The sequence below is a fragment of the Stegodyphus dumicola genome, chromosome 7, assembly GCF_044657685.1.
Source record: "Stegodyphus dumicola isolate Sdum_Otavi_A_Nest chromosome 7, ASM4465768v1".
NCBI classification, from domain to species: domain Eukaryota; kingdom Metazoa; phylum Arthropoda; class Arachnida; order Araneae; family Eresidae; genus Stegodyphus; species Stegodyphus dumicola.
The window spans coordinates 26,343,327-26,415,415 of NC_140774.1; the positions used below are offsets into that span (position 1 = coordinate 26,343,327).

At 33.3% G+C, this 72,089-nt stretch overlaps 1 protein-coding gene across 3 annotated transcripts; it reads right to left on the bottom strand.

Annotated features, from left to right (window-relative positions):
• Nucleotides 1-527: 527 nt before the first annotated feature.
• Nucleotides 528-24,479, bottom strand: LOC118191897 (uncharacterized). 3 transcript variants are annotated; one of them, XR_004758692.2, is made up of 4 exons: nt 23,553-24,465; nt 21,066-21,365; nt 11,013-11,259; nt 528-7,316 (listed from the first exon to the last, which is right to left on the bottom strand). XR_004758692.2 is itself a non-coding variant. In XM_035362751.2 (3 exons), exon 1 carries the CDS (start codon nt 23,589-23,591, stop codon nt 22,278-22,280), a length of 1,314 nt encoding a protein of 437 aa, XP_035218642.2. In that variant the 5' UTR covers nt 23,592-24,479; the 3' UTR covers nt 528-7,316; nt 11,013-11,259; nt 21,066-22,277. The 3 variants fall into 3 exon arrangements, 2 of the variants coding, with proteins under 2 accessions (XP_035218642.2, XP_085676125.1); XM_035362751.2 differs by having other exon boundaries at nt 21,066-24,479; XM_085819999.1 differs by lacking the exon at nt 11,013-11,259 and having other exon boundaries at nt 21,066-24,479.
• Between the last annotated feature and the right edge of the window lie 47,610 nt (nt 24,480-72,089).

Consider the following 72,089-nt stretch of genomic DNA (forward strand, 5'->3'; position numbering starts at 1 on the left):
TTGGCATCTGACGTATGTTATTCAAACGTAACGTATGTTATTCAAAACGCATTAAACGTATGTTATTCAAAATTTGATGGCTCTAGGTACCGTTGTTTTATCACAATGCGAGAAACATTTATGCAGATTTTTCAATATTTAATTTCTTTAAATATAACACAGGGCGACAACATCTAGTGGCAACAGAATAACAACACAGCTTCAAAACATCGGGTTAGCCATGTTGGCGCGTTTATTACCCACTGCAAAAACAATCGCCAAGCAGTGGGCTAAACCGCATTTTAACCAAATCCAAATACTTTAATTCATTTAGAAAACTAAAATGAATATTAAAAATAATATCCAATACTCTAATAAAATAAGAAAATTCAATATTAACAGAAAGTAATAATCTGGTATCACTAATTATTATGTTCAGTGATGAACTAATAAAAATTAAAATATGCACGATTATTCGATCTCGGTCAGTGGCTCCAAAATAATTATGACTGTGATATTTCTTCGTAAATTGAAGAAAACTTCCATGATGGAACACTAAGAAAAAATTTTATTCGACGCTAAAAAAAAAGGCGACATACCATCAACAAGAGAAAAACTTATTCTAACAATAATTTAAAAGAAATAATAATAATATACATACATTTTTCGTGCGAGAGCCATACGTGGCTCTCGAGCCTGCGTCTGGAACATTGTCATTAACGTATTAATATTATTTTAATAACAATATTAAGCTGTTACAGTCTGCAACATTGTAAATATCTCTACTTTTTGCTGTCCTATCAAGTGTGACTAAAACAGTTGTAAATTAATTCTCTGTCCATTTTTTCTGCTTATCATTTGGTTAATTTTTCTGCCTGGATAACTACTCGCCACGAGTTCTTCGCTGATATTGACAACTGGTGCATCATTCGGGAGGCTGATAATAAAAACCTTAATTGTTTTATCTTCAGAATTTTTTTTTTTAGATGATTATGAAAAAGAATATTACCGCTACTTGCTCAAAGAGAGGTGTGTTTTCGTGCTGGGCTTCTAAGGGAAAGTCTTTAATACACGTTAGACAATAAGGAAAACCACGAAAACGCCGATGTAGCCAGCCCATTCGCTTGGAATCGTGCCCAAGTCGAAACTAACATTGTTCACCTATTTTACCATCAGGCACTCACTGGTGGGCCATCTTCAGGAAGGATGAAAGAATAATACGTCTGGGGCCTTTTCTCATTCAAAAAGCCAGTGAGTGGTCAACATCAGGAACTTTTGATTCACACTGCTCTGTGTGAGCATTATACTGGTTTATAGCGGAATTTTTAGCATCCGAAATCATCACGCTAAGTTTCTTCCAGCTATAAGTCCCATCCTTAATTACAATGGACGGGGTTCTAGTACTTTTCTTGAGGTAGGCATAACGTTCTGTATCTTTATCTATTGCGATTCGGTCTGCTTCCAAGTCCTGTGGATCGACGCGATTGGTTTACTGTCGGTGATTAGTTCATAATAGAAAAGTTTATTGCTAAAAATTCATTTACGTTCTATTATTCACAACATAAAACAAAGAATACGTCATGTAAAAGTCTAAAGCCAGAAGTTAAAACATCCATAGAACTCCTGTTCCATCGATGACATTTAACCTTCACTGTCTATCATCCTCTTCAAGATCTTATTTGTCCCTTACTGTTTTTTTTTTTTTTTAAACCTTTTCTTACGGTTTCTGTTGACCATTTTCTGAACTCGGTTTTGCCGTAACTACCCGCTTGAAAGCCGTTGGGTTATAGTACGATATTCTGTATGTTTATTATTACATTACACTTACACTATTTAGTACATATGATTTATGATTATGTCTTAACTTTATTAGAACTTCAACTTCATAGAGATTTTTGTGTGCAATTCTTTGTGTGATAAGGACCATTTTACAGCAATTTAAGTTAATTAGGGTGTGTGTTTAAGACAAGGCTCTCATTGCTAAAATAAGGCATGTTATTTTAGACCTGCGTTTCTCGAAATTACTATTAAACATCTTTCATGCATATATCAATTTCACCATTTCTCGAAGATCATTTCTATGACTTGAAAAATACATGTAGATGAGATTTATATAATTTTAATGGCACAGCAGGAAGCAGGAGCAGTCAGGCTAACCACATTTCCCCATTGAAACTAGGAATTCCTTTCATGGTTGAGAACCCCTGCCTAGATTGCCAAATCAAGTGTACTGTTTTTTCCTCTGTCACCAGTGTACTGGAAAAAAGGTCTCCAGTTTATTTTTGTTGTTGTTTCTTAAAGGTTTATCCAGCCCATTGTATGCTATGTATGCTACACAAAAATGTGTTAACTTCAGCAGTTTTCAGCAGCAGATTCTGTTAAAATTAATAATTATTTACTCATTACAAAAGAAAACATTTTCCTACAGTAAAACAATATAAAATGTATTTTAGAAAATAATAAACAGAAAATTAACAAAATACAGTACAATAATAAAATAAACTTCATGCTTAAATACAATAGCAGATAAAAACCTCCATTCCTTGGTAATAAAATTTTAGCACTGCATAAAGGTATCGAAGTTCCTTTTTATGATTTATGACCACATAAATTTTCAAATTATATAACGAAAATAAAACAGATATACAAAAATTCAGATTAAGACAAAAAATTGTATATTACTATTAGGTCTAACACATTTAGTGAATAAAATTTTATATTGCACTACAATAATAATATTAGAAAAGTGTTTAAATGTGTCTGCCCTGCACATTGTGTAGCATACTGTGCTAAAATAATGGCTAGGGGAATGTGACTGGAGCAACACTCGGCCAGTTCATAGCCATAGTGACTCTCCTAAAAAAAATTCAATTTCGATATTAGTAGTATAGTTAGGGAAACAATGGGCATGTATCACCCCACAAATTTCTATGCACTTATACATTTTAGACAACAAGATGACACGGTCAATGAATTACATGAGCTAGCAGGGTAAGAAATGGCAAACTCATTTCAGCAAAGGGTTATATAAAGAATTGAAATCTCCTTTTTAAGAAGTTTTGAATGGTACTGATCAAGAGCTCTATGATTTGTAGATAATATAATGCAAGTTAGTTTTACCAGGAAGAGGGCATAGCAAAAATAAAGTCAGTAATTTTGAGTTTCATATTTTTTATCTTACATATTCATATATATTATTACAGTGCAGTACAAATAATATATCACTTCTTTTTGGTTTAAAGGGAAGTGTCTAAATATTTCTACCATTTTCACATATTTTTAAATGGTACATGATTCAGATAAAACCATTTATACTCAAATTCCATGTTTACTTCATGTTATTGTATATTATTGAATAAATTAAGTGCAACATTGTATGTGACAAATAAAACAAAAAATTCCTAATAGTTTTGTTGCTTGTGTTAATGCTTTGTGTCAATCTAGCTGCATGAGTATTGCATTTAATACAGTTATATGCAAATGAATTTATTTAGTTTATATCACACTGCCACATGCAAAACTGTTTAACATAAAAGACTATCATGATACTTCAGAAAATTGCTCTAATATTTTTTGAATTGGTCATTAAAAATGTTATAAAAGTGATAAGTTACAAATATTTTTACATTTTTGAGTTCGTTGCCTAGTTTACAGAAATACTTTCAAAAATGATCATATAATTCTAACAGTCTGATAATTCAATTTAATAATATATTTAGTGATGTATTTATTGTGCAGTTTGTGAGAAATTTGCCTTTGCAACAGAATCTCTCAAATTAAATCCTCAAATGTTTCACATTATATAACACTGCAAGTCATATAAGCTTCTGTTCTTGTTATACTTCAGGCATTTCCCTAACATTTCTTTATTGCAAGAAATAGGAGAATGAGGATATTTTTTGTAAATTAATAGAATCAAGATATATTCTTATTTAACATATACTATAACCTTACTTATAGGCAAATGTCAGGAATATTTATTAGAATAAACTTAAACTTTTAACACTTTGAGTTGAATTTTTGAAAGTAAATTTCATGCAACGACAACAGTTAAAGTTATGAAATTATCAAACTTGGAATAAAAATACTTTTAATTAATACTTAAAATGTAGGATTATTAACTATTGGAATACATAATTAAAATTCTGCATTAAAACCATGTAGATACTGGACAGTTACAATTAAAATTTATTAAGGTTTACTAGAAAGTCTGAAATTATACGGTTTAAGGATATTTAGCGAAATGAAAGAGAAAATAGACCATATCCTTGGTTTAAACCAAGGATATTGTCTATATATTTCTAAATAGTAAAAAAATTAGTAGAATAAGAAAATAATAATAACTGAATGAGAACGCAAAAGAAAGATTTACGAATAGAATTTTAAATATTGTTTGAGCGCACTTTTACAAATGAAGAAATATTTTTTTTTAAATTTGTTTTAACTAAATTCCTATATCACATCTTCTTGTTGTTTTTATTAAATATGATATACAAGATAAAACCACATTCCTTGTATAAATAATATGGTATTTTCTGATTATACATATTCCTGGTTTCAACTTTCATAAAACTGCTCATTTTTCGTGTATTTTCTGAGTATACATGTAACCAGAAATAGCCCATGCATGTACATATTACCAGGAATAAATACAAGGGCTAGGTCATTCCTTTGTTCGACTCCTCGCCGACGCAAACCTGACGGAGGGGTTAACTGGAAGTAATCTGACATGTCTGTGTTTCACCTGCTTTGATTTCGCGCATTTAAAACTGTAGTTTCATTCAGTTGCGAGACGATTTTCTAGAGGTTGAATATTCCAAATTAATTTTAATCATACATATTTGTTTTCTAATAATGTAAATATTTAATAATTAGTGTATCTGAAAAGTAGTCACTTTTCCTTGTAAATTCATTATTAAAAGTATCCTTTATATAATATGGCTTCTTGTGCTATATAATATGGCTTTTATAAGTGTAGCAATGTGTCGTAACACTTATAGAAATACGAAAGGAAGAGATATTGTATTTTATGCTTTCCTAGAGGACATTTGCTTTTGTAGAAAGAATGGATACATAAATTTCGAAGACAGGATTCTATTAATGTGAAAAGCGAAATAATTTGCGGCGAAAATTTTTTGTTCAGTGATTATGAAGATGACATGAGAAATCACTTGTTTGGATTGCCGCAAAAGAAACTGTTAAAATGCAATACTGTGCCGAAAGTAAATTTATCCTGTGCAGTAAACAAAATAACACCAAGAAATCGGAGACATTTGAAAAGAAAACTAATGCAGAGTGCTTTTGAAAGACTACATGAATTAAGCCCAAAGAAAATTTATTTTGAGGCCGAAAACGAAATTGAAGCTGACAATAATAAATCAAATGTGAATGATTTTGAAATAAAACTCACAAGTGGCAGTGCCCTAAGTAGCAATATCCCTGCATGACCTAAGTGTAAAAATAAACAAGAATGTATTGATAATTTGAAGAACAAAATAATAACCTTAGAAAATTGTAATAAAATATTGAAAAATAGAGAAAAGAAAAATTTTAGAATGTTTGCTCAGCAACAAAGAAGGTGGACAACATCTAGAAAGAAATTTGTATCGGAAATTCAGAAATTAAAATCCCAAACAGCGAAATTTATAAAAAATCAGCACATATTGGAGAATTTGGAAAAACATCCAAACCATATTTTTACAATGACGCAGATTAACGCATTGCTAGAAAAGAAGGAAAAAATCAGGTGGACTAGTGAAGATATTTCCTGTTGCATTGTTATAAGAGCTTTGTAGAATAAGTTTCTTAAGAAATGCATGTTTTTTCCCACAGGAAAAGAACCCAAAAGGCAAAAAATTAGATTGCTTCGAATGTGGTAGCCAATAAATAATATTTCAACAACTTGTAGTTGCATTGTGACTGTACAAGTAAGCATATATAATATGTTTTGATCTGAAATATTTCTAGATGACATTTTAGAAGTTAATAGCGTAAAGCACATTTCAAATTAGAACTAATTTTGTTAAGTTTTTGTTAAAGTTATTTTTATTGTATGTGCTATTATTGATTCGATTTTGTGCTAGCTTAGCATTCTAGATAAAATATAATAGTATAACATTGAAATAAATGGCCTAAGAAAACCTGCCTCCTTAACCCCCCTTTCAAAAAATTAAATAATTTATTTAGGTATTGTGAGTAAAGTTGTTTTCTCTAAATTAAGATAACAATCTTAATGCATTTATTTAAATGTAATATTGATGTAAGCCTAAGTTACAAAATTATTAAAAAATTTATATGTTATTATATTGAATCGGTAGAAAAATATGCCAATATAAAATTTACAATTAGGCTGAAACTCAAACTTAGATTAGCAGAAATTTTGAAAACTATGCCAATTTAAGGTTGTTTTTTGATTAATTTTAAATAGCTGTTATTATAGTTATCTTAGAAGCAGTAGTACAGTTCTCTTAGTTAACATGCAGATAAAGAAATGATTAGAAATAAACAGGCACTTAAAGAAAAAAAATCCCTGCAAATTAAAAAAAAAAGGAACTTTATGCTAAGAGTAGTGCATTTTATCTGTTATTTTAAAATTGAGTAAGTACTATTAAATTTTTTAATATTTAGTGTAAAATGCATACTGCAGTAACATTGTCTCTTCTAAATTATAGCTATCTTTCACACACAGCTCATTTTAAACGCTGGTTCTTCAGATTTAAAACGCTAATTTCTATGTTGTCAGTTGCATCTCTGCGCTCAGTGTCATCATGGCTGTCATCACTCCCCACTGCCTGTTTCAGGGGAACAACCCTATGAGCTAGCCCTTCTCTTTTAAGTCCTGATATATTCCAGCCACAGCCCTATGTTTGTGCACATGTGGAATTAGAAACTTGATATTGAAAGGCACACCATAGCTGATATTCAAAGATAAATTTGCATAATACCTTTTTTTTTATCTCGCAGCAAATTCATAATAACAAAGGTAACAAATACTATTTTAAATTGCAGAACATTTTTGTTTTTCATCTCAGAAAACTGGATGATGGTATGCTTTCGCAACATTTAAATTCTGAAGTTGAATCTTTCACAATGTTGTTCAGCATGCAGTATCAACAAATTGTCTCCAGATAACATCCAAATCTTTGATTAGTTAAACTTTTCATCTTGCACATTTACTGTCTAAGCATTTTATTTCCCAGGTTTACATCAGCTCGATCAAATGTCAATTCAAAAGTAGCCATTAAGTTCATGTACACATCTCGGATTCAGGAATTTATAATGCAAATTAATCTTTGGCATAGTTTTAGGATAGCCTAAGTACTGCCATTAGATGAATCCTGAAAAACAATTTATTGTATTATAAGTATATAAAACTTGTAACACAGCATATAAAAGTATGCAACTTAAATTAGAATAGACTGAATATGTTTACGCATAAGATAAAGCATAATAAAAGTGAGGTTTCAAATCAGTTTGTTCATTATGCTGTATAAATACTTATTACGTCTATTGACGCAGATAATACATATTCAAAGTATCACTATTTGATTCATATTTGGAAACTGAAAACAATATTCATGTAACAAAGCTTTAAAAGTAATGTTAAAAAATATAACTTTTTTCTAAAATTTTGGACTGCAGTTTAAACAGCGAGATAAATGTTCATTAACTCAAACACTGCCTTAACTTATTAGTTCTGTTTGAGGTGTTGTTTCCACAAGTCAAAGAAAACTAATGAAATACTGAGGGTGCTTATTTAATATTTAGCTTTGATTTGAATAGGCAAATACTTATTTCAGTAAATAGATACATTTTCAATGCTATTAAAAAAAGCAACTGTTAAAAATAAGCCACTATTTATACTACAACTGTAATTTACTTAAATACTGCTCAGTGCTACACTGCTAATAAAGCTTGCGATACAATTTTGCAGCAATGCTAGAAACTATTACTGATTCCTTAAGAAAGATGAAAATTTTATTCAATCTTTTTTGCTACATGACAACACATGCCAAACAGTTTTCTATAGAAAGATATATATCGGGACAGGGTCAAGTTATATGGGACAGGGTTAAATTATATGTATTATAAATAACAGTGTTCATGTTTTCAAGGAAAATACGGTTAAAAAAAGTTTTTAAGGTATGCTAGACAGATTTTAATAGATACACTAGCGGGCAAGCCTGTCAGCTAAGCAGGCTGAAGCCTGCTTTCCTTCACCGGGATTCGAAAGTTGGACCGAACTACCAGTGTTCAGCGATTTTAAGGGAGGAATGCTTTCATGGAGGACTTTTTAAAGGAAACTGGCTCATATACACATTACACATGGGGAAAATCATGAAAACACTCATGCAGCCACCCCCTCACCGGGATTCGAAAGTTGGACTGAACTACCAGTGTCAAGTGATTTTACCCCTCGGCCACTAATGGGCCCAAGTGAAATCGCGAAAATTTTTGTGTATGATATTCCAACAGTGAGACTCGTGATTAAAATTCCTTTATTTAAATTCATTTTGGCAAACTTCAACTCCTATCTATAAATTTTATACCCAACATCTCTTTTGTAATTTTGTTTCATAACACTAAATATATACTAGCATTTAAAGGGACATTTAAATGTCTGTAAAATGGTAAACGAACATTTCAGAAGCGTTATTTTACGATTTTTTAATTCTCGCAAGTGATACTTTTTACTGGGAGCAAACCTTTGATCTTAGCTGTAACTGTAACTGCTTTCTGCGCATTTGTAAGAAATGTATGTCCCCCTCCCGGAAATATCAAGCTGGCACATATATCACTCTAGAAAAAAATTTTTGACTTATATTGTTCTACAATGAAAAATATCTATATATTTTTGCATTCTTTATTTATTTTTGGATTAAAAGGGGGCAATGTTACCTTCTATTGGATACTTTCAAGTATAGGACAACAGACGCCGAATATTTTTTAGCAGAAATCTTTGTGAAAATGTTGACTAATGGCCACTGGTAAAATTAAATCTGCTATTCTTATCACAAAATAATTTTTTCAAAGTAAATACAATCAGCAAAAATTTGTAAAGTCTCTAATTTCTTCTCTCTGGGCTGGATTAATTCAACTATGAGATACATTTTTTACATGTTGGGAAGTTTTACAACAGACAAAATTAACTGATGATAAAACTTTTTTCTTGACTGGATATATTAATTTCACAAACGTATCCTTACCCCCCCAAAAAAAAATACTGTTAGCTGCCTGTTAGCATCTAGTGGAAAAGGCAGTGTCCTTCTTAAAAAAATTTCAATGTAAGTCTACCAATGGTCAAGCAGAAAGAACTCTAAAGACTAGTAATTCAATATGGGGTCACATGTTGTCATGTAGCAGCCATTATCAAAGGAGCTATTTGTTACTGACCAGGTACCTCCAATTCAGTAGAAATTCTGTGTATGCACAGGTTTAGTAAAGCTTTTAAGAATTTCATATGATAGATGGCAAAAATAATTTAAATTTTATGAAGCATAATATTTATGAAAAATAAAAAAAGTCTGCCTGAAAGAATCTCTACATACATGCATCACAGCAATAAATACCTTGAGGTTTGAAAGTATTTGCATTCAAATTAAATTTAAAATGGTTCAAAGTATGTTTTAAATAACATACTACTCAGACACATAAACATCTATATAACTACTTCATATATCTCTGTCAAATTACCAATGTTTAGTTATCTTATTTTCACGGCCACTGGTCGGAAAAAATTCCAAGGAACAAACCTTTCTTCAGAATTACTAAGGAATGACTAATGTATCTAAAATTTTGTTCCTCAGTGCTGCACAATGATAGGAAAAATAAATGCAGAGGATGTTGCAGGGCAAGATCTCTCAAATGTACAAAAAGGCATGCAAATACCGTGTAGAGACATTAGGATTTTTTTTTTTTAAGCAGGCAAGATGAAAAACGAGCAACGCCTTCACCGGGTAAAACTGTAACATCCCATTTTGGGCTTATCCAATTCAGGTTTTCTAAAGGTGGCAACAAAAATCGTACATTTGCAGGCATTCCTCCCCCTCCCCTTTCTGAAAGTGTTCTGGTTGAGAGCATCAAAAATCATTACATTTCAGTCTTTCTTTTTTTAAACTTTTCATTACAGTTGGTAGTAAGATATTAGAAAAAGAAGAGCAGGAATTCAAAAAAGTAGTCTGGACTAAAAGAAGCATAGAAAGAAAAACATATCCTTTGTTTGAATATACAAGTAGGATACAGTAACTCTGTTAGGCAAATCATTATAAAAAATAATTTTTCTCTATACGTGGTGTAGCATTTTTCTCTACAACAAAGTTACATTTTTAAAGCTCTGCATTTTTTTTTTGGGGGGAGGGGGTATTAGTACCATTTATATACAGATTTAATGCTAACCAGACCCTTAAAAGTTCTTCTTTTCTTGCTTCAATGTGATTTTTTATTTTCGATGATTCAATCTACAAGATCTGTTTCAAAAAAATAATAATACTGCATGGAAATAAAATTTTAAAAGCATCTTGCTTTGTGTATTAGGTATAGCCACCAATGTTATGCAAAGAGAAAAGGCTGAAATGTGAATTGTTCTTGCCTATCCCATCAAGAGACTGAAATGCAAAAATTTTTAAAATGCCTGAAATGGGATATAACTGTACAAAATAGTATGGAAATTGTATTCATAGGAGGGAAAGGCAGATGTTCTCATAGTTATAAAAAAAGTATAAAATGGAGGGAAAGTTTGCTTTGAGATGCCTATTTTGAAGAACAGACTACAGTATAAATAATATATCATGTATATTCATGCAATTAATTTTATATGCATGTAAAATATAACTAAATCCTGAATTAACAACTCTACACCTGTGTGTGACTAACAATTGTATTTAGATTTATGACTTTGCATGCAAACATATTAATATGCTAATTTTTATTTCATTCTATTTTAGTACTTGTTCTTAATTTACATCAGTGTCAATTTCTGCATATAACAAGTAGAAATAAATTATATAACGAATATAAGGCTTACAGGTACTTACGTATTATCACAACACGTTACTAGAAGTCACCAGTTTTTCAGACTGTGCCAAACTCTAGTAACCATGTGCATAAACGTTCTTCAAAAAACTATGCTTATAACAATCCTTCAGTCAAGCAATGCCCGCATTTTCGTATGTGTCCTTTTTCTGATATTCCATGTTCCAGTTGTTTTCACAGACATACTGTGATACTTTTCTTCATTTATTTTAAAATATGGCTCTTGAAATTTGCCAACAATAGAAGAAACTGTGATAAAATATGAGTAAGAATATAATATTTTATTAAAAAATTGCTAAAGGGAAGAATGATGACAAATTGTATATATTTATATAAGTAGCATAGATTGCAACCTGAGAATACAAGCATTAAGTTAAGAGATGCACGACATACTGGCCACATTAACAAGGTATTCTTCATCTAGTGTTTACCTTCGAAAAATTGTAGTGGGGGAATTCTATTCCTCCTTCCTGTGTTTCTCTTCCCTACCCCCCAATATACACAGAATTTTTTATCACAGCTCACAGTTCCAGTTCAGAATTTCACTTACATACAGCACTACCATTCTTAATTTATATATTAATTTGATTGTGATTTGAATTTATAGTAGATACATATATTTTTTAACTATCAGTGGTGCATCACATACACATATGAAAGTATGTATCATCCTCTCACTACATTATTACATGGCATCTAAAAATTAGACTTTTGTCATTTGCTGAAATTTTATTGTAGATATAGCTTTTTTCCTTTGTCACATTTAGATTTTAAACATTTTACTCCATCATCATTTTGATTTGTCATGAGAGTCTAAAAAATCTACTGAAATGATGACATTTCCCATTTGGCAATGACATATATTTTTCATTTACTAACGGTACATTACATATGTGCTAAGGGTATATTTTAATGTAGTTTAATTTATTATTTATTTTTACTGTTGGAGTTTTTAGTAATAGGTTAAAAAAAGGGGGGAAGGGAAGTATACATTTAATGAAGACCTTACAGAAGGAATACCTGTATATTGAAAAACTATATTCGCGGACACAGAAATACTGAATTCATTGCTAGATTCATCATTTGAGTCTAATGTCTCTTCAGAATTCGATTGGTAATCACTAAACTGTTCTTCATCAACTATTTCTTTGTCTTCATCATTAACTGAATCTTCATCAGTCGACACTTCGGCTGATAGTTTATGTAATCTTTTCATTTCATTGTCATAAATCATATAGCGAGACATTTTTGCAACTGCCTGACATCTTTCCCAATTTTAAATGACAATATGAGCGTGCGCCTTGGGCCTGGGAAACTCGGCTATTCTGTTTCTGAGAAAAGATGGAGGGATAAATTCCGGAAATGCTTGTGAATGACACGTACATGACCTTAAATGCAGCTACTGAGAAGGTCGATAAATTTCACCAAGCGGTGACATTTTTGTATTATGTTTTTGTAACGACCGCGCCTGGCAGGCCCGATGCGCACTCTCGCGGGTTAAATTGTAATCAAAACAAGGCAATATCCTAATAATATTAAAAATGCAACTGTGGATAAAATGTCTAACATTGTAGCAAACAAATCAAAACTAATATAAGAATTCATCAGTAGAATAAACCTGAAAAATAAAAATGCAAATTGGTAATAGAAATACATGTATTCGAGACATTTTAATCAACTTTCATGAAACTTTAATTCATTTTTCCTTGAACAGTTTGGAATTAGGGTTTCAGATAAAGGAGATAAATATTTAGTTTTTAATTCTATTACCAATTTGCATTTTTATTTTTTGGGTTTATTCTACTGATGAATTCTTATATAAGTTTCGATTTGTTTGCTACCATATTAGACCTTTAATCCAGGGTTGCATTTTTAATGTTATTAGGAACTGCCTTGTTTTGATTCCATTTTAATTTTATTTTTGGATGCTTTATGCTTGTTTTATATATATATTGATCTATGTACCACCTTCATTACAATAATCATAATAATAAAATAATCGAGTTAGGAAAAAATTATTCAAAAAATTATATATAGATACATATAGGGTGTCTATAATTGAACTTGAAATTTTTGAGCACCCTGTAGCAAAAACTATGCAGCAGAATTGCATGAAAATTGGGTTATGGTTGAATGAAACAATGGGAATTTTATTGAGGGAGGGGGAAAACAATGAATTTCAAAAACCACCACTAGATGGCATTGTGCAATGTAAAATACTAGCGTATGCGAATGTCATAACCATAGTAGTCCTGTGCAGTGCACAGGAACCCTTAAAGATGCGAGAGGCGAACCACAGTCATACTCGTTTCCAAGTCATGGAAGATGACGTTGATTCACAAGGAATGTGCTTTACTTGTGAATTGGTTTTATCAAAACGGAGACTCTGCTACAGAGCTATGCGAAAATTTCAGTCATTAAAGCAGTTACAAAAAGGTGCACTCACTAGTCAAGGATTAACAAACATGATTAGGAAATTTGAAGCAACGGGAACATTGAGGATTCAGCCAGGAAGAGAACAAAAGTGTGTTGCAGCACAGGTAGTGAATGATACAGCAACGCAAGTGGAGGAAGACAGATCGCAAACCATCGGCAGCATTAGTATTCGGTGTATTGCAGCATCTGCTGATCAACCTCGTTCCACGGTTCATAAGATTTTTCAAAAGGTCTTGCGCTACTATCCTTGTAAACTGTCGCTAGTGCAGCAACTGATCTGGATAGTCGAGAAACTCTTACGTTGCAATTTCTTGAGTGAGTTGAGCTCCAGAATGAATGACCATGGAACATTTTCTGAACCGAAGAGGCCCACATTCATACAGAAGGTGCGGCTAACATGTACAATTGCCGTATTTGGGCTGCTACAAACCTATATCAGTTTCTACAAATTCCATTACACTCTTCACATGTAAAGGTTTGGTGAGGCCTTACTGCAATCTTCTTCAGCACAGCGTCGCAAGACCTGTGACTTACACCATCACTGGTCAATGATGTGCTTCATTATTAGAGCAATCCGTTATTCTGGCTCTTCAGACAAGGCGATGTGATACAACCACACTGTTTATGGAGGATGGTGCTCCTTCACACATCGCCCGTTGTGTGAAACAAGTGCTCCACCATTTTGGTGATGACAGAATTATCAGACGTCAATTTCCCCCAGCTTGGCCTCCTAGATCCCCAACTTGAATCCTTGCAACATTTGGCTGTGGGGGATACATCAAGGCTATGGTCTACTGTGATCCCATAACATCTCTATCCGACCTTAAAGAAAGCATAGAATGCCATACGCATAGAATGCCATATGCGTAACATTCCACATTTCATGCTGTAGTCAACAGTCGAACATGCGATTTTACATTTCCAGATGGTAGCAGACAGCGGTGGATATCATATCGGGCACTTTGTAAACTTCTGTACATTATTTATATGTTCTCAATAAAGCTATGATAGGTCACTTAGGCATGATTTTTGAAACTCATTGCTTTTCCCCCGCTCAATAAAATTCCCATCATTTCATTCTGCCATTACCTAATTTTCATGCAATTCTGCTGTATAGTTTTTGCTACAGACTTCTCGAAAATTTCAAATTTAATTATGGACAGCCAGTATATATATGGAGAGAGAGAGCAGCCCGAATTTTGAACTTCGAAATCTGGTCACTTTAATAAAAGACAAGGTTATTTCTGCAGAAATGCTTATTTTATAATAAAACATAGTACTTATAGTAAACGGCAAAGAAATTTCTCTCAATACTTGACAGATGAAATGTTTTAAATAAATTTTGTACTTATGTTCAGAGCAATATTCATGTATAAGATACACAAGCTATAGCATAGGCCCTCCCCAACCAAAAAAAATTAAAATACAGTACACTCCCAGTTATCCACGGAATTGGGTGGTGCGGCCGCCGCGGATAACAAAAATCGTGGATAATCTGAAAAAAAGCTAAAAACGGGTATAGCAAAAGAAAAAACAGTCATTCCAACTTTGAAAAATCTTTTTATATACAATAAAACATAAGATAAACAGCAGAAAATGTTTAACTAATGCTTAATATTTTAGTATATCACTTAAAACTAAACTAAAATGCATTTTGTTAACGAAAACAGAAAGTGCTTTGTACTTACGAGAGGCGTCAAGGATACACAGAAAAATTAATACATATGTACTGTTTTAATACTGTAATGTATTATGTAATTACAAAAGCATAACTGTAAAACTACACCTTTTAAAAGAAATCGGTCATTTGTGTTTGCTTCTTGCTTTGGAAGCATTTTCTCTTGATCCGAGATTGCATTTTTCGTAGCATAAGTTTCTCGGCCAACTCTGCATCGTCTTTTTCTTCCAAATAGCTTAGCAGTCCGTTGACTTGTTGCAAAGCCACTTCGTGAGTCTTCCACATCTGCACAGTAGTTAAGTTCTAAGAAAATGATGCTTAATAGTAAAGCTAAAAAGCCCAAAAGAAGGGGGTTAGTAGTCACAGCAGACTGGTAGAGGGTGAGCTCAGCGAGAGCTTAAAAAAACTTAACAAACCCTTTTGGGCGATCATCAAAACCAAAATCTTTCAGATTTTTTCCCTTTGTTGTTAATGCCAAAATCTCCCTGATGCTTTATATCTGGATTTATGAATTTTAATATGCTTAATTTATTGGACATATGTACAAATGAACATTATACAAACTTCCTTAAAGATGTTATAAGGTATTTTCTCCCTCCTTTCTGCAACTGTGTTCATATTTGAGAGGTCCTGGTTCGCATCCCGGCGAGGGCATTGCACAATTTTCAAATCTCCTGCTTAAAATAACCTAAAGACTCTATACGGTTATAAAAATATTCTAGTCGGTCAGAGGATTAAAACATCATCGTACAAAATGTCGTGATCTTCACCTTCACTTCACTGTCCTTCATTCTCGGTCTCTCCCATTGCTTTCTTCAGAATTTCGTCATCTGTCAAGCGTTCGAAGCCAGGTTCGTTGACGTCACACTCCAACCACTCGTTAATGTTTTCAGCATCCACGTTCTCACCACCCGGAACTGTGTTCACTATATCGGCAAGAGTTGTTGTGGGTGTGTTTACATCTTCATTCTCTTCTTCACAACTCAAAGGGGTTAGGTTGTTGTTGGTTTCAACATTAGGCATGGGTTTTCTCCATGATTTTATGAGGGTTGACGGTTTGACTGACTCCCATGCAGATGCAATATCGTAGATGCTGTCCAAGATTGTGCAGTGTTTCCAAAACTCTTTCAGATCATAACCTTCTTCAATTTTGGTCATTAGCAGCTTGGTTCCGTATCTTCTCTTCATTGTTGCAATGACTCCTTGTTTCATGGGTTGGATTAGCACAGTAACGTTTGGGGGGAGAAACTTTGCAAAAATTTGTCCACCAGAAGACTTTAGCATGCTTGTTGCTGGGTGAAAAGGTGCGTTGTCAATCAATAGAACAGCTTTTTCAGGCAGGTTTTTCAAAGATGTTTTCGAACCATTCTTGAAAATTGTTTCAGTTCACTCATCCTTTTTTTTTTTTTTTTTTTTTTTTTGGTAAAAGTAATCAACGGGCAAATTTTCTATCCTTGTGCCTTTGAAAGATCTCGGTTTTTTTTACTTTCCAATGACAATAAGTCTAAATTTATGTCCACCGGTAGCGTTACTGCAAGACATTATAGTGATCCTTTCCTTGCTGCTTTTATGACCCTCCGCTTTACTTTCATTTTCAAATGCTGAAGTGCGAGTGGGAAGACATTTCGGTTGATCTTTACATTATGGTAACTTGGCGATTTTTTGGCGAAAATTTGGCGACCAACTCTCCTACAGCAACCCTCTATTTTTTTTTCCCCGCCGCCATTTTGTCTTCATGAAGTAAAGACATGTTTCTTTTCTTTTTATCTCCTGAACACTTCTTCCAACAATCTACTAGCCGAATTACACTTATGCTAGAAATTTTATCAAACAAAACTGCTTAATCATGACAAATATTCACTGCAAAATTAGGAAAAACTGCACAATACCATTCTCCTTACGCATTTTTCAAAATAACACATACACATAAACCATGTACACGCCGACTTATTTTTACTTAAAAAAACATCCCAGAATTGCACAAAAATGGCATTGCGCACACTCTTCACTATATCCATGTACACTGCTTTTTTCTCATAAATTACAAAAATTTCACGAAAATACATGACAATTTTCTCAATCTTTAAACCCGGTAAAAAGAACATATATGAAATTACCTGATCGCGAAAAAGTATTTACCCTTTACAAATATGAACATTTCCACATATAAAATAAATAAAATATCCAAAAACTCTTACCTCTAAATCATCTATTACATTATACACGTCACCAACGAATTCATACCGAAAGCATTACAAAAATACTTAGTATCAAATATTTAAATTATTTCCATGCACGTTTATTTCAACTTAAACGTATACCAAATTCCTACAAGCATAAAATTCACAAAATAACTATTATTTCATTAAAATATCACTAAACCATGTACACGTCGACTTATTTTTACTTAAAAAAAAATCCCAGAATTGCACAAAAATGGCATTGCGCACACTCTTCACTATATCCATGTACACTGCTTTTTTCTCATAAATTAAAAAAATTTCACGAAAATACATGACAATTTTCTCAATCTTTAAACCCGGTAAAAAGAACATATATGAAATTACATGATCGCGAAAAAGTATTTACCCTTTACAAATATGAACATTTCCACATATAAAATAAATAAAATATCCAAAAACTTTTACCTCCAAATCATCTATTACATTATACACGTCACGAACGAATTCATACCGCAAGCATTACAAATACTAAGTATCAAATATTTAAATTATTTCCATCCACGCTTACTTCAATTTAAACGTATACCAAATTCCTACAAACATAAAATTCACAAAATAACTATCATTTAATTAAAATATAATTAAATTCAAAAACACTACTTAAAATATAAATGAGCACATACATTAAATTAATAAAAATTACCTTACAATCCTAATTACTTTAAACTAAATCATTGCTAATAATAATTTTCCCAATAATACCAAATTCCTTTCCACCTTACATTTACAACAATGCATAAAAATAATATCCTCAAATAATTAAAAATACTAACTTACCCAATCTTCTTCAGAATCTTGATTACGTGGCGGATACACTTTTCTTACTTCTGCTTCAGAATCTTTAAAATCATACTTATCTTTCAAAGCAAGATACCAGGTAAAATAAATAACATAATAAAACATCTTTATTTCTCTCTCGCACAACCTTAAAAAACATTTATTACTATCCTTTTCAATACCACTAAATACCCATTTCGAATTCACTTTACTTACGGCCATGGGATCCAAAAATTCACAAACACTATTTCACACAACACAGAATAAAGCCAACTACAAAATTGCCAGATTTTTTCCCGATTAAAGAACAGTAATTCGTCCATTAATATCACATAACATATCCCATGATCTCTCATTTCCCTCACACAAAATAATGCGTAATCAGAGCTGAATACTACTCACATTCTTAACAAAGTCTAACTAACCTAATCTTCCGAATCTTCCTTACATGGTGGATACACTTTTATTATGGATTCAATAAAATTACTGAACGATTTTTTTTCCGAATTTGATAAAAAAAAAAATTCTCTTTATCACATCTACAATTCACTTTAGATAGCGCCATACAATCCCAAAATTATTCAACCCTACTTCACACAACACACAATGAAGCTTAATACAAAATAATATACATCCACAGATACTTGTCCAAATTCCCCCCTTTTCCGATTAAAGAATCGTAATTCATCCATTAATATCACATGACATATCCCATGATCTCTCATTTCCCCCACACAAAATAATGCATAATCGGAACTGAGTACTGCTCACATTATTACCAAAGTCCCAGGTAGTAACCTTTATCGCCTCCAAAATGTCGCCAAACTACCAGTTACCATATTGTAAAGATCAACCGACATTTCCACAAAAGTCCCGATTTGTCAGCATTGTAAATTTGTTCAAAAGATAGCTCTTCTTTAAAAAAAAATTCTTCAAATTCATGGTGGAAATCGTCGGCTGCTTGTTGGTCAACACTAAGTTTCTCCCCATGAAGTCCAATTTCTCGAATTCCATGTCGCTGCTTATAACGAGTCAACCAGCCAGAAGATGCATCAAAATTTCCTTTCAGGCCTAACTACTCTAAAAAGGTTTTTGCCTTCGCCGCAACAATAGGACCATTTACAGGAGTACCCTCTTTTCGAACTTGAGCTAACCACTCTGTCAATGCCGTGTCTAGCTCATCAAAGGTAGAACCTTTCATAGTTTTTCATGTTTTCATTGCGGAAGCACTGTCCAACATTGATACAAAGTTCACCAGTTTGTCTTTTTGCTTTAGAATGTCACACACTGTTGTTTCTGTGATTCCGTAATCCAATTCCATCTGCTGCCTTATAGCACTGTTTGCTACTTTGAAAGTTAATTCTAGTTTTTGCGCACTCGTCAACACAACCTTCTTTCATTTTCCTGACATTTTTAATCGATAACAAAAAACACAAAACCAAAAAGCACAAGCACTGAACACAATAAAAGGTAAGAAATTAACTCGGACTGGTTTGCAAACACTATCAGGCTTAAACTAACAATGGAAAGTGGGAGGAAGTGAACGTGTCAGTAAGATTAAGACGAGAGAGGGCAGTGGAGCGGGCACTGCAAAGGTGAGTAAGAAATCACTTACTCATCAGAGGAGCCGAGGGGAAGGTTCCGAGAAGGCTTGAGATATTTTTGCCATAAATAAGCACAATGTTAGCAAATTTAACGTTTCGCTCAGTTTTGTGAACATTTTTATTGCTTGTAAAAAAAAAAAAAAAAAAAAAAAAAAAAAAAAAAATCTTTATGTGGCAGGCGTGGATAATCGGGAGTCTACTGTATAGTATAATAGACTTATAAAGGGGCCCATACCTCAAATAGCATATGGCCTTATCAAATCTAAATCTGGCTCTACTTATGTTTTAAATAACTAAAAAGTATTTGGGCACTAACAATGTTAAGATATTAATGTTATTTCATTTAATGTTTTAATCTGAACAGTTGAGCTTCAATTTCGAAACAGAGTTAAACATCACATTGAATTAGTCTGATGTCATGCATCTCTTTTAGATTTAGTTCATAAAAGTATTATGAAATATGCAATTCGTGCAAAGAATGTGAATGTGTGCATGAATTTTAAAAGTTACCGATTAAACATTCAAATACGTACCCTTGATATACTAAATATTACAAACATATCTGAAGTTCTTTAATATCAATTACCTTCATTAACTTCCTTTGTATGGTATTTGCAAAATTCATCTCATAATGTGCTTTTTACATATGTAGAGATCATTATTTTAACCTTTTTGAAATTAAGTAAAAACCATTTCAAATATACAACTTTAAACATTTATAATAAAACATTTTAAAATTCTTTAATAAACTATCTTGATAACTTCAATAATTTTCTGTGTTTTGCTCCTAAGACAGTAAATAATTTACGTAAAAAAAAAAATTGGGGGTACTTTTCCCACTATGCACCTACTATGCATTTTAGTAATTGTAAACACACAATAAAATGTATTAAACATTGTACACATGCATATACATGATTTGATTCCTAGATGGCCCTATCATTGGGTCCTTCACAAAAAGTATCATTGATGGTTATTATTTTTAAAAATTAAGATTTATTAAATAAAATAAGAGATTAAAATATAGCAATGGTACTTCAATGAATACTATGAAATAAAATTTTAAAATAATCAGGCAAATTTTACTTAATTCTATGAAAGACCAGTTTTAAAAATCTGTTAGGACTAATTCCAGAGCAGTTTTCCTCGAATTAAAACCTCAGGTTATAACTGAAACTTTTTGGGGGAAGAGAATACAGAGTTCCTCATGTTTATAATGCAACTGACCATCTTCCAAGTTAAACATTAACTTCACTTGTGAATTAAAGAAACATAGAAAAGTTTTTAATAAATATCTAGTATGCATGGATTTCTTACCTGCACGGAAATGATGTTTCCCAATTATCTTTTATATCTGTTATACAGATAAGGTTGCTCTACTTGGTATGTCCAAGATTTGACTTGAAATATTTGGAAAAAACTCATTTCCAACAGTATATGTCATAATCCTCTACTGGTTTTTTTAACATTATACGTCGATACATTTAATACTGGAGTTGGGAGGACATGTTCTTCAGTTTTTCTTCACCATGAATAGAAGCAATTAATGCTTTATTTCATGACAAGTGTTAATACGAAAGACATTTCCATCATTAATAACACAGTTGTGATTCGTATCTGTATTAAAGACAGAAAGAGTTAAGTTTAATCAAAGTCCATAAAAGTTTTGAATCACTTCAGATTTAACTTCATAAATGATATGTTTTCTCTTGTGCAAACAAATAAAATGTTTATTACTTATTTTGATTAAACAACAATTTACATACCTCACACAGCCTCAGTTGGTAGGCTTTATGCATCCAGCACTAAAATCTAGAAAATCCTAACACCGAATATATTAGAAACATTTAGATAGTCAGCAATCTGATTAAAATTAAACCAGTCTTGAGATAAGATAATCAGGTTTCATTGCACAGACAAGTCCTTACTTCATTCATAAGTAAAGTGTGTTACTAATCTAGCATATCTTAAAAAACAGATGGTTTCTCTAATGCATCAATAATATGCTTATTCAAATTTCTCTCCTCTGGAAACAACTTAAAATAAAGAGTGACATAAAAAATATTACTCTTTTAACATAAATGATATTTGACATATATCACATAGAAAATTTCTCTGCTGTGTGAATATGCATATGCTTCTTTACATGACCCATTCCACAGACAGACTTCTTACATAACACGGAGCATCTCTCCAGAGTGAATAAGAGCATGCTCCTTTAAATTACTCTTTTGAACAAATGATTCTTACATACTTCACTCACATGAGGTTTCCCTCCTGTGTGAATAAGCATATGTTGCTTTAAACTACACTTTTCAATACATACGTCACACAAGTGAGGTTTTTCTCTAGTGTGAATGAGCAAATAAGAACATGCTCTTTTAAATTACTCTTTTGAATAAATTTCTTGCATACTTCGTGTGAATAAGCATATGTTGCTTTAAATTACCCTTTCCGATACATATGTCACACAAGTGAGGTTTTCCTCTAGTGTGAATGAGCAAATACAAGTTAAAATAAAACTTTTCACTAAACAAATTCTTGCAAATTCAACACATGAGGTTTTGCTCTAGTGTGAATAATCATATGTGCGTTTAAAGTATCCTTTCTACTAAATGATTTCTTACATACTTCACACATATGATTCTTTTCTCGAGTGTGAACAACCATATGTTTGGTCAAAGTATCTTTTCGACTAAATGACATCTTACATACTTGACACATATAAGGTTTCTCTCCTGTGTGAGTAAGCATATGCATGTCTAAACCTCCTTTCTTAGTAAAGAACTTCTTACATACTTCACACATGTAAGGTTTTACTCCTGCATGTATAAGCATATGCATGTTTAAACCTTCCTTCTGACTAAATAATTTCTTACATACTTCACACATATGAGGTTTTCCAATGTGAATAAGCATATGCTCATCTAACTTTCGCTTTCGACTAAATGACTTTTCACATACTTCACACACATGGAGTTTCTCTCCTGTGTGAATAAGCATATGCCTCTTTAAATTACCCTTTTGACTATATGACTTCTTACATACTTCACACACATGAGGTTTTTCTCCTCTGTGAAAGAGCATATGCACATTTAAAGCAGATTTTTCACTAAACAACTTCTTACATACTTCGCACACATGAGGTTCCTTCCCAGTATGAATAAGCATATGTCTGTTTAAATTATCCTTTCGATTAAACAATTTTTTACATACTTCACATGTATAAAGTTTTTCTCTAGTGTGAATAAGCATATGGCTGCTCAAATTAGGCTTTCGATTAAATGACTTTTCACATACTTCACAGACATAAGGTTTCTCTCCTGTGTGAATGCGCAAATGCTTTTTTAAACTACCTTTTAGACTAAATGACTTCTTACATACTACACACACATGAGGTTTCTCTCCTGTGTGAATAAACATATGCTGCTTTAAATGAGTCTTTCGACTAAACAACATGTTACATACTTCACACATATGAGGTTTTTCTTTAGTATGAATATGCACATGCAAGTATAAACCTTCCTTTTGATTAAACAACTTCTTACATACTTCACACATATAAGGTTTTTCTCCTGTGTGAATATGCATATGCTTATTCAAATTTTGCTTTTGCCTAAATGACTTTTGACATACTTCACACACATAAGGTTTCTCTCCAGTGTGAATATACATATGCTTCTTTAAATTACCCTTAAAACTAAAAAACTTTTCACATACTTCACACACATAAGGTTTCTCTCCAGTGTGAATATACATATGCTTCTTTAAATTACCCTTAAAACTAAAAAACTTTTTACATACTTCACACACATAAGGTTTCTTTCCTATATTGCCATCCATAAGGTCTTCTAAAACACTGCTCGTTCCAAATTATGGTTACATTCCACTGGAACTTAATTTTCCTTGCTATAGAGAGAACTATAAACTTTGATATCATAAAACTTGGATGTTTCTATTCTGCATAGGTTGCTTGACAGAAATTTTACCGAAGGTTGTTCTTGGGTATCTCATACTAGTTTTCAGTGTCCTGCACAAATATACAAGTGATTATCATGAAAAATATATTTAGATATTTCGCGCATATTTATCTAATGCACTATATAAGCATGGTTTGATTTCTAAGAATATTTCAGTAAAAATTAATTTCTTCATTTCACAGAAATATGATTCCTTGCTCAAGAAGATATACTTATTTAATTATGAATTTATGCGATTATGTTAAATATACTACATTTTGATGAGCTTTCTCTTCTGAATGAGTACGCATATGCACCTTTAAATGACTGTTTTGACAAAAGAATGCTTTACATACTTCACACATGTAAAGTTTTTTTTCTCTAGTGTGAATACGCAAATGCATGTTTCAACTTCCTTTCTGACTAAACAACTTCCATACCTCACAATTATGACATTTTTCACACGTATGAGGTTCACACCATTTGTTAGCCAACACTTAAAATAATTCCCACATTTCACGGTACACAATTTGGGAAATATTTTGCAGCGGAGAAAGAACACTTCCTATTAATTTGTATGAAGACTGCTTATGTATTACTTCAATGTAGGAAAATTCGACAGATGTATTATTTTGCACCGACTGAGTCTTTCTGCCGTCAGTAGCCATAGTAAAAGAATCTGTAAGGTTCTTTGGCCATAGTTAAGGCTCCTATAGGAACCTTAGCCATAGTGACATAAAGGAAATAGCATCTCGCCCTCAAGGTCCGTAGAAAGAACACGGACCTTGTCTCGCCCTAGCATGGCAGTTGCTTAGCGCATGCGTAATGACAAGCTTTGTTGGCGTTATTAGCTGCTGTCCGTTATACAGAATTGGAGATGCATCATCAGATTTGCAACTAAAGACATGTTATTCCACTAAATATTGTCACGTTTCAGAAGTTAAGCATGAATAAGAAGTTTGAAGTTAGTTAAGGTGTTACTGATTTCTTATATTTAGCGTCATTATTATGGAAGGTAATTCTGTATGTTTGGAGTGTTCAAAGACGTATTCATTCCGACACAATCTACGGGCGCTACATCTACAAAGGCAGAATTGCTGAAGCATTTTGAAAACGTCCATGATAAATGTTTTGTAACTGAAGATTTGCAGTTCCCTTCTTTTCAAGAATTTACTGTATGTAAAAAGGGCATTGAAACCGAGACAAAATGCAGTTTTATAGTCGAACGTGGTGCCCAAGAAAGAAATTCAGATACTACTTTTTTGTGTGTCATCATCGTTCTGGTGTTTATACACCAGAAAGCAGTGGTATTAGACATTTAAAACTACAGCGTAAAGAAAAAAAAAGAAAAAAAAAAGAGAGGATTTTGTCCTAAAGTGCCATTAAATTTCTTTATTTATTATTTTCATAAGATTCTAGCATTATACAATAGTTAGTAATAGTAGCAAGTCATGTGGTTCTTTTCTTCGTAACTATTCCGTAGAGACGTCACATTCCTTATCAGTAGTCCGTTCTTATCAGCTATTCACACCCTTCGGAGGCCCCCCTCTTCGTGCTTAGGAATTTCTTGAGAGGGAAAAAATGGGGATTTCTTGACCATCGATGAGTATAGATTGTAATTTTTGTAACTAAGATCTCCGACTTTTTTCTCCAGGTATCACACTTAGTATTATGAGCAAATATAAATACAGTGTGACGGAATTTGTTAAACATGTACTATAATAAATTACAAAGGTTAAATTAATAAATTAATTTTATATTTAACTAATATTTAAGAAAAATAAACTGTATAACTTATTTTTGCTGATATGCTCTCACACTGTGTATGGATTTATGATTTTGTCAATTACTGTTTTTCTGAAATATACATGAATTTTTTGGGAACGGTAATAGTTAATGTTACTTCAGTTAAAATATTATGTACATCTCTGTGATGATATATGTCTTTTCTAGTTAGGTCTCAAGATATGGGCATACACATTACCATGTAGGAATTCATTTATTTTTTTTTTTTTTAACTTAGCTAAAGTTTGCTTCTTAAAGACACTAATTTTTGCAAATGAACTACTTTTAATTACACTCATGGACACAATAGTATTTTAGGATATTTTCTACTTCTTTTCCTTTTCTTTCTATATGCCCCCCCCTTTCTTTTTTTGGGGGGGGCATTTATTTCAAATTTTATTTTGTCCCATCTTTTCTTTCTGGCCTTTTGAACTCGTACAAAATGTACGAAGTTCCTTTTTACTATCCTCAAATACGAAATTGCCCCCTTTTCTATATACCTTTCCTTCGCACCTATGCTTGATTTTTCGCCCATCGGTGCAGAAAGACTTAGCGGGTGCAAAACAAGACATCTGTCTACTTTTTCTGTCTGTCTGTCTTTAATAGTGGATGAGCAATGTAGTTTGTGTACATCTTGCAATCATCACTAAGCACGTACCCAACACATGGCGCAGCCCATCGTTGATTAAAAAAGAAAAATCTTTAAAATCTTTTTTGAAGAACCATGCAGCGTCGGTAAAGATATTCTAAACAAAAAAATGATGGGAAGTTGTTTACAGTGAAAACGAAACTTATATCGCTGGTAAGTGCGTTGCGTTGTTTATTTTTATTGGAAGTGGCTAAAAATACGTATATATAAACTATTTAAAGTTTTAAATTAAATATGGATCCTAGTATACGATGCAGCCTTGGCGCGCTTTTGAAAATTATCGCCAACACCAAAGATGACACAAAGAAGGTCTATGTACATACTATACTCTATATACGTATAGTATATACACCATATACATATTATATACTATGTATAAAGTGTTGATACATATATATTTTTCTGTCGAACACAATATGTAGGTCAAGGATGTCAAACTCATAGGTACACTTGGGCCAAACAAACAAGGTTTAACTTTAGGCGGGCCGCAAAAAAAAAAAATCAATATTTATATAAACGTAGATTTATTTCCAATAATACAATAATAAGCATATATATATATATATAGAAAAGAACAAGAAAAATTTAATGTTTACGTTCTGATACTTGACATCTCTTCTCTGCTATTATCTTTCCTATTTCCGGAGAAATTTTGTTTGCAGTGATAACTATTGCATCTTATAGTGATCAGGGTACAGTTAATGTATTATACGCCACTGTATACTAATGACTTTGCGGTTACGGTTAGAAAAAAGACTGGATGTACACACAATTTCAGGTCGGAAAATCCATTAACTTAATACGCGTGTTCTTAGCCGCAAACCGCAACAAATAACATGTATTAACTCACCCGAAGTGAAACTGATCCGATGCTTCCAGCGCCATCTAACGTATTGGAATTTTTTTGTTTTGTAGATAATTCGAAAGTTCTATTTCATCTCTGGCGACTTTGCGCATGCGCAAATGTTCATCTCTGGCTAACTGGCTGTTTCCGTATAAACTTCTTATTTGAATGCATAGTGAGACTTATTACCTTTCATGACTGAAAATAACTGCTCGCACCGATAAGTGCTACCAAACATGGAAATAATTTCATATGCGAATTTTCGAGTATTTTCATACCTGGCTGGTAAATATTTGTAAAATTCAGCCACGCCCACTTCAATGAATTTTGCTTTCAAATTTGAGTTGCATTGAATCTCGATCACCTCCATTTGCATATGGCTGGGTACTGAGTCAATACTTATTGAGAAAATCGAAGAAAACAAAAAAAAATTGTCTTCGAGGGAACTAAAATTATTAAACCTCGTTTCAAATTCAGTTGTTAAATTTGCAATTTTTTCTGCGTATTTTTGATACAAAGAAGTATCATCTAAACTTGATTTGTTCATGCTGCAAGTCGGGAAGTGCGTCAAATCTTCATTTTTAAGTTGTTTTTCCCAAAGAACTAGTTGACATTTGAATGCTTTAATTATGTCAAACACGTTCGTAATGATATGATCTTTTCCTCGTAACGATAAATTTAAATCGGTTAAGTGTTTGGTTACATCAACCAAGAAAGATAAATCTTGTATCCATATTGGATTGTAAAACAAACTTACGTCTTGATTTTTCGTTTTTAAAAACTGACATATTTCTTCTTTCGAATCCCAGAATTGTTTGAGAATCTTGGAGCAAGATAACCAACGTACCTCGGTATAGTAGGACAAACCCGAATATCCACTATTCAACTCACTTAAAAAAGCAGTGAATTGACGCTGATTTAAACCTCGAGATCTTATAAAATTTATAACTTTTTTATATATGACAAAACATTCTCCATATTTATTACTTTCGTGCATAGAACTTCTTGATGTATAATACGATGCATATGATGAATGAGTAATGCTACGAAGCCCTTGTTTTTCCAGGTCATTGATGGAGCGCCATCTGTAGCTACAGAATTTAATTTTGCCAAAGGTAGATTGTATTTCTGCAGAAGTCCAAAAACACAAGTAAATATATATTGTTAGAATATCAAAAATATTCTAACAATATCACAAAATGTCAAACGTTTAGAAAAAATCAATTCAAAACAGAGAAACTAATTCTATCTCACAGCGAAATCGCTACAAATCAATCACAGCATTAAGCAAACAAACAGTTCGCTAGAACTACAGCTACTATTGAGATGAGTTGTTTGTTCTCGGCTTTTATAAGCTTTATAATTAATTTCTCGAATATACAGGAAACATCTATAAATATCTGGATTTTTGTGGATGGCAACAGCAATTACGAGATATTTATTTATTAGGTATTAAATGCACGCGCTGTTCTATTTTTAACCTTCCAACGCAGCTGTCTTTTCAGAAATCGTCTGCGTTGCTAAGGCAACATGAAGCAAATCTAATTACAATTCTAAATAAATAAATAACTATGAAATCCGTAACAATATGAATTAAGTAATAATTAATAATAAAGCAAAGTGCATGCACATGCATGCACCAATATATCGTACAAAACTATGATTAGAAAACTGAGACTATGAGTTCGGCCACATTCGGCTATCGGGGAATGCGTACAAGTTCTGAGTGCACGTGTCCCCCAAAAGCCGAAGGTAGCTGAACGCAAGCTACTCACACGCATTTGTAATTTAAGTAGTGTGTGTGTCAGCTCGCTGTGAGTAATCTAACAACACTGAATAAATTATCGTTAATTACTTAGCAGTAAACATTTCATTTTTTTATTCGTCGATATGTTATTTTATTATTATATATTATTATTTACCGATATATTGGCCGGGCCGCAAAAATATTTGTTGTGGGCCGCGAGTTTGACATCCTTGATATAGGTGAATCGTTTGATGATTTTTTAACCGATTTAAAGAAATTAAGTAGCAACTGTGGATTTGCAGAATTAAAAAATAGTTTAATAAGAGATAGAATAGTAAGTGGAATTCTAAATAAAAATCTCAAAGATAGATTATTAAGGGAAGATCAGTTAACATTGGAGAAATGTATTAAAATGCGTAAAGCTTCTGAATTAGCAGAACTTCAGCTGAAAACTTTAACTGAAGAAAATAAAATAGAAGCTATCAAACATAATAAATTTCGACCTTCAGAGAAAAAAAGTCAGCCTTGTAAGAAAGACTATCATGTAAAACAAAAGCAACAAAGTATTAAATCTTCTTCAAACTATCAAGGAAATAACTACAATAATCCAAAACCATGTAGAAAATGTGGAACTTTTCATAAGTTATACAACTGTTCTGCTTATAATAAGATTTGCTTGTACTGTAAAAAGAAAAATCACATTTCTAAAATGTGCACTTATAAAAATGTTAATGTTGTACAGAATAATTTAGAGCATGAGTCACATAATAATGGTAATGAATATATTTTAGGGTCAGTAGAAGATACAAATCCATTTTCTAAAAATAAAAACCGAATGGTTTGAAGAACTAAAAGTAAACATATCTAAATATTTATTTGTTAAGTTGGATACTGGAGCTCAGTGTAATGTGCTACCATTACCTCAATTTAAACAATTAAATTTGAGAGACAAATGTTTGACTGATCAAAAGTCACTTTAAATAATTACAATGGTACTACAATTGATGTAGTCGGAAAATGTAAATTATTATGTGAGACATCGATAGGGGACAAAGATGAAGTAGAATTTCAAGTCGTAGCATGTGATAAAACTGTTCCAGCTATTTTAGGTTTACCTACATTGCAAAAATTAAACCTAATACAAAGGATATGTACAGTAAATTCTGATTCCAATGAAAAGTTACCAGAATCTTTAAAAGGATATCGAGATTTGTTTAAAGGAACTGGGAATTTAACTGGATATACATATCATATTAAATTAAAATCAGGAGCTGTTGGTAAAATAGAACCCGGTAGGAAAATTCCACTTAGCTTATTAAATCCATTAAAAAAGGAATTAGCAAGAACGGAAAAAGATGGTATTATAAAGAAAGTTAACCAACCAACAGAATTCGTGAATTCATTAGTGGTAGTAAGGAAAAAGAATGGAAATTTAAGAGTGTGTTTAGATCCTCAACACCTTAACCAAAATATACTGAGAGAACATTATCACATACCAACCTTTGAAGAAATTTCATCTCAAATGACAAATGCAAAGGTCTTTAGTATTTTAGATGCAAACAAAGCATTTTGGCAAATTAAACTCTCAGATTCAAGTTGTGAATTTACTACATTTAACACTCCGTTTGGTAGATATTGTTTTTTGAGGTTGCCATATGGACTGAGTTCATCACCAGAAGTTTTCCACAGAAGTTTTTCTGAAATTTTTAGTGATTTAGAAGGAGTTCAAATATATATAGATGACTTATAAGTTTGGGGTAAAGATAAAAAAGAACATGATTCAAGATTAAAGAAGTTGTTGGACAGAGCCAGAGAAAAGAATGTTAAATTTAATTTAAATTAAATGTAAATTTGGGCTGAATGAAGTGAAATATATGGGACATATATTTTCTAAAGATGGTTTAAAACCAGATGAAGACATAATTAAGGCTATTCTAGTTATAAAACCACCAAAAAATGTAAAAGAATTAGAAACTTTCCTAGGAATGATTACATATGTTTCTAGACTTATACCTAATGTATCAGAATTGACATCATGTTTAAGAGATTTGTTGAAAAAACAAGTTATCTGGAACTGGAATGCAACACATGAAAAAGCATTTAAAAGACTAAAAGATGTCTTAGTAAATAAACCAGTTTTACAGTATTATGATATAAAGATGCTAGTAGTTTTATCTGTAGATGCATCTCAAGAAGGACTAGGAGCAGTCTTACTGCAGAATAATTTACCAGTGGCATATGTATCTAAGGCATTAAAAGATACACAGAAGAATTATGCTCAAACTGAAAAGGAAACTTTAGCTATTGTATTTGCGTGTGAGAAATTTCACCAGTATATATTTGGAAAAAATATTACTGTGGAAAGTGATCATGAACCACTGAAATCAATTTTCAAAAAGCCGTTAAATAAATGCCCTGTAAGACTACAAAGAATGCGTATAAGATTACAGCCATATCAGTTTGAGATAAAATATAAACCAGGAAAAGAACTTTTTATAGCGGATGCATTATCAAGATCATTCACTGATGAAGGATCTGATTTCTTTGAAGGAGATATAGAAGCTCATGTTGGATTGGTTGTAGAATGTATACCAATGTCTAATGCTAAAATGGAAGTTTTTCAACTGGAAACAGAAAAAGATGAGGAACTACAAGTTTTAAGAAAATTAATTAAAACTGGATGGCCAGATGAAAAATGTATGCTTCCAGAACTGGAAAAACCATATTTTAACTTCAGAGAAGAACTATCAGAAGCAAATGGATTAATATTTAAAAATTCCTGTGCTGTTGTACCAAGAAGTTTACGAAAAGATATGTTAAACAGAATTCATTATGGTTATTTAGGAGTAGTAAAATGCAAGATCAAAGCAAGAGAAATATTATATTGGCCAGGAATGTCGAAAGAAATTGAAGATTTGGTACTGAATTGTCAAACATGTTTAAGTTTACAAAAAGCTAATACTAAAGAACCAATGATATCTAAAGAAATACCTAATGGTACATGGGAAGTATTGGGAACAGATTTCTTTTACTTTCAAGGAAGGGATTATCTAATAGTAATAGATTATTTTAGCAAATATGTTGAAATTGGACATTTGGAAGATTTGTCAAGTGTAGCAGTGATAAAGCAATTGAAATCAATTTTTGCAAGACATGGTATTCCGAAAATAGTACATTCGAATAATGGTCCACAATATAATTGCAGGAAATATAAAGATTTTGCAAGAAGATGGAATTTTGAAACCAGAACTTCAAGTCCAAATTACCCACAATCTAATGGAATGGTTGAAAGACATATTCAAACTGTCAAGAGAATGTTAGAAAAAGCTGTAGTTGACAACAAGGATCCATATTTAGTATTACTGGAATATCGTAACTCTCCTATTTCAGATAAAGTCACCTTCAGAATTGATGTTTGGAAGAAAAGTAAATGGATTGATGCCTATAAAAGAGAATTTCTTCCAAGCTAAAACGATATGAAGACCATAAACAACATTTACTGAAGAGACAAACCTTACAAAAAAGTTATTATGATAGGAATGCAAGACCGTTAAAACCACTGAAAACAGGAGATCATGTTTACATAAAAGAGAAAGGGAGAAAACTAAATGAAAGAGCGAAAATTATAGAAGAAGCAGAAAGGCCACGTTCATATAGAATTATAAGAACAGATGGAAGAATTGTAGAAAGGAACAGAAGAGACCTTAAAGGAACTAATCAAGAAGAGTTTGCAATACAAAACAACTATGAGAATGAAGTTATAGATGAACCCGAGATACATGAAAATAGTAGGAGCACTACAAATTTAGATGTGCCTGTAAGTCCTTTAAAACCTAACAGAAGTGTTGTGTCACCAAATAGTGAAAGAGGTATAGTATCATCAAATTTTTCAAATGGACATAACTACGTTACTCGTTCTGGTAGGACTGTTAAGAAACCTTATTATTTAAAAGAATATGTTTAATTTTACTACTATTATTATTTTTTATAAAAAAGGGAGATGTTATATATGTAACTGTAACTGTATCTATTATTATCTTTAATCATAACTTTAATATAGAATAGTGGATGAGCAATGTAGAATAAACGATGTTTGTGTACATCTTGGAATCATCACTGAGCACGTACCCAACACATATAAAATACAACACACAGATGACGCAGTAACTGTGGACTCATGGGTTCGTGAAATGGAGGGCACAGAAAATTCTTGTGTGCTCTTTTATAAATCAGCTAAGTGACATATACCCTGAGCTTAACCTTGAAGATTTTATTTTTATAATTATGAATGAAGTTCAGAATTACATGTTAGAAAAATTTTATTAGGACTGTGTTTGTGTTGATGGGACCCATGGTTTATATAACTATGGGTTTTAACTTATCACACTGTTGATCCTCGATAACCTTCGTCAAGGGTTTCCTTATGCTTTCTCCATATGTAGCAGAAACGATCAAACACTAATGGCCCTGTTTTCTTTCGCATATTCAGAAAGCATGTGGAAACATTCAGCTTGACGTATTTATGTCAGACATGGCCAATAATGTTCTTAACGGGTGGTGCCAAACCAAACAACACATATTCTTTGGTCAAACCATGCCAGTTCCAAAAAAAAAAAGGCTTTTCTGTAGCTGGCATGTGGATAGAGCATAACGAACACAATTCAAAAAAGTAACTAATAAAGAAAAACTACTGAAGGTTTATAAAATACTGCGAACTTTATTAGAAGAGTGGGATATTTCAACATTTGAAAATATGTTACAAGCAGCAACCAAAACATTTGTTCAAAAATTCTCACCAAATTTGTTACCTCAAGAACTATTTATGGTTGATCTTTACATTATGGTAACTTGGCGATTTTTTGGCGAAAATTTGGCGACCAACTCTCCTACAGCAACCCTCTATTTTTTTCTCCCCGCCGCCATTTTGTCTTCACGAAGTAAAGACATGTTTCTTTTCATTTTATCTACTGAACACTTCTTCCAACAATCTACTAGCCGAATTACACTTACGCTAGAAATTTTATCAAACAAAACTGTTTAATCATGACAAATATTCACTGCAAAATTGGGAAAAAGTGCACAATACCATACTCCTTACGCGTTTTTCAAAATAACACATACACATAAACCATGTACACGCCGACTTATTTTTACTTAAAAGAACATCCTAGAATTGCACAAAAATGGCATTGCGCACACTCTTCACTATATCCATGTACACTGCTTTTTTCTCATAAATTACAAAAATTTCACGAAAATACATGACAATTTTTTCAATCTTTAAACCCGGTAAAAAGAACATATATGAAATTACCTGATCGCGAAAAAGTATTTACCCTTTCCAAATATGAACATTTCCACATATAAAATAAATAAAATATCCAAAAACTTTTACCTCCAAATCATCTATTACATTATACACGTCACGAACGAATTCATACCGCAAGCATTACAAATACTAAGTATCAAATATTTAAATTATTTCCATCCACGCTTACTTCAATTTAAACGTATACCAAATTCCTACAAACATAAAATTCACAAAATAACTATCATTTAATTAAAATATCACTAAACCATGTACACGTCGACTTATTTTTACTTAAAAAAACATCCCAGAATTGCACAAAAATGGCATTGCGCACACTCTTCACTATATCCATGTACACTGCTTTTTTCTCTTAAATTAGAAAAATTTCACGAAAATACATGACAATTTTCTCAATCTTTAAACCCGGTAAAAAGAACATATATGAAATTACTTGATCGCGAAAAAGTATTTACCCTTTCCAAATATGAACATTTCCACATATAAAATAAATAAAATATCCAAAAACTTTTACCTCCAAATCATCTATTACATTATACACGTCACCAACGAATTCATACCGCAACCATTACAAATACTTAGTGTCAGATATTTAAATTATTTCCATGCACATTTACTTTTTATATTTATTAGATATTTAAATTATTTCCATGCATTTTTACTTCAACTAAAACGTATACCAAATTCCTACAAACATAAAATTCACAAAATAACTATCATTTAATTAAAATATAATTAAATTCAAAAACACTACTTAAAATATAAATGAGCACATACATTAAATTAATAAAAATTACCTTACAATCCTAATTACATTAAACTAAATCATTGCTAATAACAATTTTCCCAATAATACCAAATTCCTTTACTTCCACCTTACATTTAGAACAATGCATACAAATAATATCCTCAAATAATTAAAAATACTAACTTACCTAATCTTCTTCAGAATCTTGATTACGTGTCCGATAAACTTTTCTTCTTTCTGTTTCAGGATCTTTAAAATCATATACTTATATTTCACAGCAAGGTATCAGGTAAAATAAATAACTTAATAATACATCTTTATTTCGATCTCGCACAACCTTAAAGAAACATTTATTACTACCCTTTTCAATACCACTAAATACCCATTTCGAATTCACTTTAGATACGGCCATGGGATCCAAAAATTAACAAACACCGTTTCACACAACACAGAATAAAGCCAAATACAAAAGTTCCAGATTTTTTCCCGATTTCCCACCTTTTCCGATTAAAGAACCGTAATTCGTCCATTAATATCACGTGACATATCCCATGATCTCTCATTTCCCTCACACAAAATAATGCGTAATCGGAACTGAGTACTGCTCACATTATTACCAAAGTCCCAGGTAGTAACCTTTATCGCCTCCAAAATGTCGCCAAACTACCAGTTACCATATTGTAAAGATCAACCCTATTTATTACTCGGAAATAACTATCTATATCTCTTTAGCTATTTATGACTCTACAATAATTAAATAATTCATTTAGTCATACTCTCAAATGAGGAAAATAAAAGTTACACTAACTCTCTAAAAAGAACAACAACAACATAGTGTGTTGCCATTCTCTGAAACATAAACAGTAACAAAACATAGATAATAATAATATGAATAGATTTTTATTCATATAAAAAAAAAATCTATAGAATAAAGAAAACGATTACATCTGCTTTAAGCTCGTGCAATATTACTCAGTGTGTGTTTAATTATGGCAAAGCACACTAGGGCTATCTGCCTAAGAGGAGCGATGCCTTCGTGAAGGACTTTCTAAGGGAACTGGCTCGTATACACGTTACACATGGGGAAAACCACGAAAACGCCCATGCAGCCAGCCCGTTCGCGGGATTCGAACCTCAGACCGAACTACCAGTGTTCAGCGACTTAACCGCTCGGCCGCTGGTGGGCCTGCAATATTACTCAGAAGCTGCAGTTAGAAAAAATATAAACAAAAATATTGTTCGAAAGAGTCAAAATATTGTTCGACATTACTAAATGACTCTGATACTTCACTTAACCTTCGGGCAGTATTTAATGAGTCATTATGCAATAAATGCCACAGCATGGACATATTACAGTGTGGCATCAATACAAACATGTATCTGGAAAGGATGCACAAGACTATAAAGTATCTCGACCTTAATGGAAAAATAGCTAAATGGCTGAACAAGTCTATAACAATACTAATGAATTTTATCACAGATAAATTGATCAACAGACTAATCATTCTGAACAAGGGTAAACTGTACAGCAACTTACAAAATATGTGCAAACGGCACAAGGTAATCCCAACTGAATCGTATTCACTTATTCAAAATGAAAGAGGTTGGAAAGTTTATCAAGTGATTGCTCTGAAATCTATCTGGTCGAGCAAAACGTTAATGATTGTACTTGCCAACTTACTTGTACTGAATCCAATGCATGTATTCACAAATATACTTGTACACTTCTCAAAAAAAAAAAAAAAAAAAAAAAAAAATGGGACAGTGCTATATCTCCCGTTCTACTGGGCCGATTGACAAAATTCAAACTTTGTTTTTCATGTCTCGAAAGCGCGACTTAGGATATATATTAGATTTATATATAGCACTTATCTAACATAGGAATTTTGACACAAAATCGGAATTTTTCTGAAATAACATACCAATTTTTTTTTCCATATTTCGGTTCTACGACTCAAATTATGCCAGAATGCCAAGTTTTGTAAAAATCGTACGAGTAGTTTTTAAAATCAAAATTTTAGCTCCTCAATGTTAATTGAATTTGGCAAATATTTATTAATATCTCTTTTTTTATTAAACCTTTTTGATTTTCTTTTCACATTTCGAAATTAAGGTTCATTCCAAATAAAATTTACCCATTTTTGTGTTTTATTTTTTAAATTTCTATTTTTAAATAATTTTTATAAATTTTTCGAAAAACATTTTGAATTATAACCTATAAAATTTTTATCATCATCTTAAAGTAGGTGTATTTCTAAACATATCTGTAAAAAATTAGAGTTTTTTTTTCAAAATTTTCCAAGATATACACGAATTTACATATTTTCGCGTTTTGAAATTTGGCATCTTTTTTTTGGAGCGATAATAACGCCAAATGTGGTTTATGGATTTTTGTTACAGTGAATTGCCCCAGCTATTTTTAACCTTAAATTTCAAATAAAATTTTACGGAGAATTAATTATATCAAATTTTTTTCCTCAATGATGCATAATAAATATTTATTAATACTATATGAAAAGCTATTTTTTTTAAATTATAGTTGATATTATTCAAATTTTTTAATTTTTTTAAAAAATTTCTCTCTTTCTTCCTTTAAAAAAAAAAAAAAAATAAGAGTAAATTTTTACCTTTGGCGTTTTATCGTCTGCTACTTTACTTTAACTTCGTTTAAATCGAATTGTGCAAAACTGAGAACTTTTGTTTGATGTTTATTTGAATTTTATGAAAATATTTTATGACATTAACTGCATAATTTATTTCTAAACAAACTGTTGCTTATGAAGTGGCTGAAAGAGCGGCTGATACTATCATCCATATTTTTAAAGCAGAGTATATTTTTAAAGAAACATAAGATTTAGAATAGTCATTTTTGTAAAAGTATGATATAAACATGTAACCCTCTAGAGACCAAATTAATAGAAGTTCAATGGTTATGTAGAAATTATCTGCAGCTACTTAATGGCTGGATAAATCAGCAGATTCTGTGGACAAGTAAGAATAATGATATAAACGACACCCAACATTCTGGATTCAATTAACAACGAGGGTACGATGTTTATTAAATGAATTTAAGAAGTTTTTGAACACAAAAATTCAACTAATTTTTATCCTAAAATGTATTTTTGTGCGTAGCGTATTTTCATTATCTCCTTAAAATTCTAATTTAGAATGTAATTGTCAAGAACTGAATCCTGATCATCAGTAATATAATAAGTAATTATTACGGTTATTAATAAATCCTTCTTATAAAGTAATTGCAAATATTTCAAAAAACTTTGTCTGACTGGGGCCCACCAGCGGCCGAGCGGTAAAGTCGCTGAACACTGGTAGTTCGGTTCGAATTTCGAATCCCGCGAACGGGCTGGCTGCAGGAGCGTTTTCGTGGTTTTCCCCATGTGTAACGGTTATATGAGACATTTTTCCTTAGAAAGCCCTCTACTAAGGCATCCCTCCTCTTAGGCAAATAGCCCTCGAGGCTTTGGCATAATCACACACACACTTTGTCTGAATGCAAATATTTTTCTATGCAAACATTTCTAATTTATATTAATTAAGATCGCACACGATATTATTTATTTACTCTTCAGTTCTTACCGCCAGCTCTAGTAGAAGTTACAAATTAATTATATTTAATTAAGGAATGACCATCAAAGTTTAGAAACAGTGTACCGTAACCAGCAATTCAATTATTGGCGCGTTATCTTTCATATTAGTCCTGATTGGCAAGCTACATGATTTTTAATGAGTGTTCCGGTTTGACTAGAAACTTTCCCTATGCCGATGTTCCGGTTTGATTAGAAACAAACTTTTCTCTGCCTCAGAATGGCAATAGTGAAGAACTTGACTTTCGATTTGTTATGACGAAGTTAGAAAGCTGCTCATGAGATGTAACATTCGATTCGATTCTAGATTCTAGATTAGATTAATTTTAGTATTTTAATAAATCCTTTTAAAACTAGATTGAGTATTTGATCATAGAATTATAGCTGAACCACCGCTTGCAGAAATTTAGATGTGGCATTTAGATACGTCGTTAGATAGTTAGATGCGTAGCCAGCGACATTCATGATTCGATTAGTGTACATTAGTGCGTACACAAACAATGAGTATTCGGGTTTTGCTAGTAACTTCACTTGGAAATTGCGCTTAAACTAGGTTAGTTGGTTACATGAACATAGAAAGAACATGGGAGCTATTTGGTTAAGATGCTTTCATAGAAAGCCTTCGTAAAGAGAACCTAGAAAACTACGAAAACTAACCATGTAAGCCTGGGTTAGACTTAGCAACAAACAATTAGTATTTAACAATCTTCAAATGCTAGGCAACTGGTGAGGCTCCAATTAAATCTCCAAATTAATATTTTATTTGTAATATTTAAAATATTGTTGTATTCTTAGACACAAAAAGCAGAATTTAAGTTTTGTTAACTCGTTAGTAAACTACCAAGCCGTAGTGGAAATGAATATTCAATTTATTTTGCAATAATTGTATTCACTTATTATTCTTGGAGGAATATGAGCTAAAGAAGGAACGTTCTCGGACGATTAAAGAAGTGTTTAAATTCAGTGCTATTACGTTTGTCTTACAAACTCAGCATCAAAGCGATTCTGCAATTCCCCGAGTAGTTGATTCGTAAATGGCTGTGAATTAAGCAGATGACTTTTAATCTTACGTTATTCAGTCAGAAAACGTATTCCAAATGTTCTGTATTGCATGACAATGCATCTTTTCATTATTCAATAACCAATCGGAGAACCGCTTCTGTTCCGAAAATAAGTATATGTACACAATCGTCCTGCATGTTCTTCAAATTTGCCTTCTTGTGATTTTTTTTCTTTCCCAAAAACTAAAGTTGCCTATCAAAGGAACGTTTTTTGACATTGAAGAGACAAAATGAGTATGACATCTACTTTTAGAGGCATGTCAAAAACAGATCTCTACAAGCCTTCTCTTCCATTACATGTTGTGCATTCAGACAAAAAGTTGCATCAGCGTAAATTCTATAATCTATTTTTATTACACTCTGATTAACATACAGTGGATATATACTAAAACTTTTACTTCAGCTTCAGTAATTAGGAATTTTTGACGGAATTGTTGTCGGAACTAGTGTAAGGATCCTAAGTTTTACTAACGTTTATTTTATTTTAAGTCTTTACTATCACTTCTTATTTTCTACTTCCGGCCAGAATTAAAAGCTTTAACTTATTTATGCAAATTTGTCTTGCAAACGCCAAGTACTTAAGTTGTGGCTTTTTGCCAAGCAAGAGAGAGGAAGGAGTTATTGGAAGCAAGCCGCTTGCCATAGTTTTACTCGGTTGCTGGTTGCCTTCAAAGGCCAGAGGTTCAATCCTCTTGATAATTTGAAACGTATCGTAGTTTTAGCAGCTCTCCGTACTACATAAGGACTTTGTTAAATAACTGCCAATCTTATTGCTAGGCACTTGTATACTAATTCAAAGTTAGTTTTAGTTATTGTTTTAGTTAGTATTTTTATATTCTTACGTTCAGACCACAAGCGGTTGGTCTCTGTATTCCGAAGTTCCGGAAATACCTGTAAAGATAGAAAAAATAAAGGGTTTCGTATACCCTTCCTGTGTGTATTGTCTACTTCACAATTTATTGAACATAGCTTGAGTAAGCTCCCTGTTGTAGAAGCTGTATTGCACCAGATGGCGCTGTGTGCGCTTGAATTCTTCGGACTAGTGCAGAAACTTTATGATTGCGAAAGAAGTAACACCAACGCGAAACATTAACCAAAGTTGATCTGTGCCTCTCTTTGTTGTAAATATATTTAATTGTGTCGTCAATAAAATATAGAGAAAATGATAAAAGTGGTGAATGCGTCTGACACGTAAGTGAGATTTCTTTATATATTGAATTGAATTGAGTTTTAGCGACAAAGAATGTAAATTCGTATTTACAAATCTTTTTGGTGCCGATAATCCGGAAGAGACCTTTAGATAAAGTAAATTGCGAATTGAATACTGAAAAACGTATTTAGCGAATTGAATAATTTAAATTGTTATGATGGATATTGAAGCTTTAAAAAAGATTAGATCACCTGTCAGACGCGCGGCTACTGACACTATGAAACTGTTAGAAGCTGAAATAAACAAACAGGAAAGATCAGTTGATTTAATGGATGAACTTTTAGCGAAACTTTTAGATAAAGAAGCTAATTTAAAGTATGTTAACGAGGAAATTCTAAAACTGTGCAAAACGGAAGAAATAGAAAAGGAAATTGAAAAACAGCAAGAATATAAAGATAATATTATTACTTGGAAAATTCGCGCGAATAGAATCCTTAAAACGAAAGAAAGCGAAGTTGTTCGCGAAACTGAAAGAACGAATGTTGTAGAAACCAGAAGTGAGCAGCGGAGTACAGTAAAACTTCCTCGCTTGCAGATACCTCAATACGATGGCAATATATTAAGGTTTAACGAATTTTATTCTCAGTTTGAAGTAGCTATCCATAAAAATGTGAATCTTAGTAATGTAGAGAAGTTTAGTTATTTAAAATCATACTTAACAGACGAAGCTGAGGTAGCTCTACGTGGTTTAGCATTAAGCTCTGAAAACTATGAAATTGCCTTGAACATATTAAAAGAACGCTTTGGTCGAAAAGATATTATTATCGATGCGCATATGACAAGACTTTTAAACTTAAGTCCAGTACGAAAATCATATGACATTGTAGCGTTGCGTAGACTTTACTCAGAATGCGAAACACATATTCGAGGATTAGAAAATAACGGAATTAATCCTAATAGTTACAGTTGTCTATTGTATCCAGTGTTGTTAAAATCGATACCCAAAGATTTGTCCTTAGAATTTTCTCGTAAAACACATTCTGAAGATGAAAACAAAGTATCTGATTTGTTGGAATTTTTAAAGATTGAAATTCAGTGTCGTGAACGTAACGAGTACTTAAGTAGAGACTTTAATTTAAACACTTCAGATTCGCGATTGGAAACTAAATTTAATCCTTTACAAAAACCTAATCAATGGGAGATTTAATAAAACCAAGTGTTGAAATTATTTCTTTTTCCCTCCGATGGATTCATTTTTTCTTTTATTTTTTATCGTCTGTCGCCGACTAGGTCACGTGACTGGCGGCAGAGAAGGAATGTAATACTCTACTCTGTTAGTTAGCTTGAGGGCGACGCCTTGAAATGATCTGATCTTGGCCGCATAGCGGTAATTGTTCTTGATAAACGAATATTGGCCCTATGATGGGAAAATTTATAATATATGTATGATTGTGCTTTCAATAATGTAAATAATGTACATAAGCTCTTCATTAAATGTTTTGTTTTTATATAAAAAAATAGAATCGTGAATTCGTGAGCATAAACGTGACAATTTTTATACATGTTTTTTGGTGCCGAAACCCGGGACCTTTAGATACTTTAAAATCGAAACTGAATATAGTTGAATATAGTTCTATGCTGGAATAATGGAAGGATACCTGAAAATATCAGGTAAGCCATTTTCTTTCATTCTTGAAGTATTCAACCTTGAAAAATAATGATTGAGTTGAATAAAAGTATTGAATATTTATGTTGATTTATTGAAATATTACTTGAAAGAGTAATACTTCATTGATGCTTGAAAAAATTAATTGGTCTTAATCGAAGGAAATTTGTGGACTATAAGTATATTGTTTTTAAAGGAAGTGCTTAAAATATTGAAATACTGTACTTTAATTTTTGTTACAATTATTTGTTGAATTTTATAAGGTTATATTCCATTACTTGAAATATGGAAAATATAGACAAATTAAAGTCGAAAAGAGCTGCTATCAGATCTGCAATCACTAAACAAATAAATAAAGCAGAAGATTTGCTGGTAGCAGCGATTGAAAGAACTGACACAGATTCCTTGTTAGAGTGTCAGGATATTTTGTCAGAAAAAGAAAATTCTTTAAATGAAATTGATAAAGAGATAGATAAATTGATTGAAGATAAAGCTGAATATGAAAAAGAATTAAAATCGGTTGAAGAATACTCTCATAAAATTTTGAGTATGAAATCCAAAATTAAGAATAGGTTAAGAAAATGTAAAGCAGATACCGAAGTTAACGTAGTTCAAAATGTACCTGTAACTCCTGTAATCGAAAGTAAATTTGTTGCGGCAGTTAAGTTGCCGAAATTAAATTTTGAAAAATTCTCTGGTGATCCCAGTACTTATTTAGAATTTATTAACTGTTTCAAGAATGCTGTGGATAACAATGATTCTTTGTCAAAAATAAGTAAATTTCAATACCTGAAATCTCTTTTGACAGGTACTGCATATAATGTTGTATCAGGGTTTGATCTCACTGATGAAAATTATGATGAATGCCTAAAATTGTTAAACGAAAGATATGGTAGGCGTGATACAATCATAAACTGTCATATAAATAAAATTTTGAACTTAGAGCCAGTAAAATCATCAAATAATATAAGGGGACTTAGAAATCTGTATGATAAATGTGAAATACATATCAGAAATCTCAAGTCAATGGGGGTAACAACAGGTTTATACGGTCATCTACTTTTGCCTATACTGTTAAAATTGTTACCAGAAAACATGGTTCTAGAATTTCATAAGAAAAATAATACAGAAAATGAGTATAAGGTCAATGACCTATTGGAATTTATAAGAGAAGATTTACGTGCCCGTGAGGCCACAATATTAGTAAATAATTCTTCTAGTAATAAAATACATGACACTTACACTAATTTTAATTCCAAACAAAAGTATAATCAGAACTTTTCTTCTAAGAAAAGTGTTCCTTCGGCTGCTACCTTGAACACTTCTATAAAAATATTTTGTGTATTTTGTGACTCTTCGGATCATACAAGCTTCGGTTGTAAAAGGTATACAGACCAAGAGAAACGTTTTAAATTGAAGAAGGGAGGACGCTGTTACAAGTGTTTCTTAAAATCACACCTGTCTTCTAACTGCAAAAGTAAATTAACCCCATGTTCGAAATGTGGTAATAAATTTCACAATGAGCTGTTCTGTAATAAATCAGAAAAACATGAAAGTCCTGAAAATATTAACGCAGATAAATCCACAACCTTAGTATCTTGCGTTTCTGAACAGAAAAATAAAACTTTTTTTACATTACTCCAAACTTGTATTGTATGTGTCTCTGGTGGTGAAAACAGAATCCATGCAAGGGTTTTGTGTGATAGTGGTTCAGAAAAATGCTTTATAAAAGAAAATTTAGTAAGAAAACTGAATTTAAAGCCTATAAGAAAAGAAAATTTATTAGTATATTCATTTGGCGGACGAAAACCACAAGAATCATCATTTGACGTAGTTTCTCTTGAATTACAAAATGTTTCGCAAACAAACAATTCCATAAATATTGAAGCCTTGGTAGTTGAAAAAATAACTGGCGCTACAGTCAAAATTCCAGACAAAGGTTTGATTCAACGCTTGAAAATGAGAGGATTTAATCCTGCTGATACAGGGCATGAACGGGAAATAACTATTTTACTAGGGTCAGACTTTTTATGGCAAATTCAATTAGGTATTGTGGGAAAAATTGGGAAGCATTTATACATTGCAGAAACTATTTTCGGACATACTATTCAGGGGCAGATAGAATCAAAACATAGAAGAATAAATTGTTGTAGTGTATCAGTTGAGAGTGAAAATGATGAACTGAAGAAATTTTGGGATTTAGAAGTCATGGGTATTGTTGAGAATAACGAAAAGAATTCTAGTGATTTAGAAATCATAAATGACTTTCAAAATAATTTGAAATTTAAAAATGGTCGTTATGAGGCAAAGTTACTATGGAGCAAATATCGCGATTTATTGAGAAATAATCTTGAAGTGGCTAAAAGAAGATTTGCTAGTCTAGAAAATAAATTTAAGTGTAATGAAATGTTATTTGAAGAATACAACAATATTCTCAGGGAACAAGAACATTTAGGAATTGTAGAAGTATGCCCTGAAAACAGCTCAACACTTAATTCTTATTATATGCCTCACCATCCTGTAATTAGAGACGACAAAACAACAACAAAGGTACGCATCGTTTACGATGCTTCTTCAAAATCAAATGATGCTCTTTCTCTCAACGACTGTCTTCACCCAGGGCCAAATCTAAATCCAAATGTTTTGGACGTTATTTTGAAATTCCGCGAAAATAGGATCGCCTTTTCGGCGGATATCGAAAAGGCATTCCTTCAGATATCAATCGCAGAAGAAGACAGAGATTATCTGAGATTTCTTTATTTTAAAAACCTTGATAGAAAAGATAGTGTAATTTCTTACAAAATGACAAGAGCAACCTTTGGTGTAACTTGTAGTCCTTTCATCCTTGCTTGCACAATAAAACATCACATTGATAAGTACAAGAATTCTAACTTTAAGACTTTTGAAATGCTTAACTCAAATCTTTACGTGGATGACCTATTTTCTGGAGCGACAACTGTTGAAGAAGCGCTTAATCTATCAAATGAATCTGTTAAAATTCTTGCTGAAGGAGGTCTAAATCTAAGAAAATTCGAAACCAATTCTCTGGAGCTTAAGCAGAAATGGCTTGAGGAAAAGTTAATCTTTCTCAATAGTGACACTCCATGTACATCCTTAAAAGTACTAGGTTTAATATGGAACAATGATGAAGATGTCTTAGGACTAGAATTAACACCCTTACTGTCCTCTATAAACACTGAATGTACCAAACGTAATGTATTAAAAATAGCAGCCAAAATTTTTGACCCATCTGGATTTATCGCACCCTTTGTAATTCGAATTAAATGTTTATTGCAACAGCTATGGCTTCAAGGGGTACCTTGGGATGAGATCTTTTCTGGAGAACTCGAAAATGACTGGAAAATATGGCTCTCTGAAATAAAAGAACTTAAAATGTTGAAAATTCCCAGATATTATTTTCATGTACCAAATTTAGACAGGGACACTGTTCAGTTACACATTTTTAGTGACGCTAATCCGAATGCGTATGGCTCAGTCGCATACTTGAGATATAGAACTGATGAAGATAAATTTGAAACTACATTTGTTTTGGCAAAATCACGTGTTGCACCATTAAAGAAATTAACGCTTCCCCGCCTTGAATTGATGGGAGCACTGGTGGGTGCTAGGGTTGCCAACTACCTGAAAAATATTCTACATATTTCAAACGTCATTTTATGGTCAGATTCGGAAATAGTTCTACATTGGATTAAAGGTACAGCTAAAAGATGGAAACCTTTCATTGCTAATAGAATTTCAGAAATACATGAAATTTCAGATCCTTGTTCATGGAGACATTGCGAAGGAAAACTCAACCCTGCAGATCTAATAACAAAGGGTTGTTCTGCAAAAGAACTGATAAATTCTTCGAAATGGTGGCATGGCCCTGCATTTCTTTCGTTACCTGAAAGTCAATGGCCAAAACCCAAACTATCGACGTCAAAATTACATGATGTATCAGAAGAATCTCGAAAATCGGAAGCTATCCTAGCGTGTTTGATCAAAACAGACAAAGCTGAAAATGTTCCACTCATGAATTTGACAAAATTTAGTTCCTTGAAAAAACTTTATCGTGTGACTGTTTGGATTTTCAGATTTATATCAAATTTAAAAGTAAAAAGGGAAAATAGAAATTTTGCGGAAATTTCAGCAGAAGAAATCAGTAAATCTGAAATCTTTTGGTTAAAACAAGCTCAAGAAGATAGTTTTCCTGAAGTTATAGAGTCTCTAAGAGAAAACAAGCATATTCCAAAAGATTCAAAATTGTTCGAATTAAATCCCATATTATCAGATGAAGGTCTACTTTTAGTACGAGGTCGGTTACAAAAGTCAAACCTACTATTTAACAACAAACATCCAATAGTAATCCCTTCAAAACATAAATTAAGTGAATTAGTAGTACGAGACGCTCATGAAAAAGTTTATCATGCGGGTGTATCGGATACTCTAGTGCATATACGTGAAAAATTCTGGCTCTTAAGAGGAAAACAATACGTCAAATCAATCCTGAGTAAATGCTTAATATGCAAAAAATATAATGTACGTCCTGGACAACAAATCACTGCACCTCTTCCAGCGGATAGAGTTAATGAATCTCCACCTTTCGCAATTTGTGGACTCGATTTTGCAGGTCCTTTGTATGTAAAAGAAAATGACAACAAATACTTCATTTTATTGTTTACTTGCGCTACTACAAGAGCTATTCACCTTGAGCTCGTAAAAGGCATGAGCACTGAAGAATTTTTACTTGCGTTCCGCAGGTTGGTATCCCGAAGAGGTTTGTGTTCCACTGTGTACTCGGACAATGCTAGAACATTTAAAAGAGCCGAACTTGAATTAAAGCAAATGTGGAAAGTGATTAACCACCCTGAAGTTAAAAAATTTTATGCTTCGCATGGAATCACATGGAAATACATTGTGGAACGTGCTGCCTGGTGGGGCGGTTTTTATGAACGTTTAGTTCGCAGTGTAAAAACTAGTTTAAGAAAGAACATTGGGAAATCATCTTTGACTCAAAGTGAATTAGAAACGCTTTTGCTTGAAATAGAAGCGATGATAAACTCGCGTCCATTAACATACGTCTTTTCTGATCTTGAAGAGCCCTCCGCACTTACTCCGGCCCACCTGTTGATTGGTAAACGACTCTTGAGTTTGCCAGCTGTAAGGAGGAATGACTTGAATTTACCAGGTTCCAGAGAAGTAATGTTAAAACGTTTCCGTACACGAGAAAATCTAATAAATCACTTTTGGAACAGATGGAAAAAAGAATATCTCCTGTGCTTGAGATCTGCTCATTATACCGGTCAGAAGAAACCATCTGCATTCAACGTAAATGATATAGTACTTGTTCATGATGAAAATTTACCTAGAAGCTGGTGGAAATTAGGAAGAATAACTAAAACCTTTATTGGTAGAGATGGAATGATCAGATCGTGTGAAGTGAAAACTGGTAATTCGGTAATCAAACGTCCAGTGCAGCTATTGTACAATTTAGAAATTGATAATATCAGTAATTGCAATAATCAGTGACTGGTAAAAAAAAATTGGACTGAATGACTGATAAACTGATAAAAAAAATGTTGTTTTTCATAATGTTTTCATTTATTCATTATTATTTTCCTTGGTTTAATGATTTGTGGTGATCTTGAGAAATGTTAATTTAAATGTTTTGTTTTTTCTATAGTTTCAGAAAAAAATTTTCTTGGTGTTAAGAAATTATTGATATAATGTGACCTGTATATGTAAGTAATTTTTATTTGTTTCTTATTATTATAGTAATATTGTAATAGTTAGTTAAATTTATGATGAACCTATTGTTCATCGGGGGCGGGATTTGTTGAAATTATTTCTTTTTCCCTCCGATGGATTCATTTTTTCTTTTATTTTTTATCGTCTGTCGCCGACTAGGTCACGTGACTGGCGGCAGAGAAGGAATGTAATACTCTACTCTGTTAGTTAGCTTGAGGGCGACGCCTTGAAATGATCTGATCTTGGCCGCATAGCGGTAATTGTTCTTGATAAACGAATATTGGCCCTATGATGGGAAAATTTATAATATATGTATGATTGTGCTTTCAATAATGTAAATAATGTACATAAGCTCTTCATTAAATGTTTTGTTTTTATATAAAAAAATAGAATCGTGAATTCGTGAGCATAAACGTGACAATTTTTATACCAAGATTGATGATAGCGGGAAAAATAAATTAAATTAGAACATTCCTACTACTTCCGCATTTATTGTTGATGTGACAAAATGTATATTTTGTACAAAACCGAAAATAGAGCACGATTCTACCTCTTGTCCCTTATCGGTAGAACAGAGAAAATTAATTCTTAGAAAATATGGTATATGTTATGCTTGCTTTTCGAAGGGGCACGTATATAAGCAGTGTCAAAAGAAATCTATTTGTGGAATTTGTAAACGTTTTATGCATCACGAATTGATTTGCGATCAATCCAATGTTTATTCTTCTTTCCCCCCCTCTGGAGTCTCGTCAGACCGTCGACGCGAATAAATTAAATGTTGTGTCTTCCGTAGCATGTGTGAATGAATCAGATGATTGCGACATACTACTTGAAACTTGCTCTGCAGTATTAATAGGCAATAATAAAAGTAAAGAGATTAATATTTTGTTATATAATGCGTCACAGAGATGTTTTTTGAGAAAAGAAGTAGCCGTAGAACATAATTAGACAAGAAAGTCTAGCTGTTTACACTTTCGGTTCTAGAGTGCCAATACAAAAAACGTATGACGTAGTTCGTTTTTCACTTTGTAATTTATGTGATTCGGATAAGAAAAGAACGATTGAAGCACTTATGACTGACTGTATTTCTGGATCGCAGTTTAAAGTATCACATAACAAATTAATGCAAATACTTTCGAGGAAGAACATTCAGTTGTCAAACCTAAGTAAATCGTCAGGAAATGAATTGTCTCTGCTTATTGGAGCACAGTATTTTTGGGATATTCATTCATACGGGAGAAAAACAGCGATTAGATAAATCTTTGTATTTGATTGATACTCTGTTTGGAAGGGCTGTTCAAGGTCGAATCCCTCCATCAGATTTAAATGCGAATCGGGATATTTCTATTATGAAAATTGAATGTTGCGCCGCATTAAATGAAAAACTAACCCAGTTTTGGCAGTTAGATTCAATGGAGATTTTGCATCTAATGGTTCTGTGAGACTAAAGGTGCATCCAAGAGATAATAAGCGGTTTTGTAAACAATAACAACATTTATTTACAAGAAAATATATGAAAATTTCAAGCAATTAGAGATATATTATTAGGAATCGCTGCCTTGCATGTCCTACACCTTTAGTATCCTGCCTGCCATTGACTATTGGGACGAACACAGCGCCCTCTAGTCAGAATGACACTGGAAATATGTAATACTCCCCACCTGAACTCACTTGAGTTCACTTACCATTGAATTTTAACTAAATTTACATTCAGGAACCATTTAAAATTACAAGAATAAAAATATAAATAGCATATTATATCAAATACAAAGCTTCAAAATGATTCAGTGACTTAACATGCAAAAACAAATTATACTTTTAACTTCCAAAAAATATTGTTCAAATATCAAGCCTTAAAATATAAGCACAATTAAACTATTATTAATACACAGATAGAACATTAACAGGTTGCAACTCAATTAAACTAACACAATTAAGGATTAATTTCCAAATTATACACAAGTTGTACTGAGCGTTTTATTTGTCCTTTAGGAGTTTGAATAAGAAGAGAACGAACTTTTCCATCTCTTCCTGGAATCTTTTCCATCCTTCCATATCTTCCTTCTCTAAGATTTTTCCCATCATCCACATATTTCTGGGATAACGCTCATCATTAATCAAAACAATATCATTCACTTTAAATGAAACTATTTTACCTGGTTGTGGAGAAATATAAGCTGATCTTAGATTAAGTAAATATTCCTTTCTCCACCTGTTCCAGAAGTGATTCAAAAGTGTTTGCTGATATTTATATTTCTTTACCAAAGAATTCCTATTAACATTTAAATTTTCATTTTTATGTTTTATTACAGGTAAAGACACCAATCTTTTACCAATAAGAAAATGAGATGGGGTGAGTGGAGAGGGTTCTGAGGGTTCGTTGTACAGATACGTGATAGGCCTTGAATTAACCAGAACTTCAATTTCCGAAAAAACAGTTTCCAATTCCTTCAAAGATAGCGAGGATCGTCCAACAATTTTCTTTAAGCAGGTTTTAACCGTCCGTATCTGTCTCTCCCAGAAACCTCCCCACCATGGACTTTTTTCAACTATAAAATTCCAAACTATACCTTTAGAAGCAAACAAATTTTTAACTCGATCATTATCTATCTGATTCCACCATTTTTTCAATTCACTATTTGCTTTTTTAAAAGCTTTGGCGTTATCAGAATATATAGTGGAACATAATCCTCGACGAGAAACAAATCGTCGGAATCCTAAAAAAGAGGAATCAGCACTCATGTTAAGAACTACTTCTAAGTGGATAGCTCTTGTCACTGCACAGCTGAATATAAGTAAATAACACTTTGAATTAAAATCACGAACAAAAAATGGTCCGGCAAAATCCACACCGCATACATCAAATGGTGGATGCTCTTGAATTCTATCAGGCGGTAAAGGGGCAACCACCTGCATTCCAGATTTCACTCTGAATCGTCTACAAATCAGACAGTTATTTAACACTTTTTTCACAAATTGACGACCTTTAACAATCCAGAATTGTTCTCGTAAATGTGTTAAAGTTGCATCAACACCTAAATGGCACATTTTAGTATGAGAATCACAGATAAGTAGTTCCTCAAATTTATCATTAGATGGAAGAAGCCAAGGATGTTTGGCTCGGATATCGTTACTTGAAAACTGTAAACGTCCCTTTAAACAAAGTAAGTTATTATCATCAAGTTCAGGATTCAAATTAAATATGCGTGAACTCTTATCGATAGTTCCTTTAGAAAGAAGTTGGGTAACTTCTGTACTATTATGGAAATTTCCTGTTATGTTTTTACCACCAATCCTCAAATTCCATATCACAGATTATGTTCTTACTGCATTAATATAAATATTAACAAGACATAGTGCACAATAAAAATTAAACTTTATTTAGGAACATCGCGCATACTCCCCGACAGCCTGCCTGTTTCGCTCTGCTCGCTACTCGTAAGAAACTTCTCCTCTAGGGTTGCCACACTTATCGGAGGGCGCAAGGCGCGCTCCTTATCGCCATCACCACAGAGTTTCCCCCCAGTTCCTTTAATGGCTATTCAAAGGAACGACATAGGTTATGAAATTATCTCAGAGTATCCGTGCTGTCGGGTATTTTTTTATGATTACAAAATTAGAATATAAAATTAGAAAAGATCAAAATGCAATTCAATATATAACAAGGTATTGACACATATAATAAACATGAAATAACAAGAAATATGTTAAGATATGAATTTTAAAAAAGTGTTTTAAATTGTTTTGTAAGAAGCAAGTTTCTTAGGGAAGTGAACATGTCTTCCCGATCTGGTGACAGTTTGTGTCTTAGAGAGTTCGTTTGCAGATTTATTCTGCTGAACTGTCTTTAAGTCTTTATTTGTTTTCAGTTCAGGCAAATTAGAGTCCGAAAGCAAATAGGCTGGTTTCACACGGTCTATAGACACAGTAGATTTCAGACCGTTAATATCAATTGTGAAAGTTTTGTCCGTTCTAGAAAGAACTTTATGCGGACCTGTATATGGTTGGCACAGAGGTGGCTTTACTCGATCGACACGTAAGTATACATGCGTACACGACTTTAAGGTAGCACTTACGTAACATTTTTCTTGGCAATGTGCAGATGTTGCTATTGGATTCAATTGTTGCATTCTATGCCTAAGATTCGTGATAAATTGTGTGTCATACGGAGATATCTTAGATGACGTTATCATATCACTAGGCAGCTTGAGAGTTGTGCCGTACACCAGTTCAGCACAAGATGACTGTAGATCTTCCTTTACGGCTGTCCGAATACCAAGCATAACAACTGGTAGTGTTTCAGTCCAGTTATTGGTCTCGTGAGCCTTGAGAGAAGATTTTAAATGTCGATGAAATCGTTCAACAATGCCGTTTGACATTGGATGATAGGCTGTTGTTGTGATTCTGTTCGTACCCAAAATGCGCGTGAATTCTGCAAAAAGTGCGGATCTCATTTGAGAACCTTGGTCTGTTGTTATGATCGATGGGCAGCCAAAACGAGATATCCAACAGTTGAAGATGGCTCTGTAAATGGTTTCCGTTTTCATATCCGGGATGGGAATGGCTTCAGGCCATCTGGAGAATCTATCTATTAGAGTCAAAAGGTACACATTGCCTTCTGATGGAGGTAACGGTCCGACGATATCCATATGGATTTCTGAAAAACGTGCATCAGGAAGAGAGAATGTGCCCAGTGGTGCTTTAGTATGCCTAGTAATTTTCGATTTTTGGCAAGATTCACAGGATTTCACCCAATTTTTGATATGACGTTTCATATCGGGCCATACATAACGAGAACAAATAAGCTTCGTAGTAGCTGCAATTCCTGGATGTGACAGATTATGCAGATGATTAAAGATGAGTCTGCGAAAGGAATTCGGAACAAATGGACGAGGAATGTCCGTTGATATGTCACAAAGAATATTACCATCAGAATATTGGCACGGTTTAAATTCCAGTTTCAAAGATGATGTGTTGTTTTTGAGAAGGTCTTGTACCTCCGGATCATGCCGTTGAGCTTCCGAAAATTTTTTAAAATCCAAAAATGGAGATTTTGTTATGGAATCAATTTCGATTCTTGAAAGAGCGTCAGCAACGACGTTTTTTGAACCTTGCACATGCCTAATATCAGTAGAGTACTGAGAAATAAAATCTAAATGGCGCAATTGTCGAGGTGAACATTTATGAGGGTTCTGTTTAAAAGCGTATATTAACGGTTTTTGATCCGTATAAATTATAAAATTTCTGCCCTCTAACATGTGTCGGAATTTCTTAATTGCAGAATAAATGGAAAATAATTCCGTATCGTACGCGGACCATTTCTGTTGACTTTTACTGAGTTTCATAGAGAAAAATGCTATAGGTTCCCATGTTTGTTGAGACAACTGCATAAGTGTGCCGCCGATTGCGACGTCTGAGGCATCTACCCAGATGCTTAACTGGGCTCCGGGAATAGGGTGTCTCAAAAGGGTAGCCTGAGCAATGGCATTTTTGGCAGCAATAAAGGCTTGTTCAGCATTCTCGTTCCAATTTAATTGTGGGGATGAATCCTGAACACGAGAACGAGATTTCTTTTTATTAATATAGCCTTCTAACAATTTTATTAAAGGAGAAAGAATATGTGCTGCTTTAGGTATGAAACATCTATAAAAGTTAAACATGCCTAAAAATCGGCGAAGCTGAGTGAGAGTGGTAGGTTGAGGAAAATCTAAAATACATTTGACTTTGTCAGGAAGAGGTTCAATTCCGTTTTCACTAAGGTGAAAACCTAAGAAATCAATAGATGTTTGACCAAAGGTGCATTTTGAAACATTTATGCAAAGTCCATATTTCTGAAGTTTGGAAAATAAAGCTTTCAAATGCCTGCAATGTTCCTCAGAATCTTTAGAGGCTATGAGCAAGTCATCGACAAAAGCGTAAACGCCTTCTAAATCCCGCGTGACTTCATCTATAAAACGTTGAAAAGTCGCAGATGCATTGCATAAGCCGAATTGCATACGGATACTTTCCAATAAACCGAATGGTGTGCATATGGCGGTTTTGTGGATGTCGGCTGGGTTAATTGGTATTTGATGGTATGCCTTAATCAGGTCGACATGACTAAAAATTTTAGTACCGTGCAATGCAGCAGTAAAATCGGCTAAACATGGAATAGGGTATTTGTCTTTTATTGTTTGAGCGTTCAATGCTCGATAATCTCCTACAGGTCTCCATTCCAGACTTCCCTTTTTTGGAACCATGTGAAGTGGGGATGCATAATTGCTGCTCGAAGGTCTCAAATGCCCCAATTGCATCATAGTTTGAAATTCTTGTTTTGCTATTTTTAAGCGATCTGGAGCTAACCGACGAGGTTTTGCAACCACAGGTGGACCTTTAGTTATGATATAATGAACGGTGTTATGTTTAACAGGTTGGTTAGGATCTGGTAATCTAGTAACTGAAGGAAATTCTTTTAAAATTTTGTGATATGGTGTATCACTAAATACAGTTTTTACTGAATAAATGCTTGCATTTTTCACGCAACCGACGGTTTTAAAATGCGTTTTTAAATCTTTGAGACATTTGTTTCTGAGATCAGGCACCAATTCAAAGAAATGGAGAAAATCTGCTCCAAGAATGGGTGTACTAACATTTGCTATAAGAAAAGTCCATGTAAACTGTCGTCTTAATTTGAAATCCAAAGAAAGTGTTTTTTGCCCATAAACATGAATAGTAGAAGAATTAGCAGCGAAAAGTGTTTGTTGGGACGAATTCCGTTTTTGAGAATTATTTGCTGGAAGTAAGGACACGTCAGAGCCGGTATCGACCAAGAATGAAAGGTTTGTTCTACGGTCACGAACGAACAGGCAGTGAAACTTGAGGCAAAGAATAAGTCGCCTCTATTCTTTGCTGGTTTCGTTTCCCTGCCATGAACAAGGTTTTGTACATTTGTCATCTCTACACTTTTTCCCAAAACGTCTATGATACCAGCAAACAGAATAATCTCTCCTTTTGGAATTGCTTCTTTCCTTATTGCGATCTCCGCGATTTGGCGAGCGACCACGAGAAAGAGAAATGCGATCAATACGTTTGTTTAATTTTTCTATTTGTTTAAATAATTTATCCTCAAGAGACTGATCGACTGTGCGAGAAACGGCACAAGTCCCTGGGGTTGGATTTACTTCTAAAATTCTGTCGGCAATTTCTGCAGCTTTATCTACAGTTAAATTGGAAACCGCTGCCAAAATAGACTGAACAGTCGAAGGCAAACGTTGAAGGAATAATTCTAACATTAAGTTATCAGGAACATTTAAAGATTCTGCTCGACGTTTCATATTTCTAAGCAAATCGGAAGGTTTTCGAGAACCTAATTCTTCTCCAGATAATAATTGGCGAATTTCTTGCTGAGAAGATTCTCCTGAACGATTTATTAACTCAGTTTTAAGCTTTGCATATGGATCAATAGGGTCTGGTTTCATAAGTAAATCCCGTACTAGTGATGCGATATCTGGAGGAAGATGAGAAACTACATAATTATATTTAGTAATGGATTCTGTGATAGGTTTGGGGGTGGCAAGAGCAAAAGTACTTTCACACATAATAAACCATAAAGATGGGTCTGATCGGTTATAAACCGGAATTTGGACGGCATAAACATCAGACATTGTGCAAGGTTTTTAAGCCAAAATAAAAGGAAAAATTTAACTAAAGAAAATGAAATTAAATGATAAGTAGAAAACAGAATTATAAAATGATCTATAATTACTACTCATCTGTGATTCGGAGGATGAAAACCGATGTAATCCATTACTTCTGGTTTGGAGATCTTGAGTGATGGCTTGTAGTCAAAACCGAAAGTGCTTGAGAACTGTTCATACGATTTAACACAGTCCGGGTTACCATTATGGAAATTTCCTGTTATGTTTTTACCACCAATCCTCAAATTCCATATCACAGATTATGTTCTTACTGCATTAATATAAATATTAACAAGACATAGTGCACAATAAAAATTAAACTTTATTTAGGAACATCGCGCATACTCCCCGACAGCCTGCCTGTTTCGCTCTGCTCGCTACTCGTAAGAAACTTCTCCTCTAGGGTTGCCACACTTATCGGAGGGCGCAAGGCGCGCTCCTTATCGCCATCACCACACTATAATGCTTGAATTGAGTAGCTTTGATCCAAAAACGCAAAGCTTGCTCGAGTTCTGGAGCACATATAGATCCATTTAATTTTGTAGAATTAGGTTTAGAATTGTGCACAAACCTTTTAATCCAAGCAGTAACACGCAGTAATCTACTTAATTCGCTGAAGTCATTAACGTCCAGTAACGACGACATAGGTAAGTTTCCATTAGCTGAACTGGTTACCATGGAATTAACCAGTGCAGTCCGTCGCTCTTTCACTATAACGCGTTCATCACAGATGTCATTAAAATGATGTAGCGATTCTTGAAGGGGCCACGAGTAAAGTGGTTTAGACAACCAAACAGGGCCTGACCACCACAGAGAACTTGTAAGAATCCTCCTCTAAACGTGCAGCGAGGAGTGCTGCCATTAACTCTAATCTTGCAAGAGTCAAAGCTTTTAAAGGAGCAACCTTACTTTTTGACATTATAAAGCTCACTTTGATTTGGTCATTGTAATTCACGTACCTTAGGAACGCAACAGCTCCATATGCCTTGGGACTGGCGTCACAAAACACATGAAGAGAAACTTCACTTATTTCTACACTTTCAAAAAACCTTCTTTTTTCAATAGATACTGATTCAAGTTCACAAAGTTCAGAACACCAGGTTCTCCATTTATTTTGTAAGTCACTTTGCAAATCTTCATCCCATTGTAGACCACGTTCCCACATCTCTTGCAGAAGAATTTTCACAGTACAAAGGGACTGATCAGTCCGCATGGATCAAATATCTTTGAAATAACATTCAAAACGTGACGCTTGGTGATTCTAGCATCAATGGAATCCCTAACATCTCTTAAATCTAATTTAATTTTATCCTCAATCGGATCCCACTTCAATCCCAAGAAACCTGTTCCTTGCCCGAAGTCAGTATTTTCCTCATATCCGTTTTCATTCCAAAGTTTATACAATTCCGGACAATTAGTTTTTAATTTCTTCAAATGAAATCCCGCTGCTTTTAATATCTCTATTGCCGCAGACGTCAAATGATAAGCATCTTGAACGGTATTGGCTCCATAGCAGAGATCATCAACATAAAGAAAAGAATTTAACATGTCATAACATTTTGGATGATGTTCCTTAAATTTCTTTATGTGAAATTTCAAATCGCAAGCGAAGGAAAATGGCGAAGTAGTTAGACCGAAAGGGGACGATTTAAATGGAGAGTTTCGGTAGAATCATCTACCTCTTCGGGAAACCACAAAAATTTAAGGTATTTACTATCTTCCTCCGCAATCTCTATCATAAGAAAAGCTTTCTCTAAATCTCCGCAAAATGCAACTTGATATTCTCGAAATTTAAGAATTATGTCCAATAAATTTGCATAAAGATTTACTCGTGATTCTAGAGACTCATTAAGAGATTTATTATTTTCATTAGCCTTACTGCTACAGTCAACAATTCTAACTCGAGTTGTTTCCTTGTCATCCCTAATTACCGCTCTGTGAGGCATATAATATCCTGAATTTTTATCTTCATTAACACATTTTTCCACAATCTGACATTCTAACTGATCCGATATAATTTGTTTATACTGGCCATAAATTTCTTGATTTTTATTTAGTTTGTGCCTTAACGAATCAAAACGCTTTTTCGCAACCTCATAATTAGAATTCAACCCAACTGCAGGTCCCAAGTTTTCCTTCCACATCAATCTACAAACGTACCTTTCCCCATTAAATTCCAGAGAATTTTCAAATTTTTCAATTAATTGATTGTCCCATACAGAAAAGTTTTGTTTGTCTGACTGAAATTCTTCTGTTTCCCAAAATTTTTTCAAATCGCACTAAATGGAAGAAGAGTCCATGACTAAACATACATTTTCATAATTATTAGTCAATTTATTACTTCCTTCCACTCCCGCTAGTAACCAACCGAAACAAGAATTTATCGCAGTAATGTTTTCATTTAACTTTACTCTCTCGTCATAAACAACATCCCAAAATGAATCGCATCCGATAAGTATTTCCGTCTGACAGTCGCCAGAAAATGAATCAGGCAAAGGTAAACCTCTTTCCATCAACGCATTGCGAATAGATACATCAGGAATTTTCAAGGACAAATTAGATATATATTCCGTTATGACAGCTTCTAACTCGTACGATTTCGAACTTTGATCCCTATTGCGCAACGTCAATGAAACGATACCGTATTCCTTCTCACGTGCTATTTTGCCTCCGAAAGCAAAAATAGCTATTCTTTCATAGCGTATTGGCTTTAATTTTAATTCTTTAACTAATCCAGATGAAATAAAACTTCGATGACTACCATTGTCTAAAATAACACTAGTTAAGACCGAATTTTTATCCGAGCAGGCTAAAACTGTACATGTTTGTAAAAAGGGCTTATTTTTGGTACATATATTACTATGAGACACAGAAATATTCTCGGCGTTTTTATTAGATTTAGATTGTGAGTCATTCAAAACAGTTTCGCTTTCCACTTGCTTCTCAGAACCTCTCATCGTAACATTAACGGGTTTATTTTTTCTACACACAGACTCATGATGAAAATTGCTTAAACAATTTTTACACGATATTTTTGCCCTACATACGCGAGACATGTGATATTTTTTAAAACAACATCAGCATCTAGCTTCAGTCCTAAGCTTATTTATTTTTTGTTCTACATCCAATTTTTTACAACTTACGGAATCGTGATGACCGTCACAGAATAAACAAACATTTTTTATCTGTGTATTTAACGCTGAAGCGGTTGATATATTTTTAGGCTTTGAATAGTTTTTCTGATAAGTTTGACCACTTTGATAATTTTGGGAAAAGGATCGTTTTGTTTCGTAACTTTTTAGGGGGCTCATCACAGTTTCGGCAATTTCTCTACATTCGACTTCATTCCTCAAAAACGTAATAATTTTCGAAACCTCACAATTCACTTCCCTGTTTCGTTTTCGGTGAAAATCTAACATCAAATCTTGTGGTAGAAACTTCAATAATATTGGATTCAATAAATGCCCATATGAACCCTCCGTTACATTTAATGAACGCAAATTTCTTATATTAACTTCTATTTCATCGTATAATTTACGCAAACCCTTAACATTAGACGAACTTCTCACGGGTTCTAAGCTTAATAATTTAGTCATGTAAGAATTTATAATAGAATCAGTTCTACCATATCTTTGTTTTAAAAGCTCAAGACATGAGTCATAGTTTTTCTCATTTAATTCAAAACCCGCAACAACGTTATATGCAGGACCAGAAAGAAGAGATTTTAAATATTGGAATTTTTCAGTTTTCGTAAGTGAATTGTTTGAACCGATTGCGCTATCAAAACAGTTTTAAGAATTCCATAAATTTGCCAGAATCACCAGAGAATCGCGAAATTTCTAACTTTGGTAATTTTAAAGCCGTAACGGTGTTTTCCGAAACACTAGATGTGGTAAGAACTGAAGAAGTCCGTTGAACATTTTATGCTGCTAATTCTTTAATTTTGTTCTTTAGTTTAATCTTAGCTAACAATATTTTGTCATCGTATTCTTCCAAAGCTTTTAATTCATTTTTAAATTTTTCCGGATCGTCTATGAGTGCTTCCACCTCTAAATCATGGCTTTTCAAGATCTGCTCTTTCGTTTCTAATGCCCATCAGCGGCCGAGCGGTAAAGTCGCTGAACACTGGTAGTTCGGTCCGAGGTTCGAATCCCGTGAACGAGCTGGCTGCATGGGCTTTTTCGTGGTTTTCCCCATGTGTAACGTGTATACGAGCCAGTTTCCCTTAGAAAGTCCTCCACGAAGGCATCCCTCCCCTTAGGCAGACAGCCCTAGTGTGCTTTGCCATAATTAAATACACACACTTTCGTTTCTAATAGTTCCAGTAGTTCTGATAACGAACTTACGTCTTCGACAGCTTCATCGAACTTCTGCACTCTTTTAACTAGTTTAGTAACACTAGCGCGAACGTTACTTCTTCTTTCAATTATTTTCGAAAGCTTATCCATATTAACTCCGAATTTGTGAGTTCAAAAGATCTTACCACTACAGTCCAGTATGGAATGTTACGTATCCAAAAGCGTAGTTAAAGTATCCAAACTTCCCAGAAAATATAATCCAGTAATGATGACTAATTACTTCCGATATTCCACATGCGCGGACAAGATGCACCAATTTTGCATCTAATGGTTCTGTGAGACTAAAGGTGCATCCAAGAGATAATAAGAGGTTTTGTAAACAATAACAACATTAATTTACAAGAAAATATATGAAAATTTCAAGCAATTAGAGATATATTATTAGGCATCGCTGCCTTGCATGTCCTACACCTTTAGTATCCTGCCTGCCACTGACTATTGGGACGAACACAGCGTCCTCTAGTCAGAATGACACTGGAAATATGTAATAGGGATAAATGATACTCACAGTGAAGATTTAAAATTTAAAGAGGAATTTATTTCTCAATTCGAAAGTAGTTTAAAATATGAAAATGGAATGTATACAACTAAATTATTCTGGGACGGTAAACCAGAAAACTTGTCTAACAATTTCGCGGTAGCAAAACGAAGATTTCGTAACTTAAGTGTAAAAATGAAAGAAAATGATTGGGTTTATAATGAATATAAGAATATAGAGCAATTAAAACTGAATATCGTTGAAGAATGTCTTTTCGGCTTAGAAGAGAATTCTTATTATATGCCTCATTCAGCTGTAGTAAGATCGGATAGGGACACTACGAAAGTCAGATTGGTTTTCGATGCATCGTCAAAAGTAATGGGTGCAAAACTCTTAATGAATGCTTAAATCCTGGGCTATCGTTGAATCCCAGAATTTTGGATGTAATCTTGCGATTTCGCGAATATGAATATACATTCAGCTGTGATATTCAGGGAGCATTTTTGACCATAGGAATAGCGGAAGAGGATAGAGACTATTTACGTTTTTTCTGGTTTCCAGATGAAAGTGAATCAAAAACTTACAAAATTTTACAAATGACTCGCGTTCCCTTTGGAGTGACATCAAGCCCATTTATCCTTGCTGCGACTATTAAATACCACATTGGAAAATATATACTTGAACAAAGCGAAACTTGTGAAATGCTTGACTCGGCACTTTATGTAGATGATCTTTTTTACTGAGCAAATACAATAGAGAAAACTTTAGAACTTTCACAGAGCGCTGTAAAAATTCTTAAAGATGCGAACATGAATTTAAGAAAATTTAATACTAATTCGAATGAGCTGAGAAATTTATGGAGTGAACGAGGTTTGTCTGATTTGACAGAAACTAAAGAACGTCCTTTGAAGGTTTTAGGCATAATATGGAACACAGAAGAAGATACTTTTAAGTTAGATGTAGAACCTCTACTGGACATGACCTGTGATAGGAAGAATTCAAAACGTAGTGTACTTCAGACAGCTTCGAAGTTATTTGATCCTATGGGAATTGCATCACCTTTTATTGTTCTCATAAAATTATTAATGCAAGAAATGTGGGAACTTGGTTTAGGATGGGATGATGAGCTATCAACTGACTTGAAGAAGAAATGGGATAATTGGTGCTCTCAGATTCATCTGTTGAAAGATTTGACAATCGAAAGAAAATATTTCTCCATACCATGGAAATTGGTGAAAGAATTAGAACTACACATATTTTCTGACGCTTCTCCTAAAGCTTTCGGAGCAGTTGCGTACTTCCGTTACGTGTCAAGTGATGATTGCATTTATACAAGTTTTATCACTGCGAAATCTAGAATCGCACCGCTTAAAAGGTTGACATTACCGAGGCTTGCACTTATGGAGCTGTTATTTCTTTTCCAATATTTGAAAACAAATTTTAAATTTCCTGTGCCTAGGGTATATATGTGGAGAGATTCCTTAATCGCTCTTCATTGGATTAAAGGGAAAGCTTCAAAATGGAAACCTTTTGTATCGAACCGTGTATCCGAAATCCAGTCTAGAACTGATCCTGCTGATTGGAATCACTGTAGTGGGCAGGATAATCCTGCAAATTTCATATCTCGAGGAGCTACCGTGGAAAAGTTTATGTCCAGTTCGATTTGGATGCAAGGTCCAGAATGGCTTCGGTTGAAGAAAAGGGATTGGCCAAAAGGCTCTAATTATGAAATTCGTCTAGAGATTTCTCCAGAAGTATATTGCGAAAAAAGAAGTAAACTGGAGGAAGTATCGTCTTTTGTGTGCGAAGTGCAATCGAATTTGACACATTTAATGGATTTGAATAGATATAGTAGTTTAAGAAAATTATACCGTGTTACAAGTTGGATACTACGATTTATATACAACCTTAAATTTAAAACTAAACGATGGGGTGAACTAAGCACTGAAGAACTTAACGAGGCTGAAATTATCTGGACAAAAACTGTTCAAAGTGAAGCTTTTGCAGAAGAGCTGTCCTCCTTGAGACAGGGTAAAACAATTTCTAAGACTTCCTCTATTCTAGAACTGAATCCCGTTCTTAATAATGACGGGATAATGCATGTTGGTGGAAGACTTCAGAAGTCAAGACTTTCTTACCTTCAAAGACACCCAATTATTATGCCCTCAAAACATCACTTTGTGAATTTATTAGTGTGGGATGCACACAGCAAAGTGTTTCACGGTGGAATTTCTGATCGAAAGATACTGGATAATTAAAGGAAGACAAACTTGCTTTTCGACGATTCATTGCTCGTCGAGGTCTATGTTCTCAAGTTTTGACGGACAATGCCAAAACTTTCAAACGATCGGAACTTGAACTTAAAAATATGTGGACTTCATTAGTCATCCAACAGTAAAAGACTTTTACGCCTCCCACAAAATCCAATGGTGCTACATCGCTGAGAAAGCTGCGTGGTGGGGTGGCTTCTATGAAAGACTAATTAAATCTGTAAAACTTGCTTTACCAAAAACTCTCAGAAAAACCAAGAAAAACCAAGAACTTTGTGTAGTTTCTTTAATAAGTGAATTGATTGAACTTTACATTGTAAAAGTTTCTTTTGTTAAATTTTTATCAATGCAAGTGTTTGAATGAACCCCTGGTCATTCGGGGGGCAGTCTGTAGAAACTGTATTGCACCAGATGGCGCTGTGTGCGCTTGAATTCTTCGGACTAGTGCAGAACCTTTATGATTGCGAAAGAAGTAGCACCAACGCGAAACATTAATCAAAGTTTATCTGTGCCTCTCCTTTTTGTAAATGTATTTAATTGTGTCGTCAATAAAATATAGAGAAAATGATAAAAGTGGTGAATGCGTCTGACAGGTAAGTGAGATTTCTTTATATATTGAATTGAATTGAGTTTTAGCGACAAAGAATGTAAATGCGTATTTACACCTGTTCCGTGTCAGGACAGTTCATGTTTCCAAAGCAAGTCAAGAGGAACACAAGTCCTGATACTAGGACTTAGAAGATAAGTCAAATTAAATATTTCGATAACCCAATAAATTCAAGGTCGAATTAAATATCAATATTTTATTATAAATATGCCTGAGTTCAATATTTTATTTTCGGAGGGAGGGGAAATTTTTTCAGTTTTGGTCCATTATCCTAAGTATATTTGCTTCGATTCTTTATTTTTTCCATAAAAGCGAAAATTTTACGCATGGTATACATATAACGCATAGCTTCAACTTAAAATTTAATAATATACAGAGTGGTTATAATTAAAGTTCCAGATTGAAACGGCCATAAAAGGAAAACTACTGGAGCAAATGTTATTAAATTTGGTAATCGTGTAAAGGAGGTCATGGGAATTTATTTTCCGCGAAAAAACGGAAATTCGAAACCTCACCACCAGGGAGGAAATGGCGCTGTATCCAATATTGTTAAACGAAATATGAGTCGGAATCTAACTTAACCTTTTGTTACACGGGTTTAATATGTTGTATACCCTTAAGAAACTTTGAAGTAAGCAAATTACCATTTAAATGCGTTAAATTCGATAAAAGTCGAGTGCGCCATCCGTATATGTGAGAAATTCGTCCGTGAAAACCACGAATTAGCGATTAGAAAATGTGAGATCGCAAATCACTCGCACAAGTGCGTACAATCTGGAAATCGTTTTCTTACAGATCGCTAATTTGTAATTTTTGAAGCCTGAATTCGGCCCTAAAACATGAAGATACTGATTCAAAACGCTTTTAATCGATTTAGGCCAAAGAAATCCCTCATGTTATCTACCTAGTTCCATTGCATTCTCCTACTGCATTCGATTGCATAGCAGTCATTCCACACCGTTTAGTGTTGAATGACAGCTAGTATTATAACTGAACCATTTTTCTCTGAAGAGCAGTCGACAGTTGGACCACTGTGAATGCAGCTCACTTAGAGTCATTGTTAAAATGTTTCGTGATACATGAACTGCAGTAACGTGGCATTTTAGATACTACGATTTTTATGCATAGCTGGGCCTCATCTCACGTGTGTCGCACAGTTACTTAGGCAACATTTCACGAATGAATGTCTCATAGGCCGACACTTCCCCTCTTCCCACCAGACCTCAACCTCTGCGACTTTTAGCTATGGGGTTATCTTAAAAGCACTGTTTATGGTGATAATCTAAGCAATTTGGCAGAAATGAAAAATGTGATACACCGATATGTCCGTAACATTCCTCCTGATATGCTAAGAGCTGCTGTTGAGAATGCAGTAACTGGATTTAACTTGCTTTCGGAAAATGCTGGATGCTACATTGAACATGCTTTGTAACACGTTTCGGAAACGATTAAACACATTTTAAAGCAATGTTTTCATGTCATATTTCATTTACCAATATTGCATTCAGCGCCAGTTTTGCCCTGGTGGTGAGTTTTTGAACTCTTTTTTTTTTTCCCCGCGGAAAATAAATTCTCATAACCTCCTTTACACGATTCCTAAGTTTGATAACATTTAGTCCGGTAGTTTTCTTTTTATGACCTTTTCAAAGTGGAATTTTAATTATAACCACCATATAAATTAAACTTTAAAAGTTTGACAGTTTGGTTCAAGTCCCAGCTTTAAAACTATATATATAAACATAAATTTTTATATTAATCCTCTTAGAAAGAATGTTTTAAGAACTAATTTTTCTCTCGCGTTATAGATTGTATAAAAAAACATGTTCTTTAATATGATTTAGATTGTTTCAGCCGATATTGGAATCGGGTAATTTGGTGGTACAGAATAAACACTGCTGGAGTGTTTTATTTCTTTGTCTTTTAGCAAAAATCTTTTAATTAAAATATTTATCCTTTGGACCTCGCTTTAAACTTTATTTATAGTTAAACTGATTAGAAAATGAAAAGCTATCTTCAGCTGAAATGCAATTCATGTAATTGATATTTTTAAAAAATTGACAATAATGAACGTGTTATGTTTTTCAGAAAGAGGTAAAATGGCTGAAACAAAGGTAAAAGTTTTAGTAAGCTGCGACCACGGAGTATTATGCAAATTTAGAAAACTTATAATCATACATGTTAAAAATTTATTGATAAGATCTTCACAATGCTAACATATACACAAATACTTATTAATGATACTTTTGAATAACAAAGCAAAAGTCACCATTCAATTTTACGAACAATTTCTAAAAATTTTGTGACTATGTCCAATTCTTTTGCTACACACTGTTTCGAGAACATGTGTATTCTCCTAAATACAATGCAAAGTCTCCATTTCTGTTATATTGGGAAAGCTATGTTTTAATGTGCCGCCATGTACCTTCAATTGTATTTGTGTGTGCTCATCGAGAAATTCCATGTCTCTATTTTTCTAGCAGCACAGAATCCTGTAAAAAATATCCCATTAAATATACATAAATATCAGAATTCAGTTACATACAAAATAAAAATATACCTGTTGCATGTAATTTTTTTACATTACTTTGATGCAAATTTAATTTGAATATTGTAATGTCAAATTAAAATTTAACTGCAGCATGTAACACTTGAACTGTTCTACAAATTTAAATTTAAAATCCTGTGCTTAATGGTTCTCATTCTGCACTGTAACAAGATTTAAATCTTAATTTTTAATAGTCATTCATTCAAGTGATCAGGTGGCATGATTTCATACTCATAACTTATTTAATATGCTGAATTGATCTCACAGAAAATCCATTTTTCATTACACTTATCTGCTGTTATGTTTTTGCTCAATCATGCAGCATTGTTTACCTTTTCCATTTATTATAAAAATCTATTTCAAACTGAAAAGAAAGGGGAGAATCTTCTTTTCTGTAAATGAAATAGAAGGACAAATACTCTATCATTCTTGTATAATTTCAGAAATTTATTTAACTTTAAAATCTAACGATTGCATACTTTCATGGACGAAATGCAGATTGCACATAACTTATTTGCAATATTTAACTAATTTCCAATTTATTACTTTTTTTATAAACATACATTAAATATTCTCTTATTTACTAACAATCCAGACGTTCTGAAAAATTATATAAATTCGTATATATGATCAGGCATAATATAAATGTTTCTCAGCTTTGGAACTCTAAATATATCTGGTTTCTTGATTCCCAAACATTTATTCTTCAGTCTAATAGTTCCATACTTACTGTTGCATCCAGAGACGAAACAGTTTCCATTCTTTGAATTTTCCATAATGAAAATTGATATCAAATCAATATTTTCGCTATTACTGTCTATGCCAAATACTACGAAAAGACGAAAAGCTAACGATTGCAGCGCCCTCTATAAATAATATGACAAAAGTGGACCATTTTTGGGAAAAGTCATAATACCGGTTTTCCCTCCTTCTATATACTCCGTGGCTGCAACATTAATAGTGAACAAAAACTGCAGTGAATTTTTCGATGCCATTAAAAATAACAAAGAATTTTTAAAGAAACTTCACACTAGTGAAACATACTACTGAATGAGGTGTGTTGAATCACCAGAAATTTATTTTAACTCATTGCTGTTTTTTGTTAACAACTTCTTTACCTGAAAGTAGTACCTATACTTTTTGGATTACTACTAATGTAAGATAATGTAATCAATAGGAAAAGAAAGGACCACAGTACGTTATTTTGCTGAATGCCTGTTAAAAGATGAACTTTTATGATAAATGAGGTTAAATTAATTATGTTAAGCTCTCAAGAATTATTTGCCAAGATCTTTTATGATACCTGTAAATATGAAATAAAAAAAATTGTAAAATGAGGTTAATTTAATTGATTATGTCAAAGGACTGAAGAGTTATCTGCTGAGGATGAGACATGCCTTTAAGGAAAGCATGGATTAAAAAAAAATTATGATAACGGTAACTATAAGATGAAATATCAAACAAAAATACATTTCAAAATAAATGTAAAATACAGTTAACTGATTATTGCATGTTACAAAAACCTACAACATTAAATTTAAGCAATACAAAAACATCATCAACATGAGCAAAAAAAAGATAACGTCTATTTCCCTATACACTTTTTAAGTCTTCGGTAAATAAATTCTCATATATTTGAGCACAAAGCTCACCCCATATGCTTTTTTAAGCACCTAACAAATAATTGCTAGCATAATTGGGCACAAAGTGACCGAATTTCATACATTCCGCAACACTTCACTTACGAACGAATCCCAGAAATCTGAATTCATCGCCAAGCCAAACATACATAGATGTTCTTCGGCCAAGCGACGAAGGTTACCATGCTGAAAATATACCTACTGCGCATGCGTGAAGCAACTTCAATGCTAGGACGAGACGCTACTGTGGCAAAGCCAGGGGTTGAGACTCTGAAAATCCTCTCCGTCAGTTGGAAATTTCCTCTTCTGCGTTGATTTGTCGAGGCCAGTCACGTGGGTGGTCACCCACCCAAGTTCTAACCCCGATAGCTGCGCTGCTGCTTGAAAACAGGAAACCTGTTGTCGATTGAAATGATTAGATTTTGAAAACTGAAAATAGAGACTTGAATTTCTTCATTTGCGGGGGGGGGGACTTCCTCTTAAATTTCCTCTTCAACTATCTTCATTATATATATATCGCGGTTCTAAACCCCGCTGAAAGTTTTTCTGCAGTAGTTTTTGCCTTCTTGATTTTATCCATTTGTTCTATGATATTGCTTAAAAACTCTTGAATTTTTTCATCACGTAGCCAACTTATGGCTTTTTCTGTTTCTTTTGGACTCGTGAAAGTTTCCTTTCTTACTTTCTCGCTGTACTGCGGTCGTGCATTCCTTGTAGGTTCCGTCTCTTTCACAATTTTAAGTTGTGCAAAGTCTTCTGCTTTTCGCCCAAAATCTTTTTGCTTTGGGGGGGGGCTGCTTCTTTTCTATTTTCTAGAATTTCCTCTTATACTCTTCCCAACCACGGTAGCTGCAGACATGATTTTTTTCACAGAATATGCAGATGGGCTTATCTTCTTTTTTTTCAAAGGGCAAATGTTGCTTCTCTGATTTTAGCCACACTTGCAGCATCTTTCCATGTTTGTGCATAAGTGTTGGGAGTGTCTCCACTCCTGGCACCTAAAACACTGTGTGGGACGTTTCCTTGGATTATATTTTTCAATCGTCACGTTTAAACTGAACATGTTATTCAGGTTTTGAATCGCATATCAGCAGTTATTTTTTTTAACTCTAGCAGCCAGATCGTAAGTTTTTCCAAATTATATTTTCTACTTCTACTGAACTGCTTCACCTTTAAAACAGGGAAATTCTTATTTCCAGGTCAGCAAAAATATTCTACTCTGTTGTTTTGGTCGGAAAGTTCTTGAGGTTGTTTTGGTCGGAAAGCTCTTAAGCGTTTCTCTTGGTTCATCAGATAGGTGTGGAAGGGAACTTCTCGGGCTTTTAGGATCCTCGTGGCATTTTTGTAATCTTCGACTGTTTTAACATTTACGGAAATGGAATTTGTCTTCATGTTTGCTACGAACTCCTCTTTACAAATTCCTCTGAGCTCCTGTTCAATTTTCATCCAGTCGATTTTATCCTGCTGAAAGACTATGGGTGGGGGGTTTCAGCGACCATTTAAGTATCTTCTGCGTTCTGTTCCTCGTTCAGTTTCTCGAATCTGTTAGACTGCATGATTTCCATCGGATCTTTACTTGCTTCACCCTTGCGACTTTCTTTGGCGATTTTCCATTCTCCGGTTTCCATCTCCTAGTTACTTTCATCAGCATTTACAGTGACTTCCATGTCCTCTCTTTCTTCCCTCTCGTTTGCTTCCTGCCCGCTTTGGGAATTCTTCAGTTTTGCTAGTCTTTTCAGCTCTTCCTCCTTTATATACTTCTGTACATATTCTTTGAGGAGATCGGGAATTACTGGAAGTTCTGGGTGTGTCTTCTGCTTCTCTCCATCTGTGTCAGTCTCCGACACAGTTTTCACTTTTTTATTATTATTCTTTGGTGATTTCCTGAAGTCTTCTTTTCTCAGCGAAAATTTCATCGATTTTGATAATCTCAACGGTCTGTCCGATTCCAGTTTGTCTTCAGATGAGTCTCTCGGTGTCCTAAATAAGGACATTTTTTATTACTTCCCTAAGGTAAAGCGCTTCAGTTAAATACTCACAATACTAAAACTCAGATAATTTACGAGATAATAATTCGAGTAAAACAGCTCTGTTCGCCTACTGGACTGGGACAGCACCTTCACTCGTGACTGCTACTACGCGAATCCAAATGAAAAAATGATCGATGTTAAATAATCTCTCACTAACTCCGCTTACCAGCAGGGTTTATATAACTTTTAGTTTGTGGTCGACAACATTCTGGGCCAAATCAGTAAGAATTCGTTCCAGAAGGTTCACCATTCGTCTATGGCATATCGCCAATTTTGTCGCCAAATGGGCGATTTATCGCCAAATTTTGCAACCCTGCCTTCCCTTGGCATTTTCTGACAACCCTAAAACTACTTTGCCGGGAAGCTGTCTTACCGCGCCTGGACATTTCCTAACAATATAATGAACTTTACTGAGTCAAACAATTTGTGCTTCCCGAACATGAAGATGATATAATACTACTTAGCATTCCTGTTAGTGTTGCTAGTAGCGAAAGATCATTATCCAAATTGAAATTGATCAAGACATATTTACGATCAAGTATATCGCAGGAAAATTCATAAATTTAGCTCTGATTGCCACTGAAAATAAAATCTGTCAAGAGATAGATACAGAAGAAATTATAGAAAAATTTGTAAGTATGAAATGCAGAAAAATAAATTATTCTCGATAAATTGTTAAAAAAAATTTCAACAAATGTTTAATTCAAAACTTTTTGCAGGCGGGCGCCGGATAACCTAGAGCCTGCGTCTGTAAAAATCATTTAAGAAGTATTTAAAATTTTTATATATATATTTCATTTAAAAAAAAAAACCTTTCTATATTCTCTACAATACGCCACTTTGCCTCTGGCCATTTCTCCACCAATGCATTAATCTATACGTATCTGCCCTTTGAAGCAGCAACAAATTGCTTCGCGCCTGAATGAAGTTTCTTAAATTTTGACAGCCTGACTTTTGCGAGCCTGTTCTAGTTAGGAGATGTGAAAATTTTATTCATACCGTTAGCTGTAAAAACTATACATATTTTACCGTTAATATCAAACGGAAACTCTAAATCAATTTTCGCAATTCTTCCCTAATAAGTTTTCCTTTTTAAGAGTTGAATTATCAACTAATTCTGAATACGTTTTTTTTTATTTGTAACATTCTGGCTTAATTTCGTTGTTGCTAGTATTTCAGGTATCTAATTTTCATGTTTATTTATAGGTTTTAAAGTAATTGCTTTCGGCACAACTTAGGTGCACGTTTCAGTCTCTTAATAAATTTAAATATGTGAAGGTTTTTATTAGCGAGCGACACCAAGAAAGACCATCGATCACTGATAATTCAACCTGAGCCCACTTCGTAACGAGTGGGATGCCTGATTGTCTTTTCGTAATTTTTCCATATGTAACTTAAATACCAGAGGCTAGTACGAAGAACAATCTTGCTTGAGAGAGTAACTTCGCGTGCTGTTCCCCTATCAGTATCTCAGTCTATATCATTACAGCCTTTTTTACGGATTCATGCTCAAAACAGTAGAAGAATTAGCAGAGGAAGAGAAATTTGTGTGCAATTATATGCAACGTGTTTTTCCAATGAGAAAGGAAATGAATTTCTTAAGGGATACCTTTAAGATTTCATTATGCCCCCGTCTATTTGTTAACGAACTTTCTCATATCTTAAGATATAAAAAGACGCATAGAAATGAAATTTGTAAGTGTTACAACAAAATAATATATAATATGTAAACAAAATGTGTAGTCCAATTTTAAATTGTCTACAAATGTAAGTTTTTAAATGTGCTTCAAATATTCTCAGCGAATGTTGTAAAAAAAAGGGAGGGTATAAATTCAAATTCTTAATTTTTTCAAGGAGTATTTCTTGAAAACATACACAGTTCTTGGAATTCTTGCTTGAACATCACAATGTAAATATTACAGTCCTTGTCTTGTAAGTCTTTCGTTAAATTATTGTAGTCAATCTAAAACCAAAATATTTTTGTTACATGTTCATGAGACTCTGTTAAAGTTAATAATTATTTACTCATTACCAAACATATTTTCTTATAATCAAGCACTGTAAAATGTATTTTACAAATTAATAAAATACAATACAATAATAAAATAAACTTTGATGACAAATGGGCAGGTCTAAACAAACGAATCAGCATACCTACTTGTTGGTGGCTGGGGGGGGGAGATCCTTAAATACAGTAGCACATAAAGACCTCCATTCCCTTACACAAGCTAACTAGCTTTTAGCACTGTATAAAGATATCGAAATTAGTCATGTTTTATGGCCATAAAAATTTTCAAATTATGTCATTTAAATAAACAAATAGATATGGCGAATAACTTGTCTATTACCATTAAGTCTTACAAATTTAGTGACTAAAATTTTACACTGCACTATAATAATTATAAATGTGTGTATCTATGGTATCACATTGTGCTAAATTATCGTTACA

Excerpts from the sequence above, each read along its gene's own strand:
- LOC118191897 (XM_085819999.1), bottom strand. The coding sequence starts at position 23,591 with ATGGATGGCAATATAGGAAAGAAACCTTATGTGTGTGAAGTATGTAAA.